At 30.8% G+C, this 52,308-nt stretch overlaps 3 protein-coding genes across 5 annotated transcripts; all 3 read right to left on the bottom strand.

The window, feature by feature from the left end:
- Positions 1 to 5,511: 5,511 nt before the first annotated feature.
- On the bottom strand, positions 5,512 to 8,436 carry LOC107413578 (ABC transporter G family member 6). Its single transcript, XM_016021564.4, has one exon. The coding sequence runs from the start codon at positions 8,081 to 8,083 to the stop codon at positions 5,807 to 5,809; it is 2,277 nt and encodes a 758-aa protein (XP_015877050.2). The 5' UTR covers positions 8,084 to 8,436; the 3' UTR covers positions 5,512 to 5,806.
- An 8,696-nt stretch (positions 8,437 to 17,132) lies between these two features.
- Positions 17,133 to 22,671, bottom strand: LOC107413569 (protein RDM16). 3 transcript variants are annotated; one of them, XR_007239557.2, is made up of 8 exons: positions 21,924 to 22,671; positions 20,970 to 21,248; positions 20,373 to 20,825; positions 20,096 to 20,290; positions 19,850 to 20,010; positions 18,268 to 19,228; positions 17,818 to 17,927; positions 17,133 to 17,419 (listed from the first exon to the last, which is right to left on the bottom strand). XR_007239557.2 is itself a non-coding variant. In XM_048469754.2 (6 exons), the coding sequence occupies exons 1-6, from the start codon at positions 22,578 to 22,580 to the stop codon at positions 18,349 to 18,351; spliced, it is 2,625 nt and encodes an 874-aa protein (XP_048325711.1). In that variant the 5' UTR covers positions 22,581 to 22,671; the 3' UTR covers positions 18,008 to 18,348. The 3 variants fall into 3 exon arrangements, 1 of the variants encoding a protein (XP_048325711.1); XR_007239556.2 differs by having other exon boundaries at positions 17,133 to 17,927; XM_048469754.2 differs by lacking the exons at positions 17,133 to 17,419; positions 17,818 to 17,927 and having other exon boundaries at positions 18,008 to 19,228.
- Positions 22,672 to 24,442: 1,771 nt separating this feature from the next.
- LOC107413595 (probable receptor-like protein kinase At5g59700) lies at positions 24,443 to 27,591 on the bottom strand. The gene has a single exon (XM_048470346.2). The coding sequence runs from the start codon at positions 27,153 to 27,155 to the stop codon at positions 24,708 to 24,710; it is 2,448 nt and encodes an 815-aa protein (XP_048326303.2). The 5' UTR covers positions 27,156 to 27,591; the 3' UTR covers positions 24,443 to 24,707.
- Between the last annotated feature and the right edge of the window lie 24,717 nt (positions 27,592 to 52,308).

Here is a 52,308-nt window from a genome sequence, read left to right as displayed (position 1 = left end):
AGAATGTCATACTATTTGGTATTGGAGATTTGGTAAACATTGGCGACTAGCGTTGTAACTGTTAATTATGTGTTAGAATTGGAAAATAAATAAATATATATATATATATATACACATATATATATTTTAATACCTTCAACTCCAACAAGAGAGTTAATTCCATGGGATAAACTTTCAATATAATCGGAGTTTAATACAATCGGAGTTGTTCCTCTCTTTAATACACCGGTGGAATGCATATGGATAATTGAAACTGTATCTATAATTTCTAAGTCCTGAGAAGTGAAGAACTTTTATTTTTGAAATTCTATCTATAGTTTCTGCCTCTATAAATTGTTGAATTTTCCTTTTTTTTTTTTTTAATTTTTTTAATTTTTTAATTTTTTAATTTTTTTTATAAATAAATTTTGGGTTTTGTAATGAGCTGGGGAATGTTATGCCATTCTCTAGTGGAAATTAGCGATTGGAATGCCTTTTTTATTTTATTTATTATATATATATTTTTTTATATATTGAGAAAATAAAAATTCAAATTCTGGATCATTCTCAAAATGGATACTTAATCTGCTATTAGGCAGAGCGATAATTTATTGCCAAATTGATAGTTCTCATGAAAGAAGACCATATGATAAGAAGTAGCGAAATTTCCAATCCATGAGAAGAAGGTTTCATTATCATACCTAATATGTTTATCAAAATGTTATGGTAAGTTTATATGTTATTATTTTATTGATAAAATATTTATATGATATAAAATGAATAGGTGAAGGTGAACATCTAAAAATACAAATATAACTAGAATAAAAGCTGTATAGACTTATAACTACCAAGTTCCTAAACACAAAACTTATCACATAATATAATATAGATCCTACATAAGTTTGTATCTACGAACTTGGTATTCATGCAATATTTTTTAATAATTAAATATAAGTCAACAAAATAACAATTTCTGTAAATATTTTAGTAGAACTTTTGATATCTCTGTTTCTTAAAAGTGTTAAAGTTTTATAATTTCTCTCTAGATTCAATTTTATTTTTAAAAAATTAATTACCATAATTATCTTTTTAAAAAATTAATTACCATAATTATCTTCTCATAGCCCTGTTTATCTCTTCAATATACACATATAAGTAATATATAAATATTCACCCAAAAAAAAAAATAATAATAATATACATTGTTAAGAGTTTTTTTGTTTTTTTATATGATATTCTTATAAATTTTTTATTTTTTGGCTGTTAAAAAATTTTAATGACTAGATGACGAAGATATTTAGGAGCCTTAAGTAATTGACGAAGTAAAAAGTCACAAGAAATTGTTCTCTTTTCATGGAAGTTTGGTAAAAATTTCGGACGTTTATGGTTATTTGTTTACTTGTCGTGCAATAGGTGGTAGACAGTACCATATAATAGCTCTAATATATAATTAAGATTCCAAAACTTTAGCAGGATAAAATCTTAATAATAAATTAAATTTTTCAAAAAGTGAGAAAAAAAAAATACATATAAATTATTTCTGTTGTTACTTTAATATAGTCAAAGTAAAAATAGACTAATCATGAGATGAGAATGACAAGCAATCAAATCTAATTTTAAACAAAGTACAGAATTACAGCAACAAAATCTATAATGTAGGGTTCCCCATAAAAAAAAAAGTTTATCTTTTTCCTTTTTAGTTGGAAGACAGTCACTTTGAGTTGAAATCTTAGGCTGGTAAAGATGGGTTACCTAACAAAATTGGACAAGGCTATGATAGATGGAAGTCATAAAATATGAATTGAATATATAGAAAAAGAATTGCATGCACCGACGTTGTTTAATGGCAGTCATGATTACACATTTGGCTACAGCATTTCTACCTGCAACCATTTGTTTCAACTTCAAGTAATTAATTAATTTGTCCATATTCTACCTCCACCTTTTGCATTCACATGTTATAAACACACACACACACACACACACACACACATTCATTTTATATTGTTAATACGATACAAAATTAAATTAGAATAAAGAAAAAAATATATAAAATTTTTATTTTTTTAAAAAAATCAATTTTATTTAAATAAAATCTAAAAATTTAATTGATTTTCTATTAAAAGATTTATTTTTCTTTAGTAGGTTTTATATATTAAAAATAAAAATATATTTGCAATTTATATTGCCATATATGATTTATCAATACTGTTATATTTTTAAGTAGTCAATAATAAATTTGAGCTCAGTAATTCATTAGAATAATATTATCTATGTATTTATGCATTTTATAAGTTTAATTATGCGAGCATTTGTACATCTTAATTTTTATATATATGAAGAATCTAATTTATAGGTCATTAAACTTTGGTTTATATTTTTAGGATACGAAATCTTGGATTTCCACCTAGCATTTTACAACTCAAACTTTTAGATACCATTAGAGGAGCATGATCGATCTTCATATTTTCGAACTACCATACTTCTCATGCATTTAGAGAGGAAAAAAAATTATAAAAAAGTATGTTGGTCTCTTTCCGTAGTTTTCTGACTTGTGTTTTGAATTTTTTTCCCTTCGACGAAAAGATTTATTTATTTTTTCTCGTTTGGATTTGGGATCCATCTTTTCCATCGGTTGTAAAGTTCCCTAAAACACGTAATGTAAAAATTAAAAACTTCCCTTTCCTTATTCTATTAGAAAATAAATATGGATTTTTAATGACTACAAAAGAATAAAATCATAAGGACAAATTTGAACAATTAACCATGGACGACCGCGCGACAATATAATTGTTGTCTAAAAGAAACATAGCACCATTGGATTGTACTAAAAAGTCTACGTAATACATTGTTGAATTAATATGCATGATTGCTATTATATTTGAGAAGTAAGAACTATGTCCAAATTGACTCGTAATGGCAGCTCTAGTGGCAGAGAACCACAATCCACGCCAGTTGAGTGGGATTCGAGTTTAGAGGGGGAGGGGTGCCTGGGGTATAGCCACACAAGCCAAAAAATAATAACAATAAATAAAAAGAACTATGTCCAAATTTATCATGGAATATATATAAATGCTATTATATCTGTGGACTATATTTTTAATTTATTATGGAAGATATGATGATGTAATAAATGATTAGGGTTAATTGATTACTATATATTTAATTTAGATTTTTAATTTTAAATAATTAATTAAGATTTTACCATTAAGATTTGTTTTATCAATCATTAGATTATTTAAAAGCTAAGATTTAAAATAGGATTCATTTTATCCAAATAGGTTAAATATTTCATTAAATATATATTTTTAAATTGCAGCTTTTTAACCAATTTAAAGCTAACAAAATAAATTATGATTTTAAAACCATTAGATCGATTTAATATGAGATTGATTTTTTTCTCGTTATGTATAGATGTATATATATATATATATATATATGTTAGTTCTATCACAGTGGACAACATCATCAGTGGACAATATCATCGTTTTTAAACTAATAAAAAATTATGATTCTAAAATCATTAAATTGATTTGATGTAAGCTTAACTTTCTTTTTATATATATATATATATATATATTAGTTCTACTACGGTGAACAAGATCACTTGTTATCTAAAATTATATTTAGATATATGTATATATATGTATAATTTTGCTACATTGTGTGTACATGCCTATATCATAGTGAACTTGTGCATCCAATTAGATATAATTTCGGATAAATATCTAGTAAATTATATGCAATAGAGGAATATATACATCTGCTGAAATACATGAAATTGAACATCCACATGTAGGCGTCTACGCATATTATAGTAGAACTATATATTATATATATATATATATATATATATGAATATATACATACACATGAGTGCCAGATCCAACAAAGAACCAAAATACAGTAAATAACCACATCGTCTTCCTTGTGGTCAAGGTGCTTTAATTCGTTGTCCAAGGCATGTTACTACTCGTGTTAGCTAGCGTTTTGTACACCTTTTTAGAAGGTTGGGTAAAAATTGGTAGGAAAAATGCATGTGAAACCGGGCAAGACAAACTCACAGTAGGACGAATACTGGTTCCTTTAGCATATAATTGATTCATTTCCTTAGCTGGATAGGCTTCTTTGCAGCTATACATGAAGTTTGTGAGGCCCAATAAAATGAACTAAAAGTTAATTGAGGCACTGCTCCAAAGCTTTTTCCAAATGTTTACATTAAATTCCTTCAAGATGGGTAAGGCAGACAGCTTTACATGCAAGGACTAAACGTAGCATGCATGTAATTAATAGCTGTAGTTGTTAGCTACCTATAACAGTAAGGGCTTTGAAAACCCTTAACAACTAAGCATTCTGCATTGAAGAAAAAACAGAAAGAACCAAAGCAAAGTTTGAAAACCTGATCAGATTGGCATTCCCCAGATGTGATGTAACAACGTATAAATGTCCATATATAAATAATACGGATTTTGATTTATCGAGGAGCCTAGTTATTATTTCGTGATGGAAACCTATACTGCATATGACAAATATTAAGAGTTGTTATTGGTCTGATTGGATTTATAAGTTTAATTCACAATTAACGATGTGTCACATTTTTTAGCACCATCCCAACTTATCTACTATGTTGGAAATTCGTTCCTCAATAGAGTGTGTATATATATATATATATATATGCGTTTGTGTGTTTGTTCCTGTTTTCATGATGGTGAAACAATTATATAGCAGCTTTATTTCCTGACCCTAAGTGGTGTGGGTCTTGTGTAATGAATTTTATTTAATGGTGTTTGCCATTTTTGTATTACCATAGCAAGCTAGCTGTACTTATTAGTAATTACCAAACCATACAAAAAGATGAAATTGGGAAGAGCCATGCTATATAGATATATACATATATACATACAGAAATTATTTATTATGCTCCATCGAAAAGTTTATATTGAATCCAATGTAAGCTGCGAAGCAGAACCCAGTAGATAATTTCTCTCTCTCTCTCTCTCTGTATGAACGTATGCGTGTTGGATTCTTGATGCAAAATTTGGCTTCCACAAAATTTTGATGATAAGCAATAAATTGAAGGGCTGCTAAAACCGAACATGATTGGACAAGCAATATTAGTTTGTATGCATTTGTGGTAACTTCCTGGTTTCATTGAAGAATAAGAAGAAGAAGAAGAAGAAGAAGAATGAATATCTTTTATTTTCCTTTTAGCATCAATTGAATTTGGACTCGAAAAGCTTTATTTCTGTCCTATATGGAAAGGAAAAAAAAAAAAAATATATATATATATATATATATATATATATATTTATAATAGTTCAATGCCCACGATAATTAATTTTTTCATATAAAAAAAGATATAAATGTCTAAATGATTTTGTAGAGATGATAATGATGACTTATTTTGTTCATGAGATATTGAGATCATTTTCTAAATTTTGGATAACCATAAATGCATGCTTTTGAAGCGTTATAAATTCATCTGTACATATAATCATAGAAAATGTAATTTAAAAACTAATTCAACAATACTGTCCCAATAAATAAATAATTTGTTTCGAGAAAATATTGATTAAACAAAATAATAAACAGAATTATAATTTTAGTAAGCGAAAGATTATTTCATGCTAATTAAGAGTATATGTAACAATTTTACACCGGAATTTTATACCATCACCATCATCAACCTTTCAGATTATATTAAAAAAAAAAAAAAAAAAGAACAAAAAAACAAAAAAATTCAACAAAGAACAAAACAACCTCCCGCCAAACAACACCATTACAGCAAACACACCCTCCCTTCGATACGTCATCGTTTTGAAAGCTTTCACCTCCTTTTGTTCTTGCTTCCGAGCAACAGAGAAAAGTAGAACAAAATCCTAAACAAGAAACCCCAAGCCACCGTAATCCACAAGCAATTCCACTTGCTCAGATCGGTCACACCCTCTTGTTGCAAAATGTCCGAACCCGTCGTCAAGCACGTCGAGCTCGTGATCTTCATCCCCAACGTGTTGCTCATATTCTCCAGAAGCTTCATTTTCATGGCGGTGGGTACGGCCTTCAGCGGCGAGTTGTCGAAAATCTGAATTCCCCTAACGAAACACTTCACCGGATCATCAAACTCGTTCTGCAAAACCGCTTCGTACGGATACTTAACGAGGGAAAGATAGTGGAACCAAATCCAATAACCCGGAATTCGATCCCTGTTGATGAAAAACCCACTGAATAACAGAAAATAAGCCAAAATGGCGACGACAATTGTGTATCCAAGCATCACATGAGGAACTACACCGGAGAGAAAAGTGACGAAGGAGCTTCCGGCCCAGAAAGAAGCGAAGATGATGAGGAAATAGAAGAGGAAACCGGAGAGTCCACCGTCGAGGCCCACGGCCCAAAAGGTGGTGGCTGAGAAAGCCAAAGAGAGGAAAACAAGCGAAGGCAAAGCGGCGAGAGAGTGAGAGAGGACGTAGGAAGATCTACGATAGGCATTGTAAGCAGTTTCTCTCATGAAAACGTAACGCTCTTGAAGGAAGACTGGGAGAGCATCAGCACAGGTGTAGAAAGTGGTGGACATAGCGAAAGCGAAGAATCCCAACCGTTCTTGAACGCCTTTTGGAGAGTCATCCAGGTTCCAAAACATGGTCGCCAGGATGAAACCGGTGACCAAAACCGCAGCTAATCGAATACCGAACAGCTCCGGCATTCTTCTGGAGTTTTTCATCGAACGCTTGAAGAGCACCGCCATTTCGATCCAGAATGGGTTCGCAAAAGTCGGAACCATGGAGGTCGGGCTGACATCACAGGTATTCGTAGCGCCTGGAACTAATTTGCCTCTTGATATGCTCGCGCTGATTGCTTCTTTGAGAGAGAGTTTCTCTCCGTGCCGATCAACTGAATCGTTGGAGTTGTTTCGGTTTGTGTGTTTCATGCTTTGCCATGATTTGTTGAATTCCACTAAGCTTTTCGTTCCTCCAGGTGAGCCTTCCAGTTGTCGAATCAGATCCAGTGCGAATTCGGTTCGATTCTCGTTCTCCGGGATTGGATGGCCGAACTCGGTGAAGAAAAGAGGGAGACTCGTCGGAGAGCCGCTGTATACGGTTTGACCTCGAGAGAGGAAGATCATGCGGTCCAGCAAGCTTAGGATTCGATAGCTCGGTTGGTGAATCGACATGATCACGATGCTTCCACTCTGAGCGATTCTCTGCAACACCTTCACCACCATGAACGCGCTGGTTGAATCGAGTCCCGATGTCGGTTCGTCGAGGAATAAAAGGATCGGGTCGTGGATTATGTCGATTCCGATCGAGACTCGCCGCCGTTCTCCGCCTGAGACTCCGCGGTGGCCTTCGTCCCCGATTACGGTTTTCGAGGCGTTTCGGAGACCGAGCTGGTCGATTAGTGCTTGAACTCGCATCTTCTTTTTGGATTTGGAAAGCGTTCGAGGGAGGCGAAACTCCGCTGCGAACATGAGCGTCTCTTCAACTGTGAGCATCGGGAAGAGAAGGTCGTCTTGCATTACGTACGCCGAAATCACTTTCAGAAGCCGCGATTCTATAGCCTCGCCGTTCAAAGTCATGGTTCCTTTCAAACTCCCCTTCGCTATCCGATTCGCCAAAGCGTCGATCAGAGTCGATTTTCCAGAACCACTCGCTCCCATCACCGCCATTATCTCGCCGTCGCGAGCTTCGCCTGAGATATCGTTGAGAAGAGTCTTCGTCCTAGTGAACAAGTTCTCTCCGACTACCGGCTCAGCTACCGAAGCCGTTCCGAGCCGGTTATGACTCCGGGAAAACAACGAAGAAAAGTTCATCTTCCGGGGAGCTTTCACACTGTAAGTGAGATTATTGAAAGAGAGCACGAACGGCAACGACCTCGGCTCAATCGTAGCGTCGGTGAGATCGACGACTTGGTGAACCGGAGTTTCGCTTCCATCTCCGGTGACTTCCTTACGAACATCTCCGACGCATTTGAGAAGCTGACCTAAAGTGGGAGACAATCCGGGGGAAGGAACGGACGACGACAAGTCGTTGAGCTCCATGGTGTGGAAATACGACGACGCGTCTCTTGCCGGAGATATGTAATTATCTGCTACGACTCGGGACATGATTTTGTCAGTGTTTCTGTGCTGTTTTATCAAACTAGGCCTGGTTATGTAAAGTAAGCAATTTATGGAGTTTGAGCCCCGAGAATTAAGAAAGAGATAAGGGTGTGTTTGGAAATGGGTTCTGTTTGTGTTTCTTCAGCAACATATGCGTTTGTTTTTTGACGCCGGTAATTCGGGAATGAAGGAAAAGCAGTTAACGGCGTTAGACAAACGCCTTGTTCACGAGGACAGTGGGGGGGGGGGGGTGTGTTGGGTGTTTGCTTTGGAAGACGAAGAAAGAAGAAGAAGAAGAAGAAGAAGAAGAAGAAGAAGGGGAAGAAGAAAGGCTGGGCTATCTGGGATGTTTGAGTTTTTAGTATATATAGAAATATTTATAAAAAATAAATATTAAAATAAATAAAAGAGAGATAGTTAATTGAGGTGGATTTGGATTTGGATTTGGATTAGGATTTTTTTTTTATTTTTTGGTGTGGTGAAATTTAATTTTTGATGTACGAGTAAGTATAGAAGAAGGAAGAGGAGGGGAGGTGAGAGAAAGGTGACCTAAAACGCCTAATCCATTGTCTATACGTCTTGTTTATATTTTTCTTGAAGAAGGGGGATGAGAAGGGGGTATACGTGAAAGGATTTCGTTGACTATTGATGACACGTGGCGTAATGGGTGTTTACGGATGATAATTTTTGTTCACATTTATGGGGGGTTTATGAGAAGGAATTAGGTTGGGTGTTGATCTACTGTGGCGTAAGCCGGCTGTGTGTGTGTGCGGGCAAATACACGGTATTTTTCTTGTTATATTTATTGGGTGGGCTAAGCTGTAGCTGTTTGGCAAAATTGGTTGCCACTTAATTTGGTTAGGTTTTCCAATTCGGAAGAGTAATTCATGTTATTTTGAATTATTTTATTTATTTATTTTGTCTGCGGCAAAAATTCTTTTATTTTATTTTTTTATCATTATCTCGACAAAAAAAAAATAAAATAAAATAAAATAATTTGCTACTAGGATATCCATATGGAAATTATTAGACTGTCCTTAAGTTGATATGTATGAGTTTATTATTTCGAGGATATAAGCTAACTTTTCTTTTAGCTAAGATTAATAAATTTGTGTTAATTGTTGACCAACATTAGCAAATAAACTGCTGATTTTTTTTTTTTATTTTAAATCAACCAAACAAACTGCAATTACGTTAATTATTCTAGAACATTTTTTTTTTCCCTCAGGAAAGCTTAACACTTACGCTTTGCACTTTCATTTATGGATGCAACACCTGGCATTTTCACTCCAATGTTAAAACACTAAGAAACAAAGATCCAATTGCGTAGGTTGCATTTTTGTCTTTCCCCACCTCTTCCTGTTTTTAGGCATGTATGACCATACAATTAATAAATACCATAATACGTCCTAGTGATATGACTATTTATTTGCTAATACATTAGAAGCCAAACATTATAGAACTTCTAATTCCTTTAAAGCAGCGCATATAACAATGTCCATTAGTGATAATATTTAAATTTTAGATTCAAGGCTTAATGCTAAAATTCATCCTCTCCAATTTTTATACATATATATACAGATATATATATATATATATATATATATATATATATATATATATATATATATATATATATATAAAACATTAGAAAACTTGTAAAAAAGGAAAAAGAATACCATATAGTACAATTCTAGAGCAACATTTATTTCCTGTCTAAGAATTTTCCGTAACTTATCTACCTTGTTTTTACGAATGTAAAAACGCAAAAATAAAAAAGTAAATTATCAGTTAATAAATTCATTATGTTAAGAAGTAGTATCAAATTTAAAGTATTATTTTAATTTGGACAATTTGATTCATAACCTATCTCACTTTATGTTTCCTTGTAACCTTTTTTTTCTTTTTTCAAAAAGCGTGAACTAATTTTAATAACTATTAATTAATTTGGAAAGAACAAACACCCTTGATTTTTAAATTTTACAGATTGACTCTCTTTTGAAACTTTGCTATGTTTTTAATTATCCACCAACTTAGTTCCTTCTTTTTTTTCCACTTTTATAGGTATTACCTGCTCTAGGAATTTTCTAGTCAAAGATAGAAACAAAGGGGAAAAAGGGAAAATAAAAAAACAAAAAATGAACAATGAACAATATGAATATATATATATATATATATATATATAGATATGTAATAACAAATTATTATTTTTATATGAAAAAGGATATATAATAATAATAATAATAATAATAATATTAGTATTAGTATGATCATCATCATCTCAATGTCAAAATCTTTCCAGAACTTGAAAACAAAAGTTTAGTTGTTCATCAGAACGAATCAAGAAAAAGTTAATTTTATATTTGGTAAAGCATGTATTGATAAATTTGGCAAAGATAATAGTAAGAATAGCTAGTTCGTTATAGCTAAAGGGCAAGAATGGACTTAATTTGTATCTACCAATTTCCGTTTCATACATCACCTACCAGCTAGAAAACATATACCAAGGAAATAATGAAGCTAAAATAAAATAAAAAAAAAGAGCACGAACAAGAACTAAAAAAGCTTTTAGCTTAATACAAAAGAAGCTAAAAAAGGAAGGAAACAGAAAGAGAAAGATAAAAAGTAGAAAAAGAAAACCAAATAACATATTTTGGTACTCTAAGAAGCTTGGTTGTTAAATACAGATGGGCTACCAAAGCTACACCGAAATGGAAGCTAACTCACAACTAGAAATTATAAAAGAGAGCTGTGAAAAGTCAAATGGTGAAGAATAAGTTGATCAAGTACATGCATGTTCATATATATTATATAGGGTGGTCTAATTTTCATGCATGGGGCATGTCAGTATGCATGTGACATTGTTTGAATTAATTAGAATGTCAAAAATTTTCTTTTGAAAAAAGAGTTTGGGGGGCAGGGAACTTTAGTGTTTTTTCCTTTGATACTTTCAAAAGGATGGTATATATAAATATATACATAGTTGAATATTTGGATCTTTTTTGGCCGTGTACTAAAGGATCCTACACTCAAAGACAAACCAACTGCCAACTGGTGAGAAAATGTTTCAAAGGGTCTATTTTCATTGGAATAATATTACACATGTAATGTTACTTGCTCAGTAAGGTGACTTGCTGAATAGAAACTAACATATATATATATATATATATATATATATATATAGTTTAATTATGATGAAGGATTATGAAGGATTTAAAAAAAAAGATAATAATTCATAACTATTAAATTTGTGTGATTGCATAATTTAATGATTCGGAATGATTGTTTCTCTCTATAAGTCCCTTGCGTTGTTCTCTGTATCAAATTCATATATATATATTTACCAAAAAAAAGAAAAAGATACTGTATAACATGATAGTGATTGATCACTAGAGCTAGTTTCTATCTAATATTTTTTGCATCATAAAGTGATTGATCAGTTGGAGAGTATAGCAAAGTTATATGTAAATATATATATATATATATATATATATATATATATATAGAAAGAGAGAGAGAGAGAGAGATTGACCTTTTAAATTCAATTTTAAAAGATAAATCTAATCAAATTAAACAAATTTAAGTAAATTTAAGGTTGTAGTTAAAAACTTTAATATAACATGATAGTTTACCATTAATATTTTTATTAGTTTTTGAATTGGATTATGCATTAATGATTTATTGGATCCATATAGAATAATAATACATATATTATATACAGACAGGACGGAAGAGAGAGTTTTTATTCAATAAAGTAATTTCCATACAACTCCTTGATTTGTTTTTCTTGTTATTGTTGTCTAGTTTGACGTTACCAAAAAAGTCCATATTTGGCAAACCTTTACTTTAAACGACGACGCATAGTTAGGTGTAAATTAGATACAGGCTCTCATGCGCTGTGTGTTGGATGATAGGTGCAAGATTCCTTAACTCCCGCATGGAAAGCTGGACCAAGTGAAAATAAAAAATGAAAAGGACCAGTGAAAGTGATATAATGAAGCATATGAAAATATATCCTCAGGAATTGAAAATATACCAAATAAAAAATTAGTTAAACATATGAAATAATTATTTATGTTCATACGATTATTTTGCATATCAAACGTATCCTTGATGTTTTTTATATTTCACATTTATCTTTACATACCTTCAAAAAGTATCATCAACCAATTTTGTCAATCATTTCCAAAATTTGTTTTCAAATGAAAAATACTTATAATTCGTATGTGCATATCACACATCAGAAAAAAATCATATAACATAGTTCTAAAAATCATATGAATGTCTATGATAATTTTTAGTGTGATGGGTATATCTTTTTGGTGAATGTGCAATGGGTGTGCTTAATTACGCCTTTTTTTATTTTATTTTAAAAAAAGGAAGTGTTAGATTATACTTACACATATTAGGTGTTAGAATAAATAAACTCTTAATCATTGATAAAAATGTCGATATCAACAGAAATATCAATAGGAATATTAGTAAAAGTATAAAAATTATAAATATTTAATTTATAACAAAAAATTTTATATATGAAATATTTAATATAGTAAAATAAAATAATATATAATTATTAGAATACAAATTATAATAAAATAGTTTATAAATATTAAAATTTAGTGTATATAAAGTAAATATAGTGTTTGTTGAAATCAAAATATAGTAAATTTGATAATAATAGTAAATATATGTAAAGTTCTTAAATATAATTCATAATACATATCAATATAAAAAAGAACTTCTTAATAATTTAAATTGACAACTATATTGAAATGTTTGATGCATATAACAATAGATTTCCTACTCATCATGTTGGAGATAATTTTCATGTAATTGTGGATGTGATAAATATTTCTCTCTGTTAATTCCAACCATTTGTCTAAATAAAGGGTAATGTGGATTCATCCAAAGTGAAATATAGTATACAGTTGAAGACATAGGATAATAAAAAAGCATCAATATTATAAGTTGTGAGAATTATATAATCCCATATGACCAATTAAGTACACTATTGGAATTTTATAATTTTCATTATTAAAACTAACTTGTGTATTTAAGCGTATTATATAAAAAGATTTGGAAAATAATCTTTCTTAAATTGACTATCATAAAAATTCAATGGTGCTTTCTTGAATCATGATATCTTATACGAGTCCTATGATCAAAATTTTGTGTAGTATGTTTGTATTGATCTTCATTTGTAAATGGTTTTAATGGTTGTTAACTTGATTCTTAATTAAAAAAAAATAGTATTTTTTTACTTTTTTTTTAAATGTTATTTCAAATTTTTCTCATCATAAAACGTGCTCAAATAATGAGAAATTTTAATACATAATTAAAAAGCTACAATTTCTACCAATATTATTTGATAATATCGATATTTTGTATTGAAAATTGATATTTTCATTAACGTTTCCAACAAAATTTGTAAAAAGATCATCAATTTCCATCTACAACTTCAAATATCATTGATATTTTCTGACATTATTTATATTTCTATGGACAACTTAGACAGACATATCTTACACCTCTATTACTATCTAGGATATGGAAATTCCAACAAGGTTGACGAAATGTCAACAACATTGATGATTTTTCTTCCCTATTCATGAAGTTGCAGAAGATTATAAGTCTTGGCTTTGAGCAACAAAATTAAAATTTTAAAATCAAATTAATAAAATGAAATTGTAATTTCATTTATTTAAATGCAGTTTTGTCATTTAAAATTTTTTTCATTCATTTTCTTTCTTTGTTACTTTTGTTAGTTGATGTTGTTTTTTGTTAGAATTAAGTAAAACAAATTGATACCAAATATATATATATATATATAAAGTTTTGATTTGTTAGGAATATAGTTTTTATTTTCTTTTGGACATTTTATTCACATGACAATCGCTAAAAAGATTTAGTTTTAAATTATTAATTAATGTGACATCTTTAATATTTAACACGTCAATATATTTTTATTTTATGATAATATATTTCCAACAAATAATAAGTAATACATACATACATATATATGTATATATATATATATATACAAACGCATATAAGATCAAAAACTTTTTAATTTTGACAATATATAAAATCAATAATTTATTAGTCTATTAGTCTTTCGGTAACAACTCAATAGCTTTTCTTTAGACAATAACTACCAATTTCTTTAGACAAATAAATAATTAAAATAAATAAAAAACTACACTTAATAGCCAGAAGAGTACTTCAAAAGCAAAAATCCCCTCTACTTTTTTTTTTCCTGGTGAAAACTGCTCTGTACATTTTACCGAGGATGGTGATATGTAATAATGATTAAGCATGATGTTGATATATAATAAGTATTCGAGCATGCTTCGGGGTTGCTATCAAGCAATGGCTTGAAAATATATAAAAGACACAGAAACCCCACACCTTGATTTACATTGATTTTGTACGTGGCCAAACCCTGCTCTCGTAGTTGCATTTTCAGAGATTTCCTTCGTTTATAAGCTAAAACGAACACTGTTATTGCCTTCGTGATTGAGAGTTGAGATAAATAGTACATATATAGTGAATCTCTAACATTTTTATAAATTTTCTATTAAACTTTTTTTATTAGATTGTTTATAAGCTAAATTTTCTTGAAGAGGGTTTACATAGATCCTATCAGGATTTATGATAAGATTCAATTTAAGATTTTAATATTTTATTAAATTTTTTTAAAATTTAAAATACATTCTAGATTTTTTAAAATTTTAAATATATTTTTTAATCTCAATTTAAAAACTGATGAATGAGATACGAGAAAATAGATTAGAATGTTACAATGAAAAATTGATTGAATATATATATTATTGAGAAAAAGTATATTATATATTGATGATCATATTATTTTCAGCATGAAAAATTATGATGATATCATAATATTCTAATTTTACAAGATTAATCTAATGGATGTAATCTTGTAGGACATGCATCCAGACCATACATATAATGTGATTTTAAAAAACCGATACTGTACATATGTATACAATTTTGATTTCCTAAAGAATATTTTACAAATCAAAATAACAATGAAAGAAGCAACGATGAAACAAATGCTAGAATTCGACTAACGTGTATTACAAATAACATTTCAATTTTTAATGAATTAAAAACGAAAAACATTCTTGGGGAAAGAACAATGTTACATCACTGCAATTTGCCTTATTAATTGGAAGATAATTATCCTGTCAAAAGGCAATAATCCCACATTTGAATAGCAAGAAAATAAAAAATAAAATAAAAAATAAAAAAAAACTAGGGAGATACTTTCAAAAAAATATAATTACTTAAAGAACTTTTTTGCTCAAATATTTACGTATAGAACTTCTTGACAAAAACCTTGTACCTAACAAGTCATGCGATTTATATTGATTGTTATATAGAAAAAAATAAATTATCAATCAAATTTTAAAAAATTTAATAATTTTTTTATAATAATTTTAATGGATAAACATTAGACAAAATTGTTATTTTGCTTTTTGGGTTTTGTTAAGAAAAACCAAAATATATTTAAAAGATATGATATTATTAAGATAACGTAGATTACCTCATAGAATATCTTTACCATAAATCTTTACTATATCATAACTGTTTACAATATATATATACATATATATGATCTCTTTGGGTAACATTTTTAAGTCAGAAAAAACATCCTTACTTTCCAGTATACCTCAACCTGTCCGTTCACAATGTGCAAAGTAACATTGAAAAGAGTAGATCCCATATGAACGCAACTAATTTTGTCAAAAAAAAAAAAAAAAAAAAGTTGGCATAATGCTAACGTGTTGTAGTATACAATTGAAGGTGAAGAATATAAAATCAATTCAGTTATAAAGGTTGTCGGTGAATTATAAATGAAAATGGAATTGGAATGATGGGGTAACTTGCTTTTTTGTGCTAGCTTTTACATAATTATTGTGCATACAGACAAAACAATATCATTATTCATTACAACTTGCTAAATTGACATATTCACATTTGGTGTAGATTATTTAATTAGGAGAGATACAAAATAAGCTCTAATAACATGTCAGATGTTGATAGTATCATCTTAAATTAATGAGTTAATATTAAAACTTTAAATGGATAAATAAAAACCTTTTAACACTGCTCATATTACTAGATGCAAAACTTAAGATGGAAACCATAATCCTACCACACCAAAGCTAAATTAATTAATGTTCAAATAATCATTATTACGTCAATTTTCACAACTAACGCTTTATTTTATTTTAATTTCAATATTATTTTATGCAATCTTGTAAACAATATAAAGTAAAAGAGAGCAATAGCAATACCGTTTTTTTTTTTTTTTTTTTTTTTTGGCCCTTTTGTGTGTTCGTGATGTGTCTCCATGGTTAAACCCATTAATTTCAAAAGAGAAATGAAAGAAAATCATAGACAAGCAGTTTACTAATTATTTGTAACGAAAAATGTAAAACATAAAGTAAAAACGTAAAAATGATTATATAAAATACATTCATATTCTTTATGAAAATAGACTATATATTATTTTTGTTTTCAATTTTCATTAGGAAATCCTAATTTCAAACACGAGGAGATTATATTAGTTTTATCTTTCAGATCTGGAACTTGTTTTACTAATCTGTGCTATATTTTAACTTGGCACCCAGTAGCCGTTTAACAATTGTGTTCATTTTGAGCAACATTACTTCCTTGGATCCGACCAGACAGACATTAACAAAATCATCAGCTGGCGAAACATGCTTTTCACTTAATTCTTTCCCACAAAAATTACCAAAAAAACCAAAAAAAAATATATATATATATATATATATATAAAATAATATTGGAAAAAGAATGTCAAAAGTTTCTGATACAAGAGTAAAAACACAACAAAAATTACAAAAAATAAAATAAAATAAAAGTCGGAAAGGATGTCAAAAGTTTCTGATACAAAACACAACAAAAATTACAAAAAATAAAATAAAATAAAAATGGAAATGGATGTCAAAAGTTTCTGATACAAAAGTAAAAACACACGCATCAAAAAACAGGTACCCAGTGCTCAAATTGAATGATAAGGTTTATGATTATATTCATAATAAATTAGGCACTCGGAGCCTTTTTAACAAGCTTTACTACCACAACTCCTAACTGGTGGGTCTCACTCTCACTCCCACTCAACACAACACAAAATGCATAAATAAACGCAAAAATGTATTCTATTTGCCAAGACCTATAAATAAACAAAAAACAGTAAAGGACATGTCTGCGAGGATCATGCATTAACCATTCTTTATATCGGAAAAAGTAAAAAAAAAAACACAAACGCAAACGTCTTCCATTTGCCAAGACCTATAAATAAACAAAAAGAAATAAAGGAATTGTCTGCGAGGATCATGTATTAACCATTCTTTATATCGGAAAAAGTAAAAAACACACCAACAAAAATAAAGAGAAAAAATACACTAGACGGTCGAGGACTATTGTATCTCACTCTTATCTTTTTTGATGGAAAAAAATAACCAAACCAAATAAAAAATGTGAACGAATAGGAAGAGGCGTATCCCATTAAGAAACTAAGGTCTGACCTGTTCATTATGGAATATAAATACCAGTGGTCCATTTTATAGATATAGATATAGATATATCTATATATATATATATATATATAGCCAGATAGAGATTAGCATAGCCAAAGAAAAAAAAAAATTTATAACAAGTGAAAAACATCATAAAATAACAGAATTTACCACAAAGAACCATCTTCGGCAGCATAGTAGTTTCAAAGGAAATGGAGCAGAGAACCAAATGAGCAAGAGAACCATCCACTCTTCAAATAGAAATGAAAGCCTATTTTCATCTAGTTTGTTTTTTTGCAAAAGAAAAAAACACAAATCAGTTCTGCTTCTAAAAACCATCATAATTTTTACAAACAAAAACTTAACAAACAGTAGAGTTAGCAGCATTTATATAAATTGCCTGCAAATGAAGCAGGAATATAAGAGAAACAAGTGAATGTTAATGAGCTATATAGAAAAGGACTAGAGTTGTAATACATCCCAGGTATCACATACCCACTGTACCAAAATGGCAATAGCAGGCAACAGAAAATTGAAGTACATTAGCTAACACCATACCATATGATCCCACAGAGTAAATAAATCGCATAATGCAGTTTCTAAAAACTCATTGTCACTTACCAAAATGTTGAGGAAAAAGATATCAAGTTGAAAGACATTTACAACAAACCGGAAATACTTCACTGCAAGCAGCTTGAGCAGTTATACTTGATCCTCTGAAAAATTGACAGCGATATCCCAGTAGTGAACAACTCCAGCATCAGAAAAAATTTTGCGAGCAGCAGCTTCAGTCATGCAATCATGAATCAAAAATCTATTGAAGGCTGGTTTTGCAACACTTCCTTGCCAAACTAACACACACTTGTTAACAGGTTTGTCATCACTTTCATCTTCATCCTCATCCTCGTTTGTTACAGCATTAGCCCAGTTTATGCGCCTGAGCATAACCTTTCCATACCTCTTTATCGACTTACTTCCACCTTCCACAACCACAACAGTAATCCCATCAGAAATAACAGCACAACCAGTCAATCGATTCTCTCGTGCAAACATATCAACTTTGAAACGGGATTGAGGATGCGAAAGGTCATTTATCTTGTAAACTGAGACTATGGTCTCCACTGTATTTGGATCATCAAAAAGCTTCCTTTCTTTCTTCTCACGTCGCTCAGAAGGGGTGAGCTTGCGTGCAATATTCCTATCAATGTGAGCTTGTTCACGCTCAGCAGCTGCACTCCGAATTTCCTTTTCGAGCCTTGTTGGATCTTGGGTTGCTTCTGACCCAAGAACCTTCATCAGGTTGCTCATTTTAACTTTAGGCTTTGGAGGTTCAATCAGGCCTTGTCGAATCATCTCTTGCCTATCTTTCTCCCTAGCCAGTCGACGCTGTGTACGTAGTTTCTTCTGTTCTTTCTTTGTCAGCTTAAGGGGCTGAGGTGGTGGAGGAGCTGGATCAGCAGGGGGCTCAATAGGACGAGGATGTTCAATATAGATGGTGATTTTTTCCATCTTTATTCTATCTTCAGGCATGACACCATCAAAGATATCACCATAAGTACCAGAATATAAAAGAGGCACATCCCTGATAAGATACAAATACATAATTGGAAAATTAAATTCAAGTTCATCAAAATTTTAGAATAAACCAAATAAAAAACTATATTAGTCGTAAGGTCCCATATCAGCTAGTTAATGAAAAGGCAGAGGAAGCTACAAAATAGATCGAAGAACTCCACTGTAATTACAATATTCCAGGAATCAATATCACAGCCCACCTATCATCAGTTTTAATTTTTCAATCGAGAGCACATAAGATCTGATATGCTTTTTTTCAAGTGGTTCATAACTACAAATACAAATGCCAAACATATTTTATTTGATAAGTAAACATGCAACAGATAAACACAATGTAAATTGACAGACACCCAAAGAATACTCAGATATCCAGCCATTTTTAGCATTTTGCTTTTTTCCTAGCATTTGGTTGTTTTCCTATGAAATAACTATTTATATATATGTTGCCCAGGACCCTTTTCTTTAAAAAGAATATAATGACAGGGTAAACAGAATTGATTGGGCTCCAGAAAGATCAAAGTTTTCATAAACCAAAACCTATACGAATAAATAGCACAAGACAACTAGAATAATGCCTAAAAGAAAAACAAAAGCATGCCATAAAAATTGCACTGCAATAATAACTTACCACCACTCAACTTCAGGAATTGGTTCCTTAGGCTTTTCTTTGATGATAACTCTCTCTGATACCTCTATCAAGTTTGGATTTATATCAGGTGCTGCCTTTGCCTTTGCCAGCTGTGCCTGCTTAGCCTTTTGCTCTTTTGCTTGTGCCTCTCCAAATTTACTCTGTTAAGAAGGAGAGAAAAATAAATAAGGACACAATTCATACTCTTAGGGACCCAAAAGGGGCTTTAGAGTCAACAGTAAATACCTTCAATTTTATATGCTCAGCCTCTTTAGACCATTTGCCCTCCTCTACAAACAGGAAATTCATCCTCTTAGGCCTCAGGAGTTTAGTTTTATTAATACCCATCCTTGCATCAAAATGGGGATTTGATTCTGGATCCACTTCTAAATCAGGTTTAAGAATTTGGAATGCATCTTTCTTCTGTTTGTTAATGTTCACCTGGAAATGTAAAAATATAATATTAATTAACGATGAAAAGGTTCCAAATAACAGAAAACTATCTAAAAGGTTTCTAACAAACCTTTAGGGTGCTGAGGTTGCTTGGTTTAGTCACATTCACTACATTTCCATGTTCATCGATTTCCCTACCATGAGCATCAAGACGAAGGACAAGGGATTTAGTAGGCTTCTGAGGAGGGGGAGAATCTGTAGCAACCTGCCCTGGAAACAAGTTTATGAGAGGACCAAACTCAGGGTCCTGACGGAATCCCATCCTGGCAGCCAGCTCCTGTGCACGTTTTACAGCCTCAAAATTCTTAATAGTTGTAAGACCAGCAGGAGCAGTTGTGCCACTCGTCACAGAAGATGAACCACCAGCAATTAAGGTTGAGGAATTCAATGTTGCCTCAGAAATAGCTGAAGTGGTCGCCGATGAAGGTGTCAAACCATGCACCGTTCCAACAGAAACAGGTGGCGGCTTCAGCCCCTCTTTTGGGACCAGGTTATCTGAATTTGACTTAGCACCTTTGTTCAACTACAGTATGAAAATGATAACAAATAAGAATCACAATCAATGGATATTCTGCAAATATAAATATGATGGAATGGCGATATAGAGAAAAAGAAGATGAAGAGGTCAACAACAGAAAACAAGGTATAAAGTTTACAGTAACTTTACCAAATTTTTATTGTTCTTCAGCTTCTCCAACAGTTCCTTCTGCTTCTGTAAAGTTTTCTTAACAGCATCAACAGAAAGATTTCCACTTTTTCCAGCCGTTGAAGATGTCCCATCTGTACTAGATTTTCCATGAACCTCATGAGACCTGGTAATACTAACTCCCTTATTTTCATGTGTGGTAGAAATTGAAGATACCTTTGTAGGAAGGGGATGGCTAGGGGATAAAGAAGTCTCAGGCACATTCCTTGATGCCATTGCGAGTGATTCCAGACCACCACCCTAGTATCATTGAAAATAGAATATACAAATCAATATGCAAAAACAGAAGAGAGGTTGATAGAGGGGCAAGCATCAAAATTAGAAAATGAAGAGAAAATAATCTGTATATAAACCATTGAGTCATAATACAATTGAAAGTAGGAAACAGCTACAAACAAAAATCCCTATAAAATAGGTAAAAACCAAAAAAAAAAAAAAAAAAAAATACTGAAAACGCACACTGATGTCCTCAAACACTAAAGATATTACCTAGCCAAGTTTCCTATGACTTTGGGAACAAAATGTCATGGAAACAAACTAATGTGTATAAAATAAGAATTAAATAAAGTGAAAGCACGTTAAATATAAATATGTATATATATTAATAGTCCCCTTGTCCGGGGGGACAGAGCTCATAATATCCTGGGCTCTTGAACATCCTGCAACATGTTGCCCGACGTTGAGGAGCTCATATTATCCTGAGCCCTGTCCCCCAGAAGAAAATTTTGTTGCGGGACGTTGAGGAGCTCAGATTAGATTTCTAAACCAGAAACTATCATTCACTTAGATTTCTAAACCATGCCCCAAAAAAAAAAAAAAAAAAAAAAAGCATATGCAAAAATATTACTTCGAATAAAATATGGACGCAGACCAGTAAAGAAAGAAAGAAAACTGAGCAATAATAACGTTACCCACCAAACCACCCCCATTAGCGGTGCCAGTGGCGCTCTGAGAATTATCAAAATGACCATCAGCCACTTGTTTTTTAACGTCCTTAACATCACTCGTATTCAGCTCCTCCCCTTGCACGGAAACTCCGTCATTGTCTTTGTCATAGAATTCTTCTTCCTTCAGCCGACGATCCTCAAACCTCCTTCTCTCCCTCTGACCACCATTGACGATATCCTTCCCATCCTCATCAAACCGCTTCTTCTCCTTCTTCACTTCCTCCAAAACTTTGGCTCTCTTCTCTCCACCATCAAACCCTCTATCCTCACTCCCTCCCCTCTCCTTCCTCTTATGCCTCCTCTCCACGGACTCATCCTCGCGATGCTTAGCCCTATCTCTATCTCTGCTCCCTTCTCTCTCGTAGGACCTCTCGCGCTGCTTGGAATCACGATCGCGCAAGCCCTCGCGGTCATCGTTGGGCTCGGAGGAGGAGCGTTCGCGGCGAGATTTGTGGTCGCGCGGCTCGTGAGAGCGTTCTCGCTTGGAATCACGGTCCGATCGGTGGTGGCGATGGTGATCGGAATCCCTGAAAGATCGCTTGTCGTCGGCATCTACAGTTCGATGCTTGTGGTGGTGGTGATCGCGTTCGTCCCGCGAACGTTTGCTTGGTTTATCTTTCTCCATTCTTCTTTAGGGTTTCTGATTCCGAAAATCTATCTCTCTCTCAGACTCTCCGGAAGATAATGAAATATAAATGGGATTTTTTTTTTATAATATTGAAATATAAATGGGATTCAGGAAAGGGCTTTGGAGCCTTGGATTTGGATCTTCCGGAAGTTGGGTTTAATTTCACCGGTGGGTTTGTTTATGTGGGCCGGATCCTCTCGATCCTCTGTACAAACTTACATATATAGCCACTGGTTTCTCGTAATTCTTGAAAAATAAAATATAAAAAATGGCTATTTCAATGACAAATAGATTTTGTTATTTATCTGGAATTTTTTATTTTTATCATCTTCAGGTGTTTAACCTAAAAAAATCCATTTGTGCTCCTTCCATCATCATCAATAAAAATATTTTTTTAATTAAATTACACAAGTTTTTATGGAGGTTCATCTGCTAGTGGATAGATATCCTTTTTATGTGGGAGATAAATATTTGAAATTTTTTGCTTTCACGGTGAGAGAGAGAGAGAGAGAGAGAGAGAGAGAGAGAGAGATAGAGAGAAACTTTTTTACTTACAATAATTTTGTTTTGTACGTAATTTATAAAGTTTTCCTAAGTTAATTTAATGTATCCAAATTTCAAATATAAGAAAAGTTATCATTTAATATATATATATATATACGCACAAAATTAATTATTACTAAATTGATGGCCTACATGCACAAATTTGAAAAAGATAATACCTTAACACAAATAAAAGTTTAATTGTGAGTTTTTATAATTTTCAAAAATGCATAAAAACATTTATAAAATTTTCAAATTTTATAACAATTAGTGTTTGTTTCTTTTCCTTTTAAAGTTTTAAAAGTTATCATACAATTTGAATATAACAATAACAAAATGAAATATATAGCAAGAGTCAAAGTGAGGCATGACCCTAAGATTTGTTCCAGTTTTATTTTTCTATGATAAAAATAAATAGTTTTAAAACATTGATTTGCCATACGTGCAAAAATGCAGTAAAAATCCTAGGTACTTTTTTAATATAAACTAGTCAAAATTCTTGCATGACTGCCACAAAGAAATTACTAGGAGAAAAAATAAATGAGGCCAGAATATATGAAATATGAACCATATGCCATATAATTTTTTCTTCTTTCTTTTCTTTATTTATTTTTCTGTGTTCTTAAAATTAGATCCTGGAACTTGATAGAGTAGCAGTGAATATCTGGGATGTCCTCGCAGAGAAACATATAGAATCATAAACAAAGATAAGTTGCTGAATCAATTTTGAAGCATGCTTATTGGTTGTGGTTTATTACATTATTTAAAAGCAAACATAAAAGCTAAATAGATATACTTGTTTCTCAATAACAAAAAAAAAAAAAAAAAAAAAAAAAAAATCTTGTGGTTTGAGTAACACAGGAGACTTTGCCACTTTATCCATTCTAGCATAACCAGCAAAATGTAACTCTCTTGTATAATTTTAGTCATTAGCTTCATTTGCCATGGCCATTCCAGTCTTGAAAAAGATCTACTACTGAACCAGATCATAGCTCTCTGCATTAACAATATAAAGCATGGTGTATTTACAAAATCAGAGCTTTTTTTTTTTTTTTTTTAAGGGGTGGAATATATTTACATGATACAAGATAAGGGACTTTGAGAGCTTGAAAACTTTTCATGTTTTTGTACTTTGAGTATTTTTGTATTTTGAGTATATTTAATTCTGATTGACCTATATTGGCCAGTATAATTAGTCCATTTTCTATGGAGTCACATTTTAACCTTACATACAAATGCTTCACGTGAGAAAGCAAATAATCACGTTTCTGTCTGCTAGTTTGATTTCATTCTACACAGAAAAACGCAGAGAGACATAAGAAATAGAAAGCCTCAATTAACAAAACTGAAATGGAGAAAAACCACAAAAAAGGCTTGTACATAAGCAGTATGACTTTTCTTGGAGGATTTAAAAGAAACTTGCACCAGTTTCTAATGCCTTCACATCTAAAAATATATGTAAAAACTCACATGAACAATCACCCATTCTGTACAATGTTGAGTACCCATTTTTTCTTAGCACAATATTAAACAGTACCAAAAATAAGAAATTGCAGGTTGAGCTGACAGCATTTGTGTAATCTAACTTATTTCCTCTTTCATCATTTGGGCAAAAACCTTACTCATAGAAACACCTGCAATGTCCCCCATACTTCCCATGCTGAATTCTGCAGTTGATTCGCCGGTCTCTAGATGGTCAACTGGTGAAGATAGTTCATCATTTCGGCTACGTCTTTTATCGACTCCCTGGAGTTGAAGAACATATTCCAAATTCCATAACACATCTCCCATTGTAGGTCGGAAAACACTGTTTTCCGCCAAACATTTTTCGGCTATTTCTCCAAACTTTTTCAATGAATCCGGCTTTATTTGATCTGCAATGCGAGGGTCAACAACTTCCTCCAGTTGCCCTCTCCTCTGCCACTTCATTGCCCAATCTACCAAATTCACTTTTTCCCTCGGAAGGGATGGATCAATAACTGGTCTTCCGCAAAGGATCTCATACATGACCACGCCAAAGGAGTAGACATCTGATTTTTCTGTAAGCTGCTGCCTTGTCAAATACTCTGGATCAAGATAACCAAAGCTTCCTTTCACTGCTGTACTGACATGTGTCTTATCGATCTCCGGACCAGTCTTTGAAAGCCCAAAATCAGCAACCTTGGCCATGAAATTCTCATCTAGTAGAATGTTTGCAGACTTCACATCCCGGTGAATAATAGCCTTTGTAGAGCCCGTATGAAGATAGTGAAGTCCTCTAGCAGATCCAATGCATATCTCAAGCCTCTGTCTCCAACTCAAGGTTGGAACATCTGAGCCATAGAGATGGTTCTTAACGGTCCCATTTTCCATGAACTCGTAAATTATGATCATTTCATTTTGCTCATCACAGTACCCAATCAATGATACTAAATGGCGGTGGCGAAATTGAGATAACATTTCAATTTCAGTCCAAAATTCTCTGAGACCTTGATTTGATTCAGAAACTCCCCTCTTAACAGCCACTTTGGTATTGTCACTCAAAACACCCTCATAAACTTTCCCAAAACCACCTACCCCTATAACCAAGTTTTCACTAAAATTATCAGTAGCCTTTTGAATTACTGAAAGAGGGAAGCGGTACCCAGTTTTCAAGCCAGAAATGCCAGTCCTATTGACATGGTTATTTTCCATCCCGATCACAGCGACGTCCTCTGTCTTTGAGTGCCCAACAAGTGCTAGTTTTCTTCTTCTTCTGCATACAATAAAGATAAGCATAGCCAAAACGACAGCAATAAATAGTCCTGCAGACAAGCCCACAATAACCGCAATTTTTGTCTTGCTACTGCTCTTGAAGGAGTCAGACACATCAAGGCCACCTCTAGAATCACTAACTTTCATGATCTCCAGCCCATTAAGAAACACCAACGGAAATTGTTCATCGGCACTAAAAGGACCAATACTTACTTTTAGCTGAGGATTATTGCTTACCATCTCAACAACATCTATAAAGTAGGGGGTGCCAAAACTGTTTAATGTTTGATTGCTAAGATCAAAGTTCCTAGAAACAGACCAGGAATTAACATAGACCTTGGAGAGACGATTTTGAGTAGAGCTACTCACTATGTCACAGAAATGAAACCTAATAAGATACTCAAAACCAGGATTAACATCAAAATTCCATGTAATATTGACATTAATCGTGGAACCTTCGGTTGTGTTCAATGCCGTTGCAGTGCCATAAACAGAAGAGGGAGCAATCTCTTTTGATGATCCCGTTGTGAAATCCACAGCATCTTCCTTTGACACAAACATTACAGAACTATTATGTGCAAGATATGAACCATCAGAGACCCAGAGTCGCCCAAGGATATCATTTTGAGGAGGCACAGCTACATTACCCATATTCACCCTCTCAACCGTCTCTAATGCTTGCTTCTGCAAATTTCGGTATCTTCCCTGTGAGCCAATGGTTCTGGCCTCTTTAGGAAGAAGATGATCCGGTTGCGAAACTACTTCTAATGCATTTATGAAAGCAGATGAATTGGCGGAAGGGGTAAAAGTGAGAACTAGACTATTAGAACTTATGTTCACAGAGTATTCCTTGACAAGGGTATCATTCTGTATTTGGTGATCTTTGAGAAGGGTAAAACCTTGAGCAGACACAGAGAATTTTGCCATGCTCAAATTGTAATTCTTGTTCACAAGAGGGTAGAAATAGAGGCGAATCCAATGTCGCCCGGGCTTTCTGATAGGAAAAGTATAATCAGAGGTTTCATTAAATATCCGAGCAGTTTCAAATAGAGCTGAACCAAAGGTAGACGATATGGCAATTGAACTTCTGTTTTTGACAGAGATATCGTTTGGGGTTTCAAGAAAACTGGAATTAAAACCATCAGCTACAAATTTACGATCATTAACTGATACATCGCTGGATGATCCACAATCTATCAGATAATTGTCTGGAGGTTCAAATTGTAATGAAAAACGTAATGAACAAAGAATAGATAAAACCCAGATAACTATCCTAATATTCTCAACAATCCTCATAACTACAACTCAAAGAGTGAAGAGAGAAGTGTAAAAGCTTGAACTATATGACAACAGAAAAGGATGATGATTTAAGGAAGATACAACAAGAAGAGCCCAAATCAAGAAACAGGAAATTGGGCAGAAATGACCCCAAACAAAAGGGCCAAAAAAAAAAAAAAAAAAGAAGCTCAGGTTACAATAGCAAAATATCAAACACAAGATCTCAGAGAAAACCCAATAAAGAAATCCAATAAACAAAGTGATTCAACCAAAAGGGATCAATTTTTCAACATTACCTGAGCGCAGTAAAGAAAGTAGTAAGCAAAATCCATATGCCTTGTTGATTTTGCAAATAATATCCGAAGAAGAAAACAACAACGAAACATTTCGCTGTCATGGGGCTCCCCAACTATGCTGGTCAAAGAAAAGATTTAATGAGAACACAAAGCACGATGTGGACAAGTTAGAAGCGATGGAAGGCCACCATCACCTATTTGCGAATTTGACAACGACCCCATAAGTCTTTTCCTATTATTATTTTTTTAAACGTAAACGTTTATTAGTTTGACAAATTCATGGAATAGTACAGAAAGATACAAAAACATATTTTGGAATAACAAATAGGAGAGAAAAAGATAATGGAGTCAAAAGGATGGGTACAGACAAGTTGATAGAGCAAAAAAGAGGATGACAGCTACTGAAAGTGGCTCACCTGCTCAAAGTTGGTACGTGGTATGTTAAAAAAGACACAGAAAGAGGCTTCGTAGGATGGTTCTTACTTCTTAGTGAGAGAAAAGCAGAGAGAGGTGGAAGAGAGAGTATGATGATGATGCGACATCATACTCTCGTCGTTGTCAGGTGTATAAAATTAAAACGCGGTTTCCACAGCGACCAAAGGGTGCTTTTACCATCCTGTCCTCTACTGGCTGGCACCAACTATTTCTTTTTAATTTTCTTATGTGGCCAAACATTATCATGATGTGTTAATTTGGATAGGCTTTCTGGGTTTTTTGATTAAAATAAAAAAAAAAAAGTGCCTAATAAGAACCATCTTATAGCCCTGCACTATTAAGGTATGAAATTATCGAACTCATAATAATTTTTGTCAAAATGGGTGTGACATCACCATCTACATTTATTATGTTAGATTCGAATTTATCACGAACAAAAAAATGCCTGAGGGCATAGCAAAAAAAAAAAAAAAAAAAACAAAAACAAAAACAAAAACAAATTTGGTCAAATCTCTAATTTCAACTTTCAATCTCGAGATATAAAAGCTGAATAATTTACTTTCCCTCAACTACCACCCTTCAGGTTTTCTGGATTTTGGTACACTGATTTTGGGCTTTGTTAATGAAACCTAAAAATGAATTGCAACAAAGTAGGCCCATTGTTTGTTTGTTTGGTAGTGTAGCATTTCTATTTCTGTGCACGAATATTTAATAAAATAATGCAAAAGAAAAGAAAGAAAACGAAATTTTTTGGTTAACAGTTTTTTTTTTTTTCCCCCCCCCCCTTAATTTTTGGCAGTTAGGGTATGGCTCACTTGTCTAACAAGAGAGAATTATGTAACAAATTGTTCATAAATTATAATTGAAATAAACTTAAAAAATGGATATACATGAATAGATCTTTTTCAATGCTAAAAGCTAAGTATGCATTATTACCCAAAAAAAGAAAAAGAAAAAAAAGCTAAATATGCAAACAAATTGTTATGGAATTAAGAGATTAGTACAAATTGACATTGTCACAGTGATTACGAATTAAAACCATGTTAGGAGCGTCTAATTCGAAGGGAAATTAATTATCGGAAGCTGTAGTGTATTTATGATTGGCTATATACCACGTTTTTAGACCCTTGATATTTATATGGCACGCTTTTTCTTTAGAAAAATAATGTTGTTTATCAACAGAAAACTTTAAAAAAAAAAGAAATTAAAAAAAAAAAAAAGAATGTTGTTAATCTGTCAACTGCGAGGTGGATAATATAGCGATAAATTATTTAGATATTTATAAATATATGTATATATTTTTTATAATAGTTTTTGTTTTTAGCTTTAAAAGTTCAATAGAAATTTGAATAAATTAAACTACTAAATAATAATCACTATATTAACTGCAAATGATCGGTGATAATCACGGGTGGTAATGACTGACAACACTAAAAAGAATAAATTACAGAAAATCTCTTGAATTATTAATTACTGGTTGCAACTAATTAATTAACTCCTTTACCTTTTAAGTAATCTCAGAACTATTTAAAGTGCCATAAATTAACAAAATGTAAAGTTTTTGTTTGTAGAACATTTTAGACAACCAATTTTTTTATTTTTTTTTTAATAGTTGTAGTGACTAGCCTAATAGCAATGTTTACTCAGTCCATGTGAGAAGTATGGGTTCAAGTCACCCATAGGGATATAGTAAAATAGTAATAATAATAATAAAGGAAAAAAGACTGAATAAAAGAAATAAAATATTTTTATCAATTAAGAAAAAGGATCTCAAAAAGAAAGTCAGGGCACAAGAAATCAAATGCTCATTTTCCTAGAGGTTGAAATATATTTATGCAATATTTGTCAATTTATTTACTCGGAGGTTTTCATACGTCTACGGCAATAGAAAGAGGAGACAAGTCACTTTTTTTTTTTTTTTTTTTGTTATTTACACTAAAAAAAAAAAAATAGTCAATTTTTTTAATAGAGGAGACAAATCTTTTACATGACGAAATACATGATTCAATTTGTGATCATGACTAAATGGATCCACAAGTCCATGTACCTGTTTAAATTTGCTATCTCGTAATGTTCATTTTTCAAAAACCTGGAACTTTTTTTGTTTCATTTTTCATGTTGTGAACTCTATTTATCATTAATATGTCTTGTCAATTTAAAAATATTAATAAAAAATAAAATATATATTTTTAACATAAAATGAAATTATATCACCAAATTGGTGGACCATGAATGGAGATAAAAATAAAAAAGAAAATAGTATAGATGATTACTATCCAGTTTTTCACATTAGATTCGGATTCTATTTGGCATATTTTTTATTTTATTTCTAGTTCTCCACAAATGCTTTTTAAAGAGACCTCTTTTCATTGACTTTAATTAAATGTATTTTTAGAGGCCGTGAATATTTTCTTAAAAATATTCAAACACCCTTACAAGCACCATTTAAGCCTTAAATAAGATCTTATAGTTTTTAAAAATCAAAACAAAATGAAAAAAAAAAAAAAAAAAACAAACAACAACGTATTTGAATGTATTTGTATTTCAGCAGTATGGGTTTCCATATGATAATGAATATCAAATTGATGACAAATAGTAAAGTTGAAATGTTTATCTGTAAGGTCCTTATTTGGGAAGTGATAAAAAAGAAATTAATTTTCCATATTTAGTTTTCTAAAAATTAATTTTTTTTTAGTATATTTGATGAGTAATAAGAAAGTTAGGACTTGTAAATAATTAAATTTAACATTATATAATAAATTAATAACAAATATATATTTAAAAAAAAATTAAAACTATTTTCTCTGTGATTCTGAAAATTACACTTTGAGAATAATTTTCCCATATATTTTTCTATATTGGTGGAAATTAAATTCTCTACACCATATTTTTCCACCTCACAATAAATATCCAAACAAAAAAAAGTTATCATTTTACCAAAAAAATTAGATTCCCACTAATTTTACCATCATTTAAGTATGCTGTAAATTTTAAGATAAAAGTGATTTGAAAATTGAGAAATGAAACTTAAGGATCAATGACTTTGTAGTCATAAGATTGACGGAATAATATGTTTGTTTTGTCATATATTACATGAATTCAATCCTTTGACCAAAATAGTAATAATAATAAGATTTAAGAAGATTTTAGTCTTATAGGAATTTGACAATATCAACGTACTAAAATTTTTCTTGTTTCTTAATTATATTATTTAGAAAATAAATGTTCTTTCTTTTTCATAAAAAATAATACATACCAAAATTTTTTATAGTGTACTAGAACGAACACACACACACACACACACACACACGTATATATGTAATTTCGATACTTGAATATATATATATATATATATATATATATAATACACACACACACCAAGGTTCAAAATATCGATATCGATGGAAATATCGAGAGTTCAAAATACGGAAATTTCTTTGGAAATATCATAAAATATCGAATATCCATAAAAAATTATAAAAAACGATGGAAATTTGTTTTAAAAGATGGAAATTTTTATTGAAACTTTAGAATTAACTTATTTAATCCATCAATTATCAAATTGATTATAAAACTTCCTAAAATATTGAATGGATTTTATGTTCTTCTTAGTGAATTGATTTATAATGAGCAATTAAACATTAATAACCATAGATGAATTATTATTAATAAAAATATATCAAAAAATACATATATAATAAAATTATTTGTTAACTAAAATATATATAACGATTATTACAATTACATTGTAGTTCATAAATGTCATCTTAATACCACATAGAACTTCTGGGTGGTTGAAAATCATCGGTTTCTTCCTCATTTTGATTTTGAGATGTGAAATGTGAGAACTAGTTATGAAAAGATGTATCTCCATGATAGTTTTGCATATAATTATTAATATGTCAACCATATGAATCTTGCATTATTGGTTGACTATGTGCATAACTACTACTCTCTGATGGTTGAGTTTGAGATGGTACCCATGAGTTTCTACTTAATGACATTCCATAATTATTCATTGAATAAGGGTTATGAAAATGACTTCCAACCCTCATAGATCCAAAATTCATAGAAATTGAATCTTCTTCTTGTTGTGACATCTCCATCATAGATTTCTCTTTACGTGTATAGTCTTTTCCAACAGCACTGAATCCTTGACTTGCATCTCTACTCCCATGATCTTTATCCTATGTTGCATGTGTGTAATATTGTTCACCAGTAAATGGGTTTAATCCAACTTCTTGACTTGGTGATTCCTTTTGGCCCCTATCTCTTCTACCTTCTAATTCAGATAATTTATTGAAGTTATCTTCATCACCACTGGAGCTAGAGTGACTACTAAAAGTCTCAAATTGTGAATATGTACCACCTGATGGAGCTGAAGCACTAGTAGTTCTTGTTGGCTCTCTCATAAGCCTTTGAAATGAATCACCACTATTAGAATTTACTTCTTCAGTAATCACTTTTTGAACATTTATCCCTGCTTTTTCAGCTTATTGAGCAATCTTTGGATCAGGATTCCCCTCATGATCATCTAAATGAACATCTCTAATCCATTGGTATATTTGGTTGCCCTCTTCATCATCATCTTCCATTATAGTTTCAAATATTATTGTTGGATCCAAGTTTTGATGATTTTCTTCTTCAGCTTCCATATCCCTCAACTTGAGTTTCATATTATAATAACAATAGACTAGTTTTTCAATTCTACCATATGCTAGTCTATTTCTTTATTTTGTATATATTAGTGCAAAAGTGTTCCAATTTCTTTCACAGGCAGAGGATAATGCTGTTTGTGACAAAACTTTCAATGCCAATTTTCTTACTGTAGGTGCACTATTACCGTACATGACCTACCATTCAACTGTTACAAAATAATTATTATATGATTACATATTTGTACTATTACATCAATTGATATTCACATACTACAATATTTAAACTTACCAGAAGATATCTCTTTTCTAGAAGCAATTGTTGTTGGTCTTGCAAATCCTTTCCTTGCATCCTTGAAGTATGTAAGCTGTAAAATAAAATAAAATAAAGTTATAAACCCTTAAAATATATTATGTTAATAAATTATGATCATTATACATTCTTTCCAAACTGGCTAATTGCGGCTGATTTAGGATCCAATGTAGCATAGACATCGTGTACAGCTTTTATAAGATTAGAATCTTCTCCAACTCCAGGTCTATATTGATATTGAGGATTTAAATAATAAGCTATATAAAAGGAAAAAATATATATATGTTTTAGTTTAATTAGAGATAAATAATGAAAGATATAAAGTATTTTACATTAAGAAAAAAATAAAAGTCTAACATATTTTATATAAATTGACTATGAGCTCATACCTGCCGTATGTAATGGATGCTTTAAGGTTTTATCCCACCTATTATTGATAATCTTTAATATCCACTTCGCACCATGCATCTTGTCAAGTTCCTCTTTAACAATTCGCATCAACTCATACATTGCTCCCATTGTTGGATAAACCTCGGTGTCAACAATACGTAAAAACTTATATAAAGGCTCAAATAATTGACACACCTTATGTGCTTGATCCCAAAAAGTATGATTAAGTACTATATTTTCTACTGTTTGGCCTTCTTTTGAAGCACTATAATTATGATTAGTCCAATCAGTAAATGTGAATAGTTGCTTAAGTCCTGCTTTCTTTTTAACCAAGCTATCAAGCGCAAGATAGTTTGTGGCAAATAGTGTAAGTCCCGGACGAATGATGTCAACTTTGCAAGTTCCACGCATCTTTGCTAGCAACCGATTATGATTGTAGATGTAAGTTGTGATTGCTCTAGCCTGCTTGATCACAATAGCCACATTCGCATTCTTCCCAATATCTTCAAACATGAGATCAATGCAATGTGCTGCACATGGAGTCCAGTACAAATTATAATCTCCCATCAATTTCTTCCTAACTTTAACAAATGCAGAGCCATTATCTGTTACAATTTGTACCACATTTTTCTTCCCAACTTCCAGAATTATTTTCTTCAATTACTCATATATGTATTTATGATCCTTTATTTGATTTTAAGCATCAATAGATTTTAGAAAAACTGTGCTTCCTTTTGAGTAAACCATGAAATTAATAATAGACATCCTGGTGGGACCCGTCCATCTATCACACGTGATTGTACAACCATAGGTTTCCCACTTCGCTTTCATTTTGTTTACATGGTCTTTTATCTCCTCATACTCCATATCCAAATATTTTGTACTGATCTCATAAGGGGTTGGAGGTTCTATACCTGGCGCTGCTTATTGGCATCCTGCTACCAAATTCTTGAAATGATGGGATGATGCTTTATTTGCTGATAAATTTTCATAAATAAAAAATTTACTTATTATTCTTCCCATACCTTCTTTTATTTTTCCTTCAGAAATTTTTTTTTTTTTTTTTTTTTTTTTGCTTTGCTTAAGAGGACTTGTATAAACTTGTTGCAACAAATCTTGATTGTGGATCTTTAAGACTCTGTGTTCGTTGTATTGCAGGTTTAGCACGACCGCTAGATTCACCTCCTTCAGCTTGATATCGAACTTTGTGTAGATGACTTCTTTCCCACTCTGATTGTTTAGAAGCACGAATTGTCTCTCAATAATCATTTTTCTCATATGGATCCATCCCAAGTGGATATGCTATGTTATCATCATCCTCATCATCCACATCATATGTTTCAGCATGCAGTTGTCCTCGTAAATCTACACGAATCTCTTCCATTCTATTTGCTTTTTTGATCTTACGTTGTTGTTTTCCTTTTAACAAATCTATTATGAATTTTTTAACTTCAGGAGGCACTTGACCACAAGGTTGTACATTGTGTGAAGGATCAATACCACTACGGTGGTATTTTAATCGTGTTACTCCACCACTCTTCATCACGCGATTACAATATTTGCATATTATTCCACTTTTATTACCTTCAATTGGAAAACCATGTTTCCATGCAGGATCACATTTGCTTCTTGCACTAGCCATTATCCTATAATAATAATAATAAGAGTAACAATAATAGTAATAATAACAATTTTAATATTTGTCTATGAATATATATATATATATATATATTTGAATTTTTGATCGGAATTGGATAGAGATATTTGATTAAAATATTTTCTTATAACTATGAAAAATAATTTAGTATAACAAAAAAATCAAGATCTTTGAAATTAAATAATTCATTTTTAATGAATATATCCGGTACGAAAATGATTCCTTACAGATCTCCAATGCCTTGAGTATAGATGTTTACAATTGGAAAAGGGACAAAACACTATAAAAGGAAATAACCAATATTTTCAAAGCAAAAAAAGAAATAACCAATATATTTAGGCAAATTTAATAAACTTTAACAATGTATATTCTAGCCGACATATATATATATATATATAAGATTTATTTTCTAATCAAGTTTTTATTTATTGTTTATAAGTTTTAACATATTATATTATGAAGTTTTGCTTACGTAGAAGACAATATGAAAAAATTAAATGACAAAGTGGGTTTTTTAAATTATGCTTTCTATCCAATAAAAAAAAACAATTATATTTTCAATCACACATCATACATTAAGTTTAAGATATATATTAAATTTGGGTTTGTAAATCTAATCATTTATGATTACTACATATAAATATATATATATATATATATATACATATATACATGTTACAAATTCACCATATATATATAGAGATAGATACATATGTTAATATATAATTAATTAGCTTACAATTAATAATTCAAATAACAATAATACAAGTGAATTAAAGAATTTAGATCTTAAAGTATAAAAGTAAATATAAACCTCTTTTTTTTTTAAGATGAAAAAACTAACCTGTAAAAAGGATATCCAAAGAAGTTGTATGAAAGAATTTGAAATTTTGTGAGAACTGAAAATATGTATAAGAAAAAATGTTAAGAACAAAGCATCAAACTTGCTCTTTAAATAAAATAATAATGTGAATTTTTTTTTCCATGGAATATTTTATAATCAAAAGCACACTCATGACTCATGAAGAATATGTATTGGCTCTGGTAAAATATAAAAGACACGTGAAATTATGCAAAAACAAGAGAGTGGACAACCAAGTGTAGTATATAAAGACAAGAAAGTGCCCAAGCAGTGGTCAAACACACATTTATGAAGAATATTTTTTAATTTCAAAACTACATAATGATGTACTAATATAAAAGATACGTGAAATTATGCAAAGACAAGAGAGTGAACAAGCAAGTGTAATATATAGAGACAAGAAAGTGTCCAAGCAATGGTCAAACACGCATTTATGAAGAATAGTTTTTTAATTTCAAAACTATATAATGATGTACTAATTTAAAAGATTCGTGAGATTATGCAAAAACAAGAAAGTAGACAAGTAAGTGTAATATATAAAGGCAAGAAAGTGCCCAAGCAATGGTCAAACACACATTTATGAAGAATATTTTTAAATTTCAAAACTCTATAATAATGTACTAAGATTCTCTAGCATAAAAATATTTTTTCAAAACTATATAATAATGTACTAAGATTCTCTAACAAAAAAAATAATTTTTTAATTTTAAAACTATATAATACTATTGTAAGATACCCCATGGTATAAGAAATTCATGGAGAGTATTTGGTTGATTGATATAATTGAATGATATATTGTCTTCTTCTTAAAAGAAAATGAAAATAAAATTTATGAATTTTTAAAAAAATTATGAATTGTCTTTTTCAATAATATTTATGAATTTTTTTTTAAAAAAAGATATTTTTGAAATTTCCATGGAAATTTTATGGAAATTTTGGAAATTTCCATGAAAATTATAGATTTTTTTAACCAAATCATTAAGGAGTTTATGTAGATATTTTACGAAAATTTCCATGTAAATTTTCGTGAAATTTCGAAAATTTCCATGGATATTATGGAAGTTTTATCCATTTCCATGTCGAATCTAAATTTTATATCGATCCTTTCAAAAAATAGAAATATCGAGGAAATTTCGAAGAAATATCGGATATTTTAAACCTTGACACACACACACACACACACACACACACACACACACACACACACACACACACACACACACACACACACACACACACGTATATAAGTAATTTCGATACTAGAATAGATATATATATTCAACTAAAATCTCATCTCATATAAAAAGGTATTAAGTATTCTTTTTCACTTAAATTGATTTTATTTCCTTATTAATATTTTTAAATAATATTGTATCATATTATTGATACTCAGAGAAGAAAATAAGAAAATGGGGCAAAAAATCCAGATCTTATAATTACACCTAATAACTTATCTTCAATTTTTTTTTTTTGGGGGGTTATATATCAAGTGACCAATGTATAATATAAGACCGTTCAAAGATTAGCTAAACGAAAGAGTTCAAAGATTATCTCAATGAATTCTATAATTCATAAGCTTGCTATTTTAAATCAAAGACTGTGAAATGGAAATGGCATCAAAAAATATATTAATTAATGTTTGAAAAAGAGAGCACTCTCTTATTTAAAGTATTTCCAAACTATCACATTTACAATTAAAATGTGTATTTATATATATATATATATATATATATATATATTTAAATATAGAATCTGGCTATCGTCTGTACTGTCTGTGTGTGGACCAAAAGAAAAGACGACGATTTTTGAAAAAATCGTCGTCTTTTCTCTGATATAAATAGAAAAAAACAGTTTTTCCAAAAACCGTCGTTTTTTCTTTTAGTCCGCATGTGAACAATTCGTATAGTAGAATCATTCTTTATATATATATATATATATGTGTGTGTGTATGTGTGGCCACTCTTCTTTTATATGTTAATCTAATAATTTATATATATATAGTATGTTTACACATTTATGGTGTGATAGTTAGGGTTGATTTTGTTCAACATGACCTGCCTTTTCTTGATTCTTTCTCTTTTATATTTCTTCCGTTTACCCTTGTTGATTCGGCTGCCACTGGACAAATTTAAAGGTTATTTCTTTGCATTGAATCAATAAATATTCATCTTTCTTTTTTGAGATTGATAAACATATACAAAGAATAGGTCTAAATATTTGAAAAATTATCACTTAAACCTTCATATTGAGAACTAAATTATTAGTTAGAGCACTCATGAAGTTGATTGTAGGCTAATTTGCAATTGTCATTAAAAAAAAATACTAATAAATATTAAGATTTAATTTTATACTATATTTATTTCACAATATCTATATAATATATAAAAGCTGAATAGTCAGTGGAAAAAAAAATCACATATCACTAAAAAATTCAATTTCCCTTTTGTTTATTATTTATGGTCCTATTAAAATATCTATGAGTATCAAACGGAGCAATTATTTAAAAGCATGAGATTTTTTAGCTTTAATTGATTGTATCCAAAAATACATATTGTTATTAGGAAAAAAATTATTAAAATGTATAATTAGGACAAAAATATAATATTATATATGTAAAGTAATAAATTAAAGTGTACATTCATATATAACGTATTTTATATATTTTTACATATAAAAATGTGATTATATGGAAAATAACAAATATATTTCATTATCTGGATACCAAAAAAAAAACAAATTTACATAAATAATATAATTTTATTTTATTAGTGAAAAAATTTGAGATATCTTTTTTTAAACATGATAAAAGTAGGATTTATATTTAAAATAAATTTTTTGATTTTTTTTATTTGATATATTATTTTATTGATTATACGCAAAAATATATTTTTATTATTATAATATACATTTGATTAAGGGAACCTTGATTAGGATAAAAATGTTAAAAGTGTATATTTAGGACAGGAATATAATATTATATTTGTAAAAGTAATATATTAAAGTGTATCTCCATATATAACATATTTTAAATATTTTTACATATACAAATATTATTATATAAAAAATAATAAAGATTTCTCCTTATTTAGATACAAAAAAATTGAATAAATAAAATAATTTTATTTTATTAGTGGAAAAAATTTGAAATATCTTTTTTTACAATATAATTGTTAAATATGATAAAGTAGGATTTATATTTAAAATGATTTTTTAATTTAATTTTATTCGAAATACCTTTTATTGGTTGTACCAAAAATATATTTTTTATCATTATAATATTATATATGATTGTTTGATTAAGGGAGCATTGATTAGGATAAAAATGTTAAAGTATATAATTAGGACAAAAATATAATATTATATTTGTAAAATAATAAATTAAAGTGTTTCTCCATATATTTTTAAATATTTTTACACATACAAATGTGATTATATGAAAAATAATAAAAATATCTCTTTATTTGAATAAAAAAAATATATAAATAATATTATTTTATTTTATTAGTGGAAAAAAATTGAAGATATTCTTTGCTGAATATAATTGTTAAACATGGTAAAATAGGATTTATATTAAAAATAATTTTTTTAAATATGATGATTTAAAATAGATAAATTAATTACTTATAAGGAATAAAAATAAAATAAGAAAGATAGTCCGAATAAAAAATATTAAAAAAATATTTATAATCTATATATTAATATTTTTGTTAATTTGTTATAGTAAAATAAAAAATATTTATATATAGTAATAAATAATTAAATTTTATATACTAATATATGCATATATGGATATGTAATAAATATAAAAAATATCATAATATATAGATTTCAATAATAAAATTGATATCTTTATTTGATTTTTTTAAAATATATAATAATAAATAAATTATCTTATAAGATAAAAATATGTTCATAGGATAAATAATAGTAATAATAACAATAATAATAATAATTAAATTATATTATGAATATTTAATATAGTAAAATTAATTATTTAAGGGATAAAAAATATATTTTAATTTAAATTTGAAATTTATAGATGGAAAAATATTATATAAATATATTTGAATTCCATAGAAGGTGAAAATTAGATAGGTAAATAATTTTGAATTTAAATTCTATAATTAAATAATATTATATATAGAATTTAAAATTTTAGTTTTTAACAAATTTTTATTGATGCAGATTGAAAAAAAAAAATTAAGATCCAAATATACTAGATAATAATAAAAATTTTTAAATAAGCTTTCAAATATGGTCCGACTGGTTGATTTTATCAAATCTATCAATACTAATAAGATTTTAGAAGATTCGAAGCTTTGATGATAAATCAGAAATTAGTAGTGTTGAAATTGTTTTAATAAATGAACATATATATATATATATATATTTTAATTTTCATTACATATAATCATTATTATTATTATTATTTGTTTCAGTATATATAATTTCTATTTATTTTTAATTTGCTATTTTAGATTATTTTTTATAAGAAATAAAAAATATAATATTATTTAAAGTTTTGTATCTAAACATGCATGTAATATATAATAACATCAAAGTGTTATTAAAAGTTTAAATATTATTATTTAATTTTTATTTATGATATTATATATATATATATATATATGATCATCTATAAAAAAAAATCAATAAATTTTTTTTTATATGTTATCATTAGATTTGAATATAATTAATTATTATAAATTATTTTTAAAATTATATATTATAATTAAACATATCATATGGGATCGATGCTAGTATATTTAAAAAGTTAATGAGTCTTTCTATTTATACAATTAGACACAACACAAATGCAATGTCTAGTGAATATTTATTTTAATATATATTATTATATAGTAAATGACATGTTAATAGTAATTTAATATTATTTTGATAAATAAGCATAAAATATAGTACCTTTTATAGTCAATTTAGTTAAAAATCAATTTAAACGTGCTAAATAGTGATTCTTCAATCATATTTCTTCAAATATATATATATATATATATATAAAATTTTAGAGGAGTTTTGTGGAAAATTCTAAATGGTAACAACCACACATAATAAGTCTCATATTTTTTGCTCGATGCTAAAATCTCAAATATCCCTCGCTCTTATACCCTCAAGGTCGTGGATTCGAGAGCTACCCTTTGCCTCTTCTTCAATTTAGAATTCTATTGTAATCATAACAAATTAAACAAAAAAATAAATAAATAAATAAAATTTTCATTCCCAATTTATCGAAAAAAAGAAAAGAAAAAAAGAATACAAAAATTTTACCTCCCCAAGTTTGGCTTTGGTTTTTGTTAAGTATTTATATTCATTTTGGGGATCTCTCCTTTCAAGGTGAGGGATGAGAAATGAGGTTAGATCCCATTTTTTTTCTTTAATATTAAAATAAATTAATAAAAAGGATTAGAATTAATCAAGTACTAGAACACCGAGAAAAAAAAGTCTACAAGATCAATTAACACCAAAAATCACTAAGTTTTGTTGCATGTTTAGTATATGGTCACATAAAAAGGTATAAAGATGTCATAAAAAAATATTTTTGTTCTTTATTAATTTGTTAAAGTATTATTTATATATTATTTATTTAGATAAAACTGATTAACAGTTCAAGATGATTTTGTGTAATCTGAAATCCTACAAATTGATATTGTTGTTACTTGTAAAGTTGGAGGGCTATTAATTTGAAGATTGGTTATGGATTAGGTATGACGATCGAACTAATTGCAAGTTGTCCAAGTAAATGAAATTCTAATTGAATTGCATGTGTTGTCCAAATAAATGAAATTTTGGAACCTCCGATTGGTCTAAACATGTATTAAAAAAAATGTTTCAAGTTCTTCGTTAGTACATGGTTATGCTAACAATTGAACTGAGTCGTGTTTTCTAAATTGTCGTGAATCATCCCCAACTTATTAATAAATTAATTAATTAATTAATTAAAAACCCTAAGCACTATGCAAGCGATTCTATTCCCATATATTTCCTTTCATAGCCAATTATGCCAATCCCACCTTCAACTAAAGTATATATATATATATATATATATATATACATACTAACCAATCTATTATTCTTGAGCCGCCTATGCAATCGAACAACCCCCACCATTTTTTGTTTTAATTATTGATTGATGATAATATATCAAAATGAAAGGAAAAAGATTTGGAAATCTAATGAGAAAAGGAGGAATATATAATCATCTTAGCTTTATTGCCATACACGAGGCTTTCCGCTGTTTTGGAATCGACATTATTGACAATGGTTAACGTTTGAAATTTCAGCGCCCGCAGGGTCATCAGGAGGGAATTTAATGTTTTAACATGAAACGCTCTTTGGCTAGGTTTTGCATATTCTGCAAGTCCAATGAATACCGTGTTGTGTTATTTGTCACCGAGTAACTTGAGAATTTGATAATTGGAACATATTATGAATTTGCTTTTCATTATATGTTTTTTTTTTTTTTAAGTTTTAAATAAAATACTAACAAATTATCTACATGTTACTGCAATTCTTCTTATAATCATCATGATGAAGTCATAACAAATAGTAAAAAAATTTTTTATATAGTCTCAAGGAGAAAGGAGAAGAAGTTGGCGAAGAATCTAACTTTCAAGGTTAATTTATAAACTCAAACCCAGCTACAGAATGAGAAACTGGCATGTAAATAACTATAATATCCTGTTTGGAAAGTGTCAAAGTTGAGATGGAAATTGATTTTTGGAATTTAGTTGCCCATAATTTAATTTTCTGAAAATTAATTTTTCTTTTGGTCTGCTTGGTGAGTAATAGGAAAGTTAGAATCTATAAGTAGTTAAATTTAATATTGTATAATAAATTAAGGACAAATATATATTTTAAAAAAATTCAAAATATTTTATCTGGAAGTCTTAAAATAACACCTATATAGATGAAAATAACTTTCCCATATATTTTCCTACATTGTTGGAAATCTAATTTCCTGAATCCACACTTTTCCACCTTACAATAAACATCCAAACAAAAGAAAATCATCACTTTTCCAAAGGAATTAGATTTTCACTAACTTTATCTTTATCCAAACATGCCGTAAGAAGAAAGGCTTTCAAAGTATATTATGAAAAATAAGACTTTTTGGAGAAGCTACTTTTGAGCAAGGCAAAAACAAATTGCTAATTTGTTACGACATGTATTCATGTGTATATATATATATATATATAATCAAATTCTATGGTGTGGACATCCGCATCATTTTATTGTGCAGACATCTTTAAGCACAATGATTTTTGAAAAAATCGTTATATTTGTATATAGTATTGACGATGGTTTCTAAAAATCATTGTCTTTCGTATATTATTGATGATGATTACTTCAAAAACTGTCATAATTGTGGATGTCCACACAACAAAAAATGCAGACGTCCGCACCATAAAAGAACTATATATATATAAAGAGAAATTGTCAAACAATTTATGTTGTCTAATTATCATCTAATTACAAACAATTCTTAAATAAAATATTTATAGATTAATCTAACGGTAATTAGGTAACAGATAAAGTCCATCATCATCTAGTCATCCCACTTCCCTTTGCTTTTCTTACTTTTTTTTTTATTTTTTTTATTTTTTTACTACCTAAGGAGCATCCATTGTAACACCCCGTCCCGAAATACATCAGAAATTTTCACGTTGATTGAGGGTTGACCAAGTAGGTCAAAATGTTGACTTTTCTATTCAAAGGCAATTTTCCATTGACCAAGGTACCATTGTAGAGTACGCATCAACCTGAGTCCATAGACTAGTAGCACGTTGAAAACGAAGCTACGGTTTGAAAGTTATGAGTAAAACAAGATACTATCAGAACTGGTCAACGAGCTCGGAGTTGACTTTTTATTTACATGGATTTTGATGTTGGCCCATAGATTATATGAAAGTGCTCGTCAATACGAGTCTATGGACTGTTAGTACGCTTAAATCGGACCTACGATTAGAAAGTTATGGGTCTGTAAATTTGTGATTGTGTTTTCCAATAGTGGTTTTACGAGGTAGCAAAATACCTGAAGGAGTCCTTAAAGTTGTGCCATGTGTCACCATTTGAAAGTTGCCATTATCATAGTTAAAGAGAACCATGTGTCATGATGGAAAACTGCCACATGTCGTATTAATTAAATATTATATTATTTTATTTTGTTATTATTTATATTATTATATTATTATTTTAGTATTATTTTATTTATTTATTTTTCTATTCTTTTCTTTTTCTTTTCTTCTCCCCACGTGGGGAAAACACACAACGGGCCTTCTTCCTTCTTCTTCCTTTCTTCTCTCCCTCGAATCCATCAACTTTCATCATTTCCGGCCACCCATTGCTCAAATGCACCGGCCATCGGCACAGCTCAATCGCCGGCGAGCTTGCTACCAAATTTGGTGGCCGGTCGGCTGGCGATGCTCCCAGATCGAGAGGTGGAAGCGGCGGGAGCCGTATCTCTCTCCGACCGAATCCGCCGTGTTCCGGTGCACCCAAGCTGCACTGACCACACCACCTGGCAGCCCATCATGTGAGCTTCATCAAAGTGTGCTCTGATCCTCGGGGAAGCCATTGACGTGTTGGGAAACAGCCATGGAAGTCGGCGGCAGCACCCCGTCTGGTCATCGGATTCCCGTCATTTCCGACTGTGTTCTCAGTCCTTTCCCCTTAATTTGGATCCTCTGAAGCTAATAGTGACATTCGTTTGCTCCAATTCGAGCTTCTTCATGGCGTACAAAGGAGGGGCAAGTTGGCAGTGGCTTCCGACAAAATTTTCGGCCACCGCCGGTAGTTTCAAGCTAATCGAAGATTAGAATTGTATTCTCCGTATCTTTCGCTTCGCATTGATATCTTGTTTGTAAATTACGGATGTGTATTTGAGAGGTTGTTATTTTTGATTAGATTATTAAATTAAATATGAAAAATAGAGATTTAAAGTAAATTGTATATTATATATATATATATATATATGTGTTTTTCTGCATACATGTGTATAGGAATATTTGTAAATACATGCATTATATATATATATATATATACATGTGCGGTAATGGATATACATGGTGATATGTGAATATGTATTGAGATGTGTGAATGGGTATATATATATATATATGTATAAATATGTATTGTTGAAGCCTTTGTTTATGCATATCAAAATGTATGTATACATATGTATCTGGACATTGCGCTTGTTAAATTGTTTGTTAAAAGTTTTACTGTGTATATATATTTAAATGTGTGAAAATATAAATATATACATATATATATATATATATGTGAATATATACATAGATATCTATGGATGACTTATAATAAACTATATTGCTATATCTTTAATGTATTTCTGTATCTTTGCTTGTATGTGAAATTGTATGTGGCCTTGATGATAATTTTGGTATAAATTGAATTGAAGGTTTGAGAAAAAAATAATTATATTAAATTATTGTGATCAAGAATATCCGTATATTTAATTATTTATTATTTATTATTATTGTTTATGTATTTGATAAAAGCATATGAATTGGATTATATTTTATCTAAATTTAATATTTTATAATATTATAAAATTTATAGTTTTTTTTTTAAGATACACCCATACACGTACCGGTGTTTTATACTGTATATGTGATTATGATAAGCATGCAAGTTGTAATGTCTCCCATGAGTTGCTATGGACCTGAGGGCAGGCAAGTTTGATATAATGGCCATAAGCCGCCCCCTCCATGGCCGGGATGACAGTTGTAAGCAGCGGCACTGTCTAGATGCGAAGCGACCGTATGCAAGTTTCTCTCTTTAACCTCCCGTCAGTCGGTGCTTGGGACACTGGATACTTTTGGACACCACTAGTATATAGTATGGTGCATCAAGTATCTTTATATGTACGTATATATTTATATGTTATATTATTTGATATTATATTATATATACCGTACCATACGGAGGTGGCAAACCAATGTGCTCCATGTATAACTAGCCTTATAATTATGTTGCCTGCGAGTCCAAGGGATTGGAAGGCCAATATAGGCAACCACCTTGGTCTGTATTGGTAGCAGAGTGCCGGCAACAACTGGAATCATAGATCACGTAGCATGTTAGAGGGTATCGTATGTATCTCCATTACGAGTGTGCATATTTCATTATATGCTATAGATTTTAAGATATTATTTTATGTATTTATGTTATGTTATCTATTTGTGATTTAATTTCTTACTAATATTCTTAATCGATGTTATTATTTTCTTATTACTATTAATTGTATTTAACTATTTATTTAATCATTATTGTCACTGTTATTGAGATTGTTGTTATTATTTATTATGATTATTTATAATTGTTGATCCCTTTATTTATTATTATTATTATTATTATTATCATCATATGGTACCTTTGGACAAGTATCACAGTCTACGGGCAAGAAAGATAGCCATCAGACAAGTGGTAGCCTTTGGGTAGGTGAGATAGCTCTTGGGCAGGTGTGGCTATGTGATAATCCTTGGACAGGTGATTCCCTTCGGATGAGTATGATAGCCTTGGGGCATATATGGTAATATGGTAGCCCTTGGGCAAGTTACGGTAATACTATCATCATTAAAATGATTGTTGTTGTTTATTATTGTTAATGTGATATTGTTTTCCCTTTCTTTCTATATTACGCATTGGTATGTTGGTAAAACGATTTTGAAGTGTATTTGGAAATGTATGGCACTAACTAAGTGGGTGGTGCGGACGGATGTGAATATTTAAAAGATATATTTGTTATTTAGTAAATTATTTCTATTGTATATATGTGTGTGTGTGTGTGTGTTTCATATGACTTGTTATCAAAGTGCTATCATTTGTGAAATTTAATTGTATTAAGGTGGGAGGGATAAGGTGGTATAATATAGGAGTGCGCTTTTGCGCACATAAATTTTAAGGCATGCTTTACCCTTAGGGGAGATGTTGTCAGATTTTTCTCAGGACTATCCGGCAGGATTTCCCTTGGAATCAGGGCTTATCTAGAGTTTCAAGGAAGGATCCTGGATAGGTCCTGACATCCACAAATATAATTATTTGGATTACATGCCTAGTTTCAAACCTTTGATCCTGATGGTAATTATTGATTATTACAAAACACAAAATATGCATCTCTTAGGAATAAATTTCCATTTCTCATCTCTTTTAACATTTACTAATTTCCAAATTTGTCCTCCTCCGACACTTTCTCATGCTAGTTGGAAACTTTTCGATTAACATCCACTTTCCCAAATGCGGCCGTCCAGTTATCATCATCCATCCCTAATTTAAACAACTTCGGCAATCTTTTACCCAAACTCTTCCTTGTTTCAGGAGAAACACCATCTTTACCGATAATTAACTCAAGTATTGCCTCAAAAAGTAGTTTATTTTCTATCACAGCATCCCAAACTTCTGGGACCATTGAATCATCTTTGGAGATGCTACTTTCCACAGAGACGCTAATTTTAATTTTCAAAATTTAAAAGATTAAGTTATAATTACTATAATATTTAAGAGGTTCAAATGAACTATGTTATATGTTTTCATAATAATTTTCATCATCGAAAACTACTACTAGTGGGATTTGCATATCCACATAGCAATTTAATTTGCTATATCTTAAGTTTTATTTTTTCATATTACATATTTAGCATTTTTAAAAATTTAAAACAAAATTGAATATAACTATTTTATATATCAACAATATAGGTCTCACTAAAAATAATCATAAATATTGATAATTGTAGATTTTAGATGAAAGGGAAGAAATTCTCATAGCTTTCTGAAAAAAGAATTACAGGCCTATTTAATATGTGGCTGGCATTCCAATCCACAAAACTAGGAAAGTTATCCCTACAAATCAGGTAAATTGAATTCTAAGGAATCAGTCAATGGACTGATCCTATTTATTATGAAACAAACTAAATAAGTAAATATCCTAAAATAATATAAATTTTCCTAATTAATTAAATAAGAACCTGGTCCTTCGAAGAGCTTTGGTGAGGATATCAGCTGTCTACAGTCTTGTAGGAATGTAGGTCAATTGAACTATCCTGTTGTTGACCTTTTAAGAGATAAAATATCTATCTATCTCAATGTATTTTGTCCTTTCGTGATGAACTGTATTTTTGGCAATACTAATAGTCGCTTGGCTGTCTGAAAGCATTCTTGTGGTGTTTTCTATGATAGCTCCAAGTTCACTAAGCAATCTTTGAAGTCATATTCACTCACAGATACCTAGAGCAAGTGCATGGTATTCTAACTCGGCACTGCTTCTAGAAACCATTGATTGTTTCTTGCTTCTCCATGTCACTAAATTTCCCCATATGTATGAACAGTAACCAGTTGTAGATCTTCTGTCAGTTAACTCTCTAGCCCAGCTTGCGTCTGTGTGGATCTTTATCTCTTGGTTTTCAAATTTTTTAAACAACAATCTATGCCCTGGTGTCATCTTCAAGTATGTTAAAATACGATACATAGCTTGTAGATGATCTTTTATTGGATTGTTCATGTGCGAACTTACCACACTAACTGAGAATGCAATGTTTGTTCTAGTAGGTGAGAGGTATATCAATTTTTCCACTAGTCTTTAATATCTCCCTTTATCTATTGGAGTACTTTCTCCACTTGTCTTCATGTTCTTATTGGGATCCATAAGGGTATCAATCAGTTTACATCCAAGCATGCCCGTTTCATTAAGTAAATCTATAATATACTTCCTTTGAGAGATAACAATTCCTTTCTTGGAGCGAGCAATCTCCATCCCTAGGAAGTATCTGAAGGGGTCGAGATCCTTAATTTCAAACTCAATAACAAGCAACTTCTTCAACTTGATAATCTTCTCTTCGTATTCTCCAGTCAGGATAATATCATCAACATACACGATTAGGTTAGCAATCTTTTCTCAGATGAGAATTTCACAAACAATGTATGATCAGCTTGATACCATTTATATCCTTGTGAGACGATTGTTTTGGCAAACTTGTCAAACCAAGCACAAGGTGACTACTTTAAACCATGCAGTCTACTTTAAACCATGCAGTGCTTTCTTAAGTTCACATACCATTCGACTGTTGGAGGAATTCTCTAATCCCGGAGGTACTTCCATGTATATTTCTTCTTCTAGATCGCGATTTAAGAATGCATTCTTCACATCAAGTTGGTGTAGTGGCCAGTCTTGATTCACTACAAGGGAGAGTAAAACTCAGACTGTATTAAGCTTGGCAACAGGTGCAAACATCTCTTGATAATCACTACCGTAAGACTGCATGAAACCCTTAGCTACCAAACGGGCTTTGTACCTCTCAATGCTCCCATTTGCGTTGTACTTAACTATAAATATCCACTTGCACCCTATTGGTTTCTCCCATGAGGAAGCTCTGAAAGTATACAAGTACCATTGCTTTCTAGTGCCCTAAGTTCTTCTTCCACTGCTTGTTTCCATGCTGTAATTCTAAAGCATCTTGAATAGAGTTTGGAACTTGCATATTATCAAGACCAAAAACAAACGCATTATAGGGAGGTAGTTGCTTCTCATAAGCAACATAGTTTCCAATGGGGTGTTTTGTGCATGATTGAACACCTTTCCTTAGAGATATAGGCAAGTCAGAATTATCAACAATAGGATCAATGACCTAATAATTTGATGGATCCATACCTGTACAAATTTCTGAATCAAGAGAAATCGGTTCCAATTTTTTACCTTACCTGATTTGTGTAGTGTGGTCCATATGCTCAATAGATTTCCTCCTCTTTTTAACATAAACTTAAAGTTCCTGTTCATTGTTGGTCTTCGATAGCTGTGGAACAGGTTCGAGTTGATCTGTTTGGGCAGGTTCAATAGATTTAGGTAAGGCTATTTGAGTGTTTTGAGGTTCAGGTAGATTCATGAAAGACATGAATTGTTTTGATGAGGATGAGAATGGGGTTATTGGTGATTTTTGAGGATGATGAGAGTGAATGTCTTGCAGAATGTCCTAAACTAATATTCCCTGAAATGCTCTTCTGAATTTCAGTTTTGGGAAAGTAGGACTGGTGCTCGAAGAATATGACATCCATGGAGATATATATTTTTCTAGTAAGAGGTGAGTAGTACTTATATCATTTTTTATTGGATGATTAATATATAAAGATGCACTTAAGTAATTTTGTGTCAAGTTGGATTTGGTTGTGATGATGAATGTGAACAAAAGCTGAACACCAAAAGACTTTAAGTGGAAGATATGAAGTGAATGATTTGAAGTGAGGAATGGATTGTATAAGAACCTGACAGAGATTTTGAAATTTTAGAACTCGGTTTGGCATTCTATTAATGAGATAGGTGGTTATTAAGATAACGTCTCCCCAAAAATATATAGGAACATTGGTAGAGAACATGATTGATCAAGCCACTTCAAGTAGGTGCCTATTTTTCCTCTCTGCCACTCTGTTTTGTTAAGGGGTATCTACATATGAGCTCAAGTATATAATGCTTTGTTCCAAGAGATAGGGACCAAGAACATAACTGAAGTACTCTCCGGCATTGCCAGTTTTTAGAACCTGAATTTTGCTTTTGAATTGGATGTTAATCATCGAGTGAAAAGATATGAAGATTGCCCCTGTGTCTGATTTTTCTTTCATAAGAAATGTCCATGTGATTCTAATGTGGTCATCAATGAAAGTCACAAACCAAAGAGTTCCATATGTGTTTTAACTTTTGAGGGTCCTTAAATGTCACCATGGATCATAGAAAATAGATATGAGAGTGTATATTGGATGGTTGAATAGACATGTTTAGTGTGCTTAGCAAGTTGGCAGATTTCACAATGATAAAAATTGGAACTTTTATTACGAAACAACTGAGGGAACATTTTTTCAAGATATACAAAGTTTGGATAACTGAGACAAAAATGCCATAACATAACTTTATTTTCATCCGAAATTGACACAGAATTGAAAACATATTGAAAGACACAACTTGTACAAGTAACTTTTTGATCAAGTGAAGTACTTTTTTTTGAGCAAATAGAGTCCACCACATAGCTTAGCAGTGCCAATCACCTTCCCCAAATCCATTGCCTGAAATTCACACAAATTTGGATGGAATTTAGTCACACAATTCAAACCACGAGTAAGTTTTCTTATGGAAATCAAATTACAATCCAAGTTTGGCACATAAGGAACATAAGAGAAGCAAATCTTCTATTAATTGTATTGTTCCTATTCCAGCCACTTTTAAGAGTGAACCATTTGCTATCCTTACTGTCGAAACACCATTAGTTGGCTTATGGTGCTAAAAAATACTAATATCATCTGTCATGTGATCGGAGGCTCCTAGATTGACTATCCAAGGTTTTAACTTTGTGACTTTTGTAGTGAAGACAGAAGAGAGAGTACCTCGATGTGCTAATATACTAGTATGCTGTTGTGAAGTCTTTGGAGTAGATTGAGAGGAATTAGAAATTTGACCAAATATCTTCTTCAATGCATCAAGTTGTTCCTTGGTAAAGGGGTTGGTTTTGGCATCATTGGTATCATCCGATGTTGTGGCAGCATGAGCGCTACTACCACGATCACTCCGCACATGATTAGGCTTCCAATCTACTAGTTTTCCATGTATTTTCCAGCATATTTCCTTAGTAAGCCCGGGTCTCCTGCAACATTCGCACCACGACCTCCCCTTTTTTAGTTTGTTATCTTGAGAAGAAGTATGCATGTATAAGGCCGAGCCTTCCACTGTTGGAGTCGTGCTGGAATCACCTATCATCATTAGTTTCCTTTGGCTCTCCTCCAGTCAAACTTTTGAAAATGCTTCTTAAAGCATAGGCAGGGGTTTAATTCCCATAATTCTCCCCCTTACCTCATCTAGGCCTTTGTTGAGACCAAGAAGAAACTTAAACGTTTTCTTTTCTTCAACAATTTTCCTGTACAAAGCAGTATCATTAGGGCATTTCCAGGAATATATCTCAAACATATCAAGATGTTGCCAGTATCGTGTAAGGGTATTAAAATATTGGGTGACATTTAAATCCCCTTGTCGAAGGTCATGAAGTTTGGTTTCAATCTCGAACAACTCTGAAGTATTTTCTGAACTGTAGTAGGTTTGACATGTTGCTTCCCAAATCTCTTTGGTTGTCTTGTAAAGTAGAAAATTTTCTCGTACTTCGGTGGTCATAGAATTGATTAACCACGACATAACCATGTGGTTTTCCATGTTCCAGGTCTGATACTTAAGATCTGATTTTTTTTAAATGGAGACCTCGCCTGTGAGATATTCATCATTCCCTTTGCCACAGACATACATGAAAACAGATTGTGACCATTGAACAAAATTATGGCTGTTAAGTCTATGATTGATGGTAATTAAGGATGAATTTTCTTGAATGTTGGCTGAGGGGATTTGGTCGGGTTTAGTCATGGTAGTGAGAAACTAGCAACGAAGAAATTAAGATTCTGAACTAAGCTCTGATACCATGAAGATTTTGAGATGAAAGGGAAGAAATTCTCACAGCTTTTTGAAAAAGAATTACAAGCCTATTTAACATAGATATGACTGGCGTTCCAGTC

This window comes from Ziziphus jujuba, chromosome 8 (assembly GCF_031755915.1).
Source record: "Ziziphus jujuba cultivar Dongzao chromosome 8, ASM3175591v1".
NCBI classification, from domain to species: Eukaryota; Viridiplantae; Streptophyta; class Magnoliopsida; order Rosales; family Rhamnaceae; genus Ziziphus; species Ziziphus jujuba.
This window is presented reverse-complemented; position numbering and strand designations above follow the sequence as displayed.

Coding starts and splice junctions, on each gene's coding strand:
- LOC107413578 (XM_016021564.4), bottom strand. CDS start 8,083: ATGTCCCGAGTCGTAGCAGATAATTACATATCTCCGGCAAGAGACGCG.
- LOC107413595 (XM_048470346.2), bottom strand. CDS start 27,155: ATGAGGATTGTTGAGAATATTAGGATAGTTATCTGGGTTTTATCTATT.
- LOC107413569 (XM_048469754.2), bottom strand. CDS start 22,580: ATGGAGAAAGATAAACCAAGCAAACGTTCGCGGGACGAACGCGATCAC. Junction 20,826..20,969: donor TGAAGAACAATAAAAATTTG/GTAAAGTTACTG, acceptor TTCATACTGTAG/TTGAACAAAGGTGCTAAGTC. Junction 20,011..20,095: donor CTGAGCATATAAAATTGAAG/GTATTTACTGTT, acceptor CCTTCTTAACAG/AGTAAATTTGGAGAGGCACA.